Source organism: Osmerus mordax, chromosome 27, assembly GCF_038355195.1.
Source record: "Osmerus mordax isolate fOsmMor3 chromosome 27, fOsmMor3.pri, whole genome shotgun sequence".
NCBI classification, from domain to species: domain Eukaryota; kingdom Metazoa; phylum Chordata; class Actinopteri; order Osmeriformes; family Osmeridae; genus Osmerus; species Osmerus mordax.
This window is the reverse complement of record NC_090076.1, coordinates 466,279-538,367: the sequence shown is the minus strand read 5'-3', so window position 1 is coordinate 538,367 and position 72,089 is coordinate 466,279. Positions and strand designations below refer to the sequence as shown.

General features: G+C 40.6%; 1 protein-coding gene across 3 annotated transcripts; it reads left to right on the top strand.

Moving 5' to 3' along the window:
• Nucleotides 1–17,181: 17,181 nt before the first annotated feature.
• misp (mitotic spindle positioning) lies at nucleotides 17,182–64,310 on the top strand. 3 transcript variants are annotated; one of them, XR_010875211.1, is made up of 7 exons: nucleotides 17,182–17,296; nucleotides 19,005–19,115; nucleotides 32,931–34,419; nucleotides 34,729–34,838; nucleotides 56,233–56,271; nucleotides 60,056–60,262; nucleotides 62,992–63,098. XR_010875211.1 is itself a non-coding variant. In XM_067230841.1 (6 exons), the coding sequence occupies exons 3-6, from the start codon at nucleotides 32,949–32,951 to the stop codon at nucleotides 63,079–63,081; spliced, it is 1,710 nt and encodes a 569-aa protein (XP_067086942.1). In that variant the 5' UTR covers nucleotides 17,182–17,296; nucleotides 19,005–19,115; nucleotides 32,931–32,948; the 3' UTR covers nucleotides 63,082–64,310. The 3 variants fall into 3 exon arrangements, 2 of the variants coding, with proteins under 2 accessions (XP_067086942.1, XP_067086943.1); XM_067230841.1 differs by lacking the exon at nucleotides 60,056–60,262 and having other exon boundaries at nucleotides 62,992–64,310; XM_067230842.1 differs by lacking the exons at nucleotides 17,182–17,296; nucleotides 60,056–60,262 and adding an exon at nucleotides 18,805–18,918 and having other exon boundaries at nucleotides 62,992–64,310.
• Nucleotides 64,311–72,089: the final 7,779 nt, after the last annotated feature.

Here is a 72,089-nt window from a genome sequence, read left to right as displayed (position 1 = left end):
GGTATGTCTGTCCCTGCAGCACTTATGCACACGTGTGCACAGTGATGTGCTCCCGGGTGGTCACAGCCTGCCGTTTATATATGTATTTTTCCTTTGGGCGCCAGCACCCGCTCCCTGGACTTTGGTTTGTCCCCAAACCCCGTCTCATCTGCATTGAAAACCAAATGAGGTTTGGAGTGGAAGCCGTGCTGGGTGAAGATAGGCTTGTATAAATCAAAAAACCCATCTATGGCTTCCTCGGTGGCAAATACCCTGGCCCGGTCTGGGTGGCGAGCCCGGAACCGTGACCGCCAATTATTGCTCAGGCCCCACTCCCTCAAAGCGTAGACCTTAATGGTGGTCCGGCTTAATGGCCACCCATGGTCTGCCATCCACATGGCATATCTAATCAGCTCCTCTGCCTCCTCCGGAGTGATGGCCAGGTTGGTGTGGGGCCCATGGCTGTATTTCCCAGTCACCCAATCCTGGAGAGTTGTGGCAGGCATGCCAAATTGTTTGGCCACTTCCCTCACACTCCGCCACCCTTTCCTCCATCTCTTGAGGAGTGTACGTCCTCCTCCTCTTTGAGTCCTTTGATGCCATAGCTGTAGAAATAGACAAAGAAAACGACAATCCTTTACCGTATTTTACGGAAAATAAGCCGCGGCTTGTACTCTGATTTTACAGTTTTCTTGTGCTTCTTGCGGCTTATATTTTGAAGCGGCTTATAGTCCGCTTTTAGAAAAAAAAGTGGCTTCTCTCAAGATCTCTACTGACCGTGCAGCTAACTTTATGCACAACACTTGAACGGGGGCTTATTACTTGAAAGAGGAATTATTTACTATTCTCTCAGTTACACTATCAGGGCTTGGAGATACAGTGACTTGCTAAGGAAGGCAAATGGCTAGTAGAACATAACATTTCATAATTTCAGTTAAAGGGGTGATTGACTGTTTTTTTGGGGTATTTCACACTGTTCCTTAAGGTCTCCAAAAAACGGGTATGTAACATTGGTTGGGCTGAAAATGCCCCGGGTGCTGTTCTATGGCCCCTGATACATCCTCTGCAATTTTCCTGGGAAAAAACGCTTGTTTTTCTCCTTTTATGGTATGCTCATGAATATATAGATGAGCTGCGCGCTGATTGGTTGGTTTACAACAAGTGAAGCTGTGGAGCAAAGACGCAACACGGCCAACACTCAAGTGATGGGAAGTTCGGATCATTGTACTGATTCGGTTCTTTGAATCTCATTCAGTAAAATGAACGAATCATTCGTTCATTTTCTGCATTCATTTTCTCAAATTCCTGCATTAAATGTAAATTAATGTATCATGACAGTTTGTATGATTTGGTCATTTATTATCACACTAGTATTTAATTATCACGGCAAACAATTACACTGCACTAAACTGTAAGTGTAAATGTACAGCGGCCACGCGAAAGGGAATGAGGAAACTGTTTCCTCTACTAAAAAATACAATGCGGGTCACGTGAAAAAAGGATCCAAAGACTCGTAGAAAGACCGAGTCGGGAAATGAACGAATCGTTCGTTTCCTCCAGTACAGAGCCTATGCAGGTCACGTGAAAAATGATCCAAAGACTCGTAGAAAGACCGAGTCGGGAAATGTACGAATCGTTCGTTTCCTCTAGCTACCACTACAGAGCCTCTGCAGGTCACGTGAAAAATGATCCAAAGACTCGTAGAAAGACCGAGTCGGGAAATGAACGAATCGTTCGTTTCCTCTAGCTACCACTACAGAGCCTATGCAGGTCACGTGAAAAATGATCCAAATACTCGTACCCGAAGACCGAGTCGGGAAATGAACGAATCATTTATGTTTACTTGGACGAGCCTATGCAACAGTCCCGATGCGCGGCCACGAGAAAATGAACGAATCACTCTTTGAGAGGACTCGTTACTCCTGAGTCCTTGTAAGGATTCGTTCATTTTGAACGAATCGTTCACGAACGACACATCACTACAACACTCACTGAAACAACGAAGGTGGAGACTTGAAATAAAAACGTACAAATAAATCTATTATGTCTACACAACACTGTTTTCAACAGATTGACTAGATATCATTTGAAATGATTACGTTAGTAGTGATGGGCATTCCGGCTCTTTTTCGTGAGCCGGCTCGTATGGCTCAGCTCACTAAAAAGAGGCGGCTCTTTTGGCTCCCGAGTTTTGACTACTCTCTGACTGTATGTGAGTTGGCTCGGCCCTCCCTCATGCAGGATTGACAGGAACAGAATGTGAGGATGATCGTGTGCGCCTTTAAGCCTACAAGTATTTTTTTGTTGTTCTTTGAATTAGTCAATTATTTTGATCTGGACAAACATGCATCGTGAATTGTAGATTTACATGTAAGGGTTATTTATTCGAATGAAACACAGTCAGGAACATGAAATAACGCGTTAGCCCCATTGCCAATAAACTAAATCATCACACATTACCTATGCTCTTGCGTTAGCAAGCTAAACTAGTTTACATGCCTACTCTAGGTGTTTTCGCTATTCTTGCATTCCTTGCAAATCAGCGTTAATAAAAAGCAGATGAGCTAGTCTAGCTAACATTGACTCGACGGGCATGGCAGATGTTTGTCTATAACGTAGCTCTAGCGTAGAAGATCCCTGTGCAAGCAAACAGGATCGACTTAGGTGGGTAACGTTAGCACTAGCTACAGCTTAGCAAACAAACTATCGTGATTCAACTCAGCTTCAGTTAGCTCTAGCTATCTTGCTGAAAAATGTATTTGAATGAAACAGTCAGGAACAATAAATAACGTTAGCCCCATTGCCAATAAACTTAATCATCACACATTCTACCGATGCTAGATACAGGCAGGATACGTTAGCATTGCTAATAACTGTTACCGACAACATCATACAGCTTGCAGTTGTGATGAACCTAAGGTCGGAACAGCACCTCTTTTCAGCAACAGCTTCATAGCAAATCCTGCTTTACATTGTCCCAGGTAAAAAAAAAAAAAAAAAGGATATTCCCATAGATAAGCATCAGCCATGCCTGTGTAGTGTCTTGTTCTTTGGGAAGATGGTGTAAAGTGTCAGGATTCCCGGTACAGCCTGGAAAACTGCATTTACGGCGCTCCATTTTCAATATCTTGAAAACGTAATAAATTAACTTTCTTATTTGTAATTCCTGTGGATGTACAAAGCAGCGTGCAGCTAGCTAAAAAAACAGAGGGCGGGTAAATGTACATTTGGGGGCGTGACAAAGTTTATGCTGCAAGTTGTGACGTCACAACCTGCACTGTTTCAAAAGCTAGTATTTGCAAGTTGCAGTTTCAAAAAGTGAAAGTTTGATAGGAAAGAGGTTTCAATCAGTGGCGATTTCTTTAAGACTGCAAGGGAAGCTCAGCTTCCCCTAACATTTCAAAAAATTAATGGTCAAATATTTACGATTGTGTTAACATTTTAACTGCGTTAGAACACGTTCATATCGAAGACGAGTTTGTTCAGAATCAGCTACATATATTAGCAGGTCGACTGCCTGATTTCCTTCTCATATATTCCCGTAGCGTCACAGTGCATTTCCCTGTTGAAGCTCAGCTTCCATGGACTTCAATGGGGCTGCGTTGAACAGTTTTTTTCAGTGCTTCAAAACTATACGGTCATTGGATAAATGCTGCGATTATGTCCCGCCCTGGACGCTCAGCGTCTCTGGGGGTGAATGGAAGAGTGGGCTGGCCTGGACGCTGGGCTTCCGTGTGATGATTGGAGGGTCTGTCGAAAGACTGCATCTCCTTTTGATTGACAGCGATTTTGTACTGTAAAAAGTCGCCGAAGCTATTCAAGCTCAGTCCCATCACGGATTTTGCAACTGTAGTTGAAAGACAAACGGCTGCAACCTACTTCTAGGTATTTGCTTGGCGAAATTGCTAGCCAATTTTCATCATACATTTCATACAATTATGCATCACATTCCTTGTTTCAGTTGAACCTAATTCCCATATTTCCTTCGGGTTTAAATATTTTTTGGTTAGATCGTTCGTTCATTCATTCATACAGTAGGCTAGGCTAGTGTCGTAGGGGTGAACTAGCCAGTGAACTGAAAATGTATATGATGTAGGCCGAAAATGAGCTTCCCCTGTTTGAAAGACCAGCAGCCGCCACTGGTTTCAATGGACTTTGAGGTTCACTGTATGTCTATTTTACACACCAAACTGTCATTTTTCAACTATGACAAGGTAAAATCGGTTTTGCAATCAATCGCCCCTTTAATCAAACAGCTGCAAACCCAGTGAAATGTTATAGGCTAGGCTAGCTAGCAAAATAACGCTAGCATCGCTAACAACATTAGTAATTCAACTTTGGTTGTCTAACCGAGATCTTTGTAAGTTCGTTTTAGATATAATTGTATATGATAGTGTGGACAATAAGACACGGATGCGGTCTCTTTTCATAACTTGTATTTTACCACTGCTCTTCCTGACATCGCCATTCGAACAGCCCTCAGATTTCACGTAATGGTTTCAGCATCAAGCCTACGGCAATTCCCGAGGGACAAAACACCCTTGTCCGTTGTCACATAGAAAGGTCTGCTACAGTAGGCTATCCTCAGGATTTGCAAGATAGCTAAACTTATAATATATCTAAATAATTTTGTAGACATAACAATGGATTCTGCCACTAAATGAGGGACTTGGATTTATTTCTGGACATACTATCCACAAACGAAGTGTGTTACACAATGCTGTAAGATCGCCATTGCTCTTGGTACCCAGAATGTCCTGCGGCAAACTGAAAAGCTACTAAGTTAAGGGCATTAGCTTAGTTAAATAAGCATTGTTTGGAGTTCTATTGTTGTGTTCGTTCTGTTTTGATATTTGTAATGCTATGGTCTTTAGTTTAGATAATTTGAGTGTTCACCCTGATTGGGAATGTTGTCTAGTTAGATAGCCATCAAAGCTGTCCGCAGTTTTGATGTGGCTTATTTACCGTAAAATACGGTATTTAGACATATCTCACACATTGTGAACACTCGTGCGCAGTGTGGTGGAGAAAGCCAGGGGATCAGACCTAGTGCTTCCCACATGTCCTGGCCAGGGACACAGGCAGGAGAGCAATCTGAGAATGTGCCTACTTAGTTTAGAACTAGTGTGCAATAATTAGTCCAATGCTTGCGTAATCGACATGGACTGGTAAATTCAGTCCCCAAGTATAAAACCACTCGCGCTAGAGGAGCGCTAGCTTTTCGTTGGTTTAGCCGGGTTTGTAGGTAGTCACTCGGAGAGATTGAGCGGAGAGATTGATCAGAGAGATTGAACTGAGACCAACGATTTACAAGGTCGACTACTTACAGTTGCATTAGATGTGTGTGTGATTCCGACGAGCAGTGCAGCTGCCTGTTAAACTTGTGTTATCATTTGTGGCATAATAGATGAAGTACTACTAATAAAGGCAAAATACACCACAGGGATTTGAACCCCGTCCTGGCAAAGCAGGAGTGCCACCACTGAAGTCAAAGGGAGCGTTACAGTATTAGACCCTACTGTAGCCTACCTGTTTTCTATATCATAATAGGCCTATATTAAATAAGGTTGACTATTGCATCAGTAATAACTGTTCAGTAATTTTATTTGAAGTAAGAGAAATATCACATCCTAGTGTTCAGTCTAATGGTTTTAAGTTGCGGCTGCATAAGACGCAACATGACAGTGAAGGTTTCCTGAGGATTTTTTTTAATAATAAATTGTCTTATTGGGTAGTTTTGATAATGAATCATAATGATGATTGGTTTCACTCAAAAAGACTCGTCATGTCATGCCAAACGCAATGGTGATACAAAGTTTGTCTGTTAGCATGTTGTGCTAGCTAACCATTTAAACGAAACCGCTGTCCAGTCATTGGTTCATACACAGGCATGCAACTGTCACATGGCTCTTCTTTCATTGGCTGTCTTGCATAGATCTTGTGCGTGTGTGTGTGAGTGCGTGCGTGTCTGCGTCTTGAAGTGGCTTAGGCTAACTAAATGACATACTCAGATAAGATAAGGATCTTCCTGTTTACCTATGCCTGGTACAGGCTATATGCCTATAGTTCTATGCCTATACTTCTATGCCTAACTATATGCCTATAGTTCATTTGGGGGTGGCCTCTCTCTACACACAAGGCTAAACACAGTATAATTTTATACAGAATAAAAGGTTACATCTTCAACTTTTCTGACAGACGCACACACATTCAAGGCTTTCTGGAAAGGGTGGGCTGACCTAACCCCCACACCTCACCCCTTGGCTTGAAGCAAGGGCCCTTGTGGATCTTGATGGTATTGCATTTCAGATTTGGTATCCCATTGGTAAAATGTTGTCCACACATTGGCACACTGAAACTATAGGCCACACTTAACACCACAAATGGCAGACCATTGCCCATACAGGCCACGCAAAAAATTTACATTATAAAAGTGATGTCATTTTCACCCCATAAGTCCAAAATGTCTGCACGTTGGTAAGCATGCCTTATTACTCATGGGAAACATGAGTAAAAAGTCTATAGAAATCATGATGTCTGCAGAAGTGGAAGAATATACATTTTTAATTAGTTTACAATGTTTTGGAGCAATCCGCCATTGCTGCTTGCAGCTATATTTATGAGTATTTAGTGATTCTAAACATGTTGTTTATTATATTGAGGGCTTCAACACTTTAACTTTTGTAATATGCAAGAAAAAAAAAGCTTTTCATTGGAGCGTGTTACATAATTCTTTCCACCCTTAAAAAAAACTGCACCACATAGACAATGTTGGTGTCTAAATGTTCATCTTGGTCCCGATTGCGTTGCTTGTATCCATGCAAACGTTCCCTTTGATGGTTTAGGCATAATTTAGGTTTTTGTGGAGAAAAGTGAAGCTAACGGTGACTAACTACCAGGCCACAGTCACTAACGTCACAAGTGCTGTCTGAGTGCTGTCATCAACTCCACGAGTCACACAAAAAGGAGACAAATCAAACCTTGATTTATATAAGCGCATTTAATACCAGGAGGCAACACAATGCGCTTCACAGAGGGAAAATGGGAGGGGGATACAAACAAGCAAAGACTGCGGCTTGTGTGTTTTGGATTCCCGCAAAGACTGCGGCCTGTGATTTTGTATTTATATTGGGAAACCACAAAGACTGTGGCTCGAGGTACCGCAAAGACTGCGGCTTATGTGTTTTGGATTCCCGCAAAGAATGCGGCTTGTATTTTTGTGAGTTAGATTTTTTTTTATATTGGGAAACCACAAAGACTGGGTCGAGATACCGCAAAGACTGCATCTTATGTGTTTATACTGGGAAACCACAAAGACTGTGGCTCGAGATACCGCAAAGACTGTGGCTCTAGATACCGCAAAGACTGCGGCTTGTGTGTTTTGGATTCCCGCAAAGACTGCGGCTTGTATTTTTGTGAGTTAGATTTTTATTTATATTGGGAAACCACAAATACTGTGTTTCGAGATACTGCAAAGACTGCGGCTTATGTGTTTTGGATTCCCACAAAGACTGCGGCCTGTGAGTTTGTATTTATATTGGGAAACCACAAAGACTGGCTCGAGATACTGCAAAGACTGTGTCTCGAGATACCGCAAAGACTGCGGCTTATGTGTTTTGGATTCCCGCAAAGACTGCGGTTTGTATTTTGTTGAGTTACATTTTTTAGTTTTTATTACTTTTATCACATATTTTTTTTAAATTGACTTTATGGAAAGCACCTTGAGCTGCAATTCTTGTATAAAATGTGCAGTATAAATAAAATCATTATTATTATTACATCATAAGAAACATGACATGTTATACAAAAATTCTACATAAAATAAAAACGAAATTTTACAATGAATGGTAGGTGAATTAAGTGCATTAAGAGTATACAAATTACAAAATATACTAAGCATTTAAAAGCAAGCTACTGGAAAATATTGGACTAACGAGAGGCCTATACTTATGTGTTTAAATGGGCCAATATTACATGAAACACAATAGGACACAATTAGCATTACAGAACACAAGAAACATTTAACAGCAAGCTTGTAAAGGTAGTTACGCAGCAAAGGTAAAGCGCTAGTGGAGATGCTAGTGTCTTGTAAAGCCCGCTCAGCAGCAGACAGCGTGGCTATAGTAGCAGCTCCTCAATTCGACCCTACACGTGACCCACCTTAGTCTTCTGCACCTCCTGGTAGGTGCCCTAGTGGCAACAGTTAATTAGTCCTGGATAGAGTGGTTGAAGCCTGTTCTGGAACCGGGTTCTGGAACCTGCTGAATTGAGCATAACCATTAACCCTTGTGTGGGGTTAAAGTCTGTGGAATTGTACAGTAATTATTTTCAAACTGAAACTAAGTGGCCTTGGCTTATTTTATATGAAGAACAAATTGTGCATCAAATCAAAATGTATTTGTATAGCCCTTTTTACAAGCAAGCATGTCACAGAGGGCTTCACATATGCCCATAGAACTGCCCCTCAACCAACCTAAACCCTCAAGGAAGACAAGGAAAAACTCCCAGAAAAACTCACTGGAGGAGAAAAAATCGAAGACACCTTGGGAGGAGCAATTCAGTGAGGGATCCCCTCCTCCAGAGACAGTTGGTGAAAGAGAGGAGCGGAACACAGGCTTAACATAGTCATACAGCAGGGAAGTGTCAATGGGTTTTGAAACATCAAAATCCATTATTCAACTTGGTAGATGTAGGAAGGGACCGGGAAACTCGCTGTTGCTCGTCATGGAGACTGGTTGGCGACCAGGTCCAGCGTTGGCAAACCGACGACCAGGCAGGTGCTGACAGCTCAAACCCCACACACCAAAGGGGATGTGTGGAGGGGGGACAGAGAAAAGAGAGCAGGGATTAGAGAATGCCAGGAGCAGCTAACAGTTACAGTCATATTAGAATGAAATCCCCACCGGTCAAGTGTGGACTAGTGCAGCAATTTAGCAGAGCAAAAAAAGGGTATTTGATGCAGCCCTAGACACTAAGACAGCGCCAGCCCCCCTCGGTTGGAACATGAAATCTGTTCCAGGGGAAATAACTCTAAAATAAGTTATATTTATAGAATAAGGGTGAGAATGCCCTGTCCCCCGTTGTCACAAACTAGTAATGGACACTATAACATTAACAATATACAGTAACAGGTTTACTTTATTTGTCAAATCTAGATGGGGCAACGTGAACATATAGAAGCTTTAATTGCAATTTAAAAGTTACATGTGATACACACAGACAAACACGCACCCCAGGTTTACATAGAAAGTACATACACACATTTATCTTTAGCAGTCATAAAATTGACTAAACAAGAAAGTTTTTAACCTAATTTTGAATGTCGAAACAGTCTCCTTAACTGAGACAGGTAATTTGTTCCAGAGAAAAGGTGCTCGAAATGAGAACGCCCTGCCTCCAGCAGTTTTTTTCTTAATTTTGGGAGCCACCAGATGGCTGGCATCTTGAGATCTAAGTGTCCTTGCAGGGCGATAGGGTGCAAGGAGACCAGAGAGGTAAAGGGGTGCCAATCAATGCAGAGATTTGTAAGTTAGTAATAGAACTTTGAAATCAGCTCTGGCTTGGATTGGGAGCCAGTGTAAAGAGACGATAGTAGATGTAGCGGGGTTTGCTCATTTAAAGATAAAATACTTAATTCATCATAAAGTCTCGGGGCACCACCCTAATATTGGTTTAGGACATTAGGGAATCCTATGTTTAATATGTAATAATCATCTTTAGGAATGAAAGTGTAGAGCCAATCGTAACATCAGTGAACACGCACGTCAAAATATCTTTACAATGAATTTATTCAAGTAAGGTAAACAGATCTTATGAACAAGTTAGATTATGGGTTTGATATGAGAGATTGGTTTCAATGAACAGAATGAAATGGTCTAACTTAAAGAAAGACAGAAATTGTACAGTCAATGATTACATCCTTACAAATCATAAACAGAGCTCACGCCAATGCCATGTCGGAGGAAAGAGCGTTAGCCATAGTTACGTTTGATCAGGGGTTGATCAATGAGGTTGAGGGCGGTTTGCGCCAAAGGTCCATTTGAAGAATCTGAAGTCAAAGCGCGGCTGCGCTGGGTCATGTGACTGAGTCTGCGGGATCTCAGTGAAGTCGCAATTAAAATTGCGTTTTTGGTTCTGCTGTTGAAACGTCCAGATAGTGACGCGTTCACTATGAAGTTGAATCTCAGGAGAAGCTTGGCGACGTCCTTTGGAACGTCAATCCTGATGGCGTTCATGCCATGGTTGGTTTTCGCTGGAGTCCGAGATTGATGGTCATCTTAGGGCTTTATACAGTTCAGAGTTCGAGGGAGGGCCTGTCTGGGTCAGACGTTGATTGGGGGAGGCTAGGTTCTCAACTCCCCCCTCCTTCCTTCACTCCTACCAAAGGTGTGATCTGATCTCTGGCTGGTTCATAAGATTGTTCAAATATTGTTCTGGACATCTTGGTACAGTTACAAAATATAGTTGAATGATTGTTTTATTATGATAGCTTTGTGTAGATACCAAGAATGACGTGGTTATCTTTCAGGAAGAAGGAGTTGCCACTAGAATCAAGATTTCAGTGAATACAACATTAAAACAAAGTAACAAACATGACACAAATATCCCTCTCATAATTCTCCACCTTGTACTCTTGTGGTAAAGGTGAAGTCTCAAGAACTTTCCTCAAAAGTTCTGATCAAGGTATGTTCTTTGTTCAAATCGCCGCCGAAACAGATAGCAAATGGTTACTGGAGACGTGTTGTCTCAAGCAGGCCCTTTGAAGCTTGCAAGACTTCAGGAGGGCTGATTAGGTAGATTGGGGAGGTCCTCCCCCAATTCTATAGTTCCTTTGCATTGGCGTTTGGTGGGTAATCAGCATACTGAGAGTGTCACGAGGGCTGATTAGGTTTGTCTGATGTGATTGAATCACTTTTCAGGTGTGGCAAGATGTTGGCTCTGTGTGGTCTTGCTGACCTCACTACAATGTTATGTTATCAAACTTTCTGGTTCTAGTTAATAATCTAGCAGCAGCATTTTGCACCCGCTGTGCATTTTTTAAGTAAGTAATTGGGAGGCCAGAGAACAACACATTGCAGTAGTCCAGTTGGGATGTAACAAATGCATATATTAGTTTTTCAGCATCATCCTTTGCGAGGAATTTTCGTATTTTGGCTATATTACGTAGATGGAAAAATGCAGTTCTGGTAATTTGCTTAATATGGTACTCAAATGAAAGGTCTGGGTCCATTGTGACTCCTAGATTTTTTACCAGCTGGCTTTGAGAGACTTTGACGCTGTCTAAGTCTAAGGTCAGATTGTTTAAATTATTTCTGTATTTTATAGGACCGAAAATTTGAACCTCTGTTTTATCCGAATTGAGAAATTTGCTGTCATCCAAGTTCTTAACCCAGAAACCCATTTTTCCATAGCATGTGGTAATTCTCCAGGCTTTATAGACATATATAGCTGAGTATCTGCATAACAGTGAAAATATACCCCAGAGCTTCTAATTATGTCTCCTAAAGGCAACATGTAGAGCGAAAATAAGAGGGCCTAGAACTGAACCCTGTGGAACTCATGGATGAGCAGCTATTATAGTGGACAAATTGTGATCTGTTAGATAAATACGATCTAAACCACTGAAGTGAAATACCAGAAATCCCAACATAGTTCTCCATACGTTCCAGGAGAATCTCATGATCCACAGTGTCAAAAGCTGCACTTAGGTCTAGGAGAACCAGGACAGAGATAGAGCCTGCGTCGGAGGCTAATAGTAAATCATTGACTACCTTGGCTAATGCAGTTTCAGTGCTGTGGTGAAGACGAAATCCAGACTGGAGAGGTTTGTAAAGCTGATTTGAGGACAGGTGCTCAGTGAGCTGTTGAACCACAGCTTTTTCAAAAAAAAATTGAGAGAAATGGCTAATTTGAAATTGGCCTGTAGTTGCTAAGACAACCTGGATCCAGGTTTGTTTTTTTAAGAAGGGGCTTAATAATTGCTTATTTGAAATCGTCGGGGACTTGGCCAGTTACGATAGATTAATTAATAATACTAAGCATGGGTGGTCCAATAATAGGGAGAAGTTCCTTACGAAGTTTCACAGGGAGGGGATCGAGAAGGCAGCTGGTGGGTTTCGATGAATCTATCAGCTCCATGAATGCTTCCATAGAAATAGGGTTAAAGTGAGTGAGAGCCTCAACATGCAGCATGCTGGGTATAGAGGGAAATTCAGTGTTCATGTCCATTCCTCCAGGGCTAGCCTGTAGTTTGTCCCTTATTGCATACATTTCTTGGTCAAAGAACTCTAGGAAATCATTGGGAGAGAGATCTGTACTAACACTGTGTGTACTTTTCTTAGTGAGTTTTGCAACGGTATCAAATAGGAACTTGTTGTGCTGGTTCTTACTAATCAACTTAGAGAAGTATTCTGATCTAGACCTAATGAGGACTTGCTTGTACTCCATTTGGCTGTCCTTCCAGGCCAGGTGGAAAACCTCCAATTTAGTGGTAAGCCACTTACATTCTAGCTTTCTAGTGGTATTCTTGAGAGTGCGGGTATCCTCTGAGTACCATGGGGCCAGTTTCTTATCCTTTCTTTTTCTTGGTTTGAGTGGGGCAACAGAGTCTAGGGATAGCTGAAGAATCAAATTCAGATCCCTCGTTTTAGTATTTAATGATTTATTTGGGATGTCAAGTGCTTCTAGTGCAGTGGGTAGAATAGGCCTACTAGCCAGTTCCACAGCTGTGTTTGGGGTTATGCTAGCCAGTGCCTCCAAGGCTCTGGCAGAGGTCCATTTTGAAGGTAACCAGGCAATGGTCTGATAATAAAAGATTGTGGGGGTGGACAATGACCACGCTAATCTTAATTCCCGTGTGAGAACTAAATCCACCTGTGTGAGACCTGTGGAATCCATTAGAGCAGTAAAGGCCTTACTTAGAGGATCTTTTGGGTCATCCACGTGAATGTTAAAATCAACCATAATTAAGATGTTATCAGTATATGTCTTGAGATCAGCACTAAAATCAGCAAATTCCTCCAGGAAGAGGGAGTACGGGCCAGGGGGCCGGTATAGAGTAGCTACAAAACGAGGGAGGAGGGGCAGGAGTAATAGCATTACTCCTCTTTAATGTAGTTGGTGGTTTCATGCATATTATTTCAAATGTTTTAAAGGTGTTTACAGATTTTAGGCTGAGGTTGAAGCTGGCTTCATAAATCATAGCAACACTGTAACGGGGCGACAATGTTTGGGTGTTTTGTGATTGTGACATGTAAATATTGGCTGTTGGTAGTGGGCGGGGTTGAACAATGGTAAGTGATTATTTTAGAATGGTGTATGGTTTGTAGCGTTTCCCAACAGGTGTGCCAAATGGTCTCTAATGAGACCGACGTGATTGGTGACGGGAGGAATTAAATGCGGAGGACGGCATTCAACGAGAGAGCTGGTTAGTGGCAGGCGCCCAGAAAGGACTCAACAACGAACCTCCACGGAGTGGAACAGCAACCGTTACGATCGAGCAGAAGGATCATACAACGCACACAACGAAACAACGTCAAGAAACGCTGGAGGACACTGGTATCGTGCGCCCCACCAAAAGACATACAACGCTCTCTATTTCGGCAGCAAAGGGAAGGGAAATACACTTGCCTGTACCACATTGCCGTGTGACAGCCTAGTGGTTTAACCTCACTGCCAGTGCGGGTCCTGATCTATCTTGTTCTTCTTCCGCAGTTCCGTGGGAAACATACGCCACCGCTGTGAAAGGACAGTTTTGGTGGAACTGCGGTGCGCTTGCGGCTGCGTTACACTGGAGCCCTGAGTCATCAGCTGGGTCGTGAGTGGTGTCTGGACTGGTGGGATCGCTGGACAAATCCTCTCATGAGTGGTCTATTTTTTTACTTACTTTTATATTAATCTGGATCTTCTGCTACTTCTGTGAGGGACTGGGGGTTATGAGCCGGTCGCCGTTTTGCGGCATACGTTTATGGTGTACTATAATGTTTGCAGTGTTGTGGGTTTGCAGTGAAATTGCTGTGAATTTGATGTAAATTGCTGTGGATTTGCTGACATTAGCTTTTGGCACCAGGTGTAGAGCTGCGATTTGCTCATGACTTAAGTCTTCTGTTTTTAGAACTGTGTATTAATAAAGGGATATTTATTATAAATTATTTCACTGTGTTGGTTGTGTGCCTCAAGGATCCGAGTTAAAAATCCTTTCCGTTACAAATTGGGAATTAAAGGGGAGGGTGCTGATGGGCTGATGTTCAAGCGCCCCTGCAGTTCATCCACGATAGACCTTCCTAGCAGAGTCACCTGCTCTTCACGCAACTCGGCCCGTAAAGTCTCTTTTATCCGTTGCTCTGTATTCAGCCCCTGGGCCCTAATCAAAGCTTCCATTTGAAATTTCCATTCCCTAAACCTGTCTGACTCCCCATCTCCACTAAACTTCGGGACCCACGGTACACCCATAAACCATGGCATAAAAGCATTCGCTCTTTGAGGCTGGGTTGCCAGTTGTTCCTCATTTTCACTCATGATGCTGTGTGCGTCAAGGATCCTGCCGACTACGCCAATTTGTAACGGAAAGGATTTTTAACTCGGATCCTTGAGGCACACAACCAACACAGTAAAATAATTTATAATAAATATCCCTTTATTAATACACAGTTCTAAAAACAGAAGACTTAAGTCATGAGCAAATCGCAGCTCTACACCTGGTGCCAAAAGCTAATGTCAGCAAATCCACAGCAATTTACATCAAATTCACAGCAATTTCACTGCAAACCCACAACACTGCAAACATTATAGTACACCATAAACGTATGCCGCAAAACGGCGACCGGCTCATAACCCCCAGTCCCTCACAGAAGTAGCAGAAGATCCAGATTAATATAAAAGTAAGTAAAAAAATAGACCACTCATGAGAGGATTTGTCCAGCGATCCCACCAGTCCAGACACCACTCACGACCCAGCTGATGACTCAGGGCTCCAGTGTAACGCAGCCGCAAGCGCACCGCAGTTCCACCAAAACTGTCCTTTCACAGCGGTGGCGTATGTTTCCCACGGAACTGCGGAAGAAGAACAAGATAGATCAGGACCCGCACTGGCAGTGAGGTTAAACCACTAGGCTGTCACACGGCAATGTGGTACAGGCAAGTGTATTTCCCTTCCCTTTGCTGCCGAAATAGAGAGCGTTGTATGTCTTTTGGTGGGGCGCACGATACCAGTGTCCTCCAGCGTTTCTTGACGTTGTTTCGTTGTGTGCGTTGTATGATCCTTCTGCTCGATCGTAACGGTTGCTGTTCCACTCCGTGGAGGTTCGTTGTTGAGTCCTTTCTGGGCGCCTGCCACTAACCAGCTCTCTCGTTGAATGCCGTCCTCCGCATTTAATTCCTCCCGTCACCAATCACGTCGGTCTCATTAGAGACCATTTGGCACACCTGTTGGGAAACGCTACAAACCATACACCATTCTAAAATAATCACTTACCATTGTTCAACCCCGCCCACTACCAACAGCCAACATTTACATGTCACAATCAAAAAACACCCAAACATTGTCGCCCCGTTACAACACCACCACCTTTCTTTGAGACACGAGGAATGTGTGAGTACGCGAAATCCGGAGGCGATGCTTCATTCAGGGGGGAATATTTGTCAGGTTTTAATCAGGTTTCGGTGAGTCCAATCAGGTCCGGGCTGCATTCAGACATCAGATCATTAATCAAAACAGCCTTTGTGGATAGGGATCTGATGTGTAGGAGTCCAACATTCCAGTATGGGTTTTTGGCAGCTTTAGACGTAGATATTTCTTCTGAAAAGGTGGCACTGTTATCAGAAAACTTAGTAGGAAGAGCAACGGGGGAGCAAGGCCCGGCTTGTTCTAGTGAGTGTCAGGCCTGCTCTAAAATAGCTTCAATATTCCTAGACAGTAGAAAAGCATCTCCGTTTGTTACCTGTATACAAGACTACTGGGAGACTAAATCTTTCTGATTGAGAGGGGGTCAAATACTTATTTCACTCATTAAAATGCAACAATCTTTATAACATGCGTTTTTCTGGAATTTTTGGTTGTTATTCTGTCACTCACTGTTCAAATAAACCTACCATGAACATTATAGACAGATCATTTATTTGTCAGTGGGCAAAGTACAAAATCAGCAGTGGATCAAATAATCTTTTCCCTCACTGTAGCAGTGTGATCGTGTGGAAGAAATTGGGATTTCCTGTGTGCTTACATTATTCACTAATCAATAGAACTAGTCATTGGATACTAGTTAGTACGTTCTCATGTAAGCTTGCTATTAATAAGAGTATATGTGTCTATGTGTTAGGGTTAATAGATGTTCGGGGTCAGGAGAAAGTACTGGCTAAAGTACTGGCTCCTTGTCATGACTACAAGGAGAGCTCCAACTATGAACTCTCTAGTCTGAGAGTTGTCATGTGTTGGGAGCAGTGAATCTCTTTCTCTGAGACTGTTGTAACGTCATTACTGCCTGACTGTCACAATCTATGTTTACATTCTTGTGCCCTATAAAAGATGGTCCTCCGGCTTTCAGAGCTGAGAGAGACAGGATTGAGACCTAAGCCTGGTGTCGTGTTGTCATTTTATTTTCAGGGGTCTGGTTTTCTCTCCCAATCTGCAGATTGATAATACTTATTAAAATCCAGAACTCAACTGAACTTAGTCATACATATCACATCACATATCACCATACGGCATTTCTGCCGTATGGTGATATGTACGGCGTGGCACTCATTTGCTGTATAGCACTCATCTTGTGGTGCACAAAGTATTGTAAAAGACTTGAGGCTGTAATTACTGTCAAAGGTGCTCCAACAAAGTATTGAGCAAAGGCTGTGAATACATATGTACATGTTATATTTTTGTTCTTATTTTTTGCAAATCTATAAAAAATAGGAAACAAACTTTTTTCACTTTGTCATTATGGGGTATTGTGTGTAGAATGTTCATGAAAAAAAATGAATTGAATCAATTTTGGAATAAAGCAGTAACATAAAATGTGGAAAAAGTGAAGCGCTGTGAATACTTTCTGGATGCAATGTAGTGCAGGAGCACTTGCAAGCTGACACTGTATGTGTCAGCTTGCAAGCATAATAAAACTCAAGAAAGACAACTCTGGACTGTGAGCCTTTATTAAAGACAAATTTCCACCAGTTTGCTGTGTGCTTCCACTCTGTCTTCCTCTTCCCAGCACCAGCTGTTGTAACATAGGACCAAGAAAATGTCTGTCTCCCTGTCAGTTTCCTGTTGCACATTTGACCTTTTGTAAAAATGGCTTGCAGTAACCTCCATCAGACCCACGATCATTGGGTGAGTAACACAAATATGAACACCCCACACGAGGTAAGAGATCATCATGACAGTTGTAACATGGCACAGCCTGAGGCTTCAGAACTCTTCTTCATTCTACACAGACAATTTACAAAACATTAGGTTAATGACACACACGCACAATGAGTATTCATTATTGACTTTTATGGTGTTTTTACTTATTTAATTTTTGTGTCTGTAGATTTTCGTACATTTGTATGTTCTACATTTTTGGTTTGGGAAATTACTATTTGACTGACTGATAAATTATAGGATTAAAAATGGTGTTACCTACTTTGGAGAAAAAGTAACAAAAGGGAATTTGTCAATGCTAGTTGACAAATTCACCCATTAGCCAGCTAGCACACAGATTTAGCAGTGTTGGTGTTATCTTCATGCAGCTGATGAATATCAATATATACGGTCGTGTAGATTCACCCTCTACAACATCCGGAAGATCAGGAGATACCTGTCTGAGCACTCCACCCAGCTGCTAGTCCAAGCACTCGTCCTCTCCAAGTTGGACTATTGCAACTCTCTGCTCGCTGGTCTCCCAGCATGTGCAACCCGCCCTCTTCAGAGGATTCAGAACGCGGCGGCCCGCCTGGTCTACAATCTACCCAGACGCTCCCATGTTACCCCGCTCCTCATCTCTCTCCACTGGCTACCTATCATGGCCCGTATCAGATTCAAGACCCTGGTATTGACCTTCCGAGCAGTGAACGGGACTGCACCCGTCTACATCAAGTCTCTCCTGCAGCCTTACACCCCCACCCGCCACCTACGGTCTTCTTCAGACAACCGCCTGGTGGTCCCACCGCTCAAGACCGCCCGGTCCCAACACAAGCTCTTCTCCTGTCTGGCCCCCCAGTGGTGGAATCAACTCCCCACCTCCATCAGAGACACTGACTGTCTCTCCACCTTCAAGAAAAGGCTCAAGACGCACTTGTTCCGGGAGTACAACGGTACTTAGGAACGGTTCGCTTGACCCGATGTTAGTTTCCTCAAGGATCACAATGACTCTTGCTTAGAGACTTGTTGCTCTTGTGGTTAGTGGTAACTGATAAAATTTTTTGGTTCTCGCTGTGATATATTGTTTTATTACTGTTGCTTGCTTTTTCCCACAGGTACACTTGCACTTATAGCTGTTCATGTTGTTTGGTTGTGACTTGTTTAACTACATGCTCTTATGGTTCTTCCCTTTGGCACTTACTTTGGTTGTTCACAATGTGTGCTTCATGTTTTGGCTACTCGCGATGTTTTTTGGCTATCTTGTTGTTATGATCAGTGACCTATGCACTTTGTAAAGCTCTCTCTTGGAAGTCGCTTTGGATAAAAGCGTCTGCTAAATGAATAAATGTAAAATGTAAATGTAAATATATTAACACACACACACTCTCAAATTATTACAGGGAAAGACCGACCAATTCATGGGTGAAGCCACAAAATGTACATAAACTACCAAGCCTGACTGTATTCTCTCCAGAGCTTTATACTATGATGTCAATATGGAAAGGAAACAAGGAAATTCTATTTTAGAGCAACTTTTTTAAATATTTAAATATCATGGGGTTTCTGATTACATAATCTGTCTGAAATAAAAAATAAGCACTTCAAAGAAGGTTAATTTAGTTTTATTTTATCGAATCTGTTTCTCAGACTATCATTATATTTTGTCTTTCTCATACACTTTTTTCTCATTGGTCAGGTGGTGTGGCTCTGACAACTGACAACCCTGTTTTGGCTCAGCTTTGTCTTTACTGTTGCCTGCACATTAAACAGACAGATAGAAGGAGAAACAGTGAGGTGAACAATTGAGGTAAAATATATTTTTACAAAGATGTTTTGTGTACAATGTTTCCTACAAAGTTTGTCTAATTGAAAACATACTTGGGTATAATATTTCATTTCATTTCATTGCAATGAACAGATTGGTTGGTTATCAAAAATAAGATTGACACAATTTCTTTAAAATGTCATACTGGATATATTACAGGTATGGTACAGTATTTGCATTTACTTTAAAAAAAGGATTTTTTAATAGTTCAATAGTTAGTAGAGGTGTTAACTCTGGTAGCCTATCTGAAGTGTTTTATATTAATTGAATACTTCAGTTATATTGCTGACTACCTTGTTTACCTGCTTTTTACATTATAGTCTTGTTTCACTTTACTTGAACTATATACTGTATGTGTGTGAATTCACATGTACACCCTCACCAGTGCGTGTTAATACCATGGTGAAAGGCAAGTGAAAGTCTCTATCTCTTTTTGACTGCAGTTTACTCTTCTCACAACTCAGCCAATAGGAAAAGGATAGTGGAGAAGATTCCAGGAAATGGTACTGAAATAAGCTTATCAGGAGTACACAGTTGTATGTTGCACGTGTGGTGACACATGCATGCAGAGATATTCAGTGTGTTAAAAATTATTTTGACAAAAGGTGTGTTCACTGAAGAACTAATCTGCTTTGCTTTTGTTTTGAGGTATACTCGATTTAGGTTCCTTTGCACTTCTATCAAGAATGATTTAGAATGATTTGTGACAGTCAGGCAAGTTAATCAAGCTGAAGTCTGAAAAACAAGAGGTTGCCAGATTAGATTAGACCCATTTAAAACCCACCCAATTTTTTTTTAACTTACCAAATTGTAACTTTTCTAGAAAGCTGTGAAAAACCATAAAAACCCTTACATGTGCAATAGAAAAAAATACCATAAGCATTCAAAGCTTTACACCTGCATCAAAAAACTAAGATTAAATGTTAAATATGTAACTATGTATGTGAGATCACTAATAGACAGAGAGATAGTTTGTTTTGTTTGTTTTGTTTGTTCGTCAATACAACTTGCAACCAGCTAGTTTGAGCCGTGAACGGTGAGCCATCACTATGTTTCTCCCTGTACTAAATATTCTTTCTGAGGGTGAGCTGGTTGCAGGGATACAAAGATATTTTCTTGCTAGCTTGCTCAGAGTGGGGTAGCTCACTTGGTGACACTTCCACCAGGCCAGGGGATCATCCTCGCTGTCAATGGAGGGGGTGAGGAGGTAGCTGTTGAGCTCAGCTGTGACAGCTTCCCCCAAAACACTGGCACTGTTCTTTCATCTCTGTCTGTACCCTGGCCGTGAGATGGGGGATGCTCTCCTCACTGACGTATCTGGTTTTGAACCTTGGATCCAACGATGCCATGTCCAGCAGGTCTTCTGTGGATTGATCCCATTTGGCATTCAGGTACTGGAGAACCTTCGATGTGATGGATTGGGTAAGCTTAGTGTCCTCTTCATCCCGAATCAGAATTTGAGTGTTCAGGTGATGAAGGACTGACTTTACAGAAGATACACTGACGTAGCTCTCTCCCGAAAGGGCATCGGTGAAGTCCTTCAGTGGAGATAGGGCCTTGTTGATGGATTCAAGGACGTCAATGTCCTGCCATGTCGGCACCAGGTGCCTGTTGTTCTTGTTGGTGGACAGAATATGAGCCACCGCCTTCTGCTGCTCCAGCACCCTTTCAATCATGTGCTGCTTAGACCCCCATCTGGTTTGGCATTCTGTGACAAGTGCATGCTCTGGAAGGTTGAGCTCCTTCTGTGCTTCTGTCAAAGCTCTCCTCTTCTTCCAGCTGTGAGAAAAGAGGCCCACTAACTTTTTTCATAACTTTGTAGCCTTGTCAATGTGCTTATCGTCTTTCATTGCATTTGCGGGATAGCTACCTGTGAGAAATAAGTGCGGGATGGGATTTTGTATCTTTTGTCCAGTTCATTCAGAAGCTTCTTGAATCCTTCTTTTTCTACTGTATAAATAGGCATCATGTCTTTGGCTAAATAGAATGTTACTCCATTTGTGATTGTGTTATGTTTCTTGGAGTTTGTGTCGTACTTGGTACCACTAGCAAAAGCACTCGCTAGCGATGTTTGCTTTGCTAGCTCTGGCATATAAACTGTATTTATGTGATATTACTGTGCACTCATTGTACAGTGTCTTGTGGTGGTTTTTGAGATGAAAAAGGTTTGTTGTATTGCCTCTTATGCGCTGTACCACCACACGGCATGTTCTACATAGTGCATTAGCCTGAGCAACATCTGTTGGCTTAAGCCAAAGTACTTCCACGCTGGAGAGGTATGGAGGATTATAGGGGCCAAAACTAAATATATAAATACTTGGATAAATAAATAATTATATAACACAAAGCTAAAATAAATGAATATTTATATAATGAAATGCCTAATTGACATACAAAATATATAAATTACAAATTAAATGAGACACTAAATATATAAATGTTACATGTATTTGTGTGTGTATATATATATATATATATATATTTACGTTTTAATGTGTTCACATTTATTTATTTATACTTCCATTTATTTATGTATCCTTACATTTATTTATTTATCCTTACATTTATCCACGGTGTAACTTGCTGCAGCAAAATAAATCCGTCATCTGCGTCACCGAGTCAGGGGGCGGGTTTAAGCCTCTGATTGGTGGTTCAACTTGAATCGACTGCTTTTGACCAAAGACCTGAAGGAGCTGAAGCTCCGCCCCTCGCTGCCTAGTGCCTACCTCCGACCCAGATAATGGACGCTATGTCAAGCCGAACAAAACCGTATAGAATTTATTTGTTCAATGAATGAAACATACAGATACATATAAATGAAATGTTCCCCTGAGCTGTAACAGTAAAAATGGACACCAGAGACAGCAGACAGTGAGCTCTCCAACTAGGCTACTTCTCACACATTAGCTACCATTTCACCAAAATACCATCATTCTACAGAGTAGCCTAATATCAATTTAGCGGTTTGCACTAACTCATAGCAGAGATACCTCTGGAAAAGTTATCTAGTATAATTATAACAAGCACACAGAACTGAGTGATGAACTGCTGGCAGCGGTGGATGGTTCCAGGTGCGACTGGAGGATGAACGGCCGGGGGGGCGATGCTCGGTACGGCTCCGCGCTGCAAGAGAAGCCGTGTGTTGGTGAACCCCGTCTGTCTCTGGTCCATGTTAAAACTGTCTGCCGTGAAATGGTCAGTGGCGCAGAGGCGGCTGTAGACATCCTGAAATTAGCTAGCTAGCTGATGTAAGCTACAATAACAGTACAGCAGGAGGAGCCATTCAGTGATCTGTCATAGATGGGTCGAAACGACGCAGATAGGGCAATTTTTGGCTCCGCCCATTAAAACCTGATCTGAAAACGGAAGAGAAACTGTTCTTCGGTCTTACTCCACATTTCAGTGCGACAAAGTTTTAGCGCTTTGCACATGCTTTCAGGAACTAATTTCACACGTATATAATGTACTTAGAAGCAAAACATGGAATTTACTTTACAGGATCTTTAAAGCTAGACCGGAAGAGTCGGAAGTGGAAAGATGGCGCGGTCCAGTTTCGCGCTCTCGCTTGCCTCACTGCGCCACTGAGCACTTTTCATAGAAATAAATGGGGACGCCATCTTGGAAGACAAAAGTTGCTTCCTTTAGTAATATTATCTCTATGGAATGAACAAACAATCTAACAAAACAATATTACAGGAAATGTGGGAATTAGGTTAAACTGAAACAAGGAATGTGGTGTATAATTGTGTGAAATGTATGATGAAAATTGCCTAGCAATTTCACCAAGCAAATACCAAGAAATAGGTTGCAGCAGTTTGTCTTTTGACTACACTTGCAAAATCCGCGATGGGAGTTCGATGAGTTCGAATAGCTTCGGCGACTTTTTATAGTACAAAATCGCTGTCAATCAAAAGGAGATGCAGTCTTTCAACAGACCCTCCAATCATCACGTAGAAACCCGGCATCCAGGCCAGCCCACTCCTCCATTCACCCCAGAGACGCCAAGCGTCCGTGGTCGGGACATAATCGCAGCATTTATCCAATGACCGTATAGTTTCGAAGCACTGAAAAAAACTAAGCAGCCCAATTGAAGTCCATGGACGCCAGGCTTCAACAGGGAAATGCACTGTTACGCTACGGCAAAGTATGAGAAGGAAATTGAGTCAGTCGACCTGCTATATGTAGCTGATTCTGAACAAACTCGTCTTCGAGATGAACGTGTTCTAACCCATTTAAAATGTTAACACAATAGTAAATATTTGACCATTAATCTTTTGACATTTTAGGGGAAGCCAAGCTTCCCTTGCAGTCTTAACCTTTGTGCTGCCTTCGAGTCACATAACCCAAAGGTTCACAACGAACCATCGTTGTTTTTACCCAATTTTACCCAATACAAAAACAAATAAATAGCAATTTATTTTAACCGTCGCAATGAGGGGGGTCTGAGACAGCCCAACGGTTAAAAAAAAATGCTTCACTTTGTTTTTGTATGCGGTAAAGTTGTCGTCTTTTTTTACCCAGACATGTCCTTTTTTCGAGACCTAAAAAATGCGTCCGGCAGGGATTCCAGAATCGTCTGGGATTTTGCCTCGTCGGATATTTGTGTTTCTCTGGGTCTTTACAAGTTTTGGAAAGGGAATCTTCCGCCTTCTTGCGCAAGCTCTGACTGTAAAGAGAACTGTCATTGGTCGACCGCCTTCTCAGTGTTGCCAGATGCACGATAATTATCCTCCAAATACGATCATTTTGAGCCTTTGGTACGATACTTCGCCATTTCCAATCTGGCAACACTGAGCACCTTGCAGCCTTTGTTGTCATTATTGCCTTAATATATGAGGAGGACTGAAAAGTGTCTTAATTTTCTTATTTTAATTTGTGGCCATATAAAGAATGGTTTCTTTAGAATAAAGAATCTAAATAAATCTAAATTTAAATCTAAATAAAGAATCTAAATAAAGAATTATTTAGATTTTTTTTAATTTGTTATCATTATTGCTTTAATATATGGACATGACACATTAAAGACATTAAACAACCACTGAAAGCCACAGAAGCACTGGACTAAATGCCACAAAAAAGATTTGTTTTATACATTTGCACTTTGCAATTTTGTTAAGGTTCAATAAATAAATGATCACATAGCTTATGTCATTTGTGTAATTTTTGTCATTTCATTTGTGACAAAATTGTATTCACATTGAGAGTGCGGCATGCAATACACTACCAAAACTTGAAACTGACGTTCAGAAATTTCTATAAATCCAGAGCCATAGATTCAATCTAGCTAACGCCTGGGAAACACTGACTGCACCCTGAAGCGCCGCGAAGCGCCACAATCGGCCACTAATGGCGCGATGCTGTTCACACTAGTCGCGCATTTCTCCACGCCGGTCACCAAGCCTTTCACCTTCTCTGAGCTTTCCTTGTACAACATGTAAAGCTGACATGATACATAAACATGGCATAGGCTATATTTAGGCCACTTGTTGCTCCAACAACCGTCGCAACAGCATCCCATTCCCAACATAACGTGGCAACATTTGGCTTTTTGTTGCCGTAGTCTTTGTAAAATACGTGCTGTGGGGCATACAGCTCCATGTAGGACTAAGCTACTAAAATTATTTGTATTTGTTTTTGTGTTGGGTAAAATTGGGTAAACACAACGATGGTTCGTTATGAACCTTTGGGTCGAAGGCAGCACGAGGGTTAAACACACTGTTTAGAAACAATCTATGTTGGCTTGACAATCAACGCAATCAACAATCAGGATTTTTTATTTTAAAATGTTTACATTTTGAGAATTGATCGGATATCATTTTTATCAGGGTAAACACATGGTTGGCCGATCAGCGTAGTGAAGTTGGGTGTTAAGTGATAGGCTAAAGCCCACAACTAACGTAGTAATAACATGTTTGTTTGTTTATCCAAATATCATATATGGTGAATTAAATCTTTGTTTTCAACGAGGTCGGTCAGCCTGGCCAAGTCTCTGGCAATTCCTCTATTTACATGTATGTCGTCCATGACAGCAAGGATGGATGTAAAGCTAACATAATCGAATACAACGCCTTGGAAACTATTAGCCAATGGTGTGTCAAATACCGCCTACCTATTTTTGATTGACACATCTCATTAAAGGGGGGATTGACTGGGTTTCGGGGGTATTTCACACTGTTCCTTAAGGTCTCTGAATAGGGTATGTAACATTGGTTGGGCTGAAAATGGCCCGGGTGCTGTTCTATGCCCCCTGATACATCCAGTGAAATTTTCCCGGGAAAAAACCCTAGGTTTTCTCCTTTTATGGTATGCTCATGAATATATAGATGAGCTGTGCGCTGATTGGTTGGTCTACAACGAGTGAAGCTGCAGAGCAAAGACGCAACTAGGCCAACACTGAAACATCGAAGGTGGAGACTTGAAATAAAATTGTACAAATAAATCTATTGTGTCTACACAACACTGTTTTCAACCTATTGACTAAATATCATTTGAAATGTTAACGTGATAGGGAGTCAGGTGGCTGAGCGGTGAGGGAATCGGGCTAGTAATCCGAAGGTTGCCAGTTTGATTCCCGGTCATGCCAACTGACGTTGTGTCCTTGGGCAAGGCACTTCACCCTGCTTGCCTCGGGGGAATGTCACTGTACTTACTGTAAGTCGCTCTGGATAAGAGCGTCTGCTAAATGACTAAATGTAAATAACGTTAGTTGTTTCCATTTCTGTTGTCGAAGCAAACGGGATCGACTTTGGTGGGTAACGTTAGCACTAGCTACAGCTTAGCAAACAAACTATCATGATTCAACTCAGCTTCACTTAGCTCTAGCTATCTTGCTGAAAAATAAATCTGGACAAACATGCATCTTGAATTGTAGATTTAAATGACAACAGAGGTTATTTATTTGAATGAAACTGAAGGATTCAAATATTGTGTGTCTATTCCAATATGTAAGGATGGTATTCTATGACACAAATCTGTGTTCTAGAAAGAGTGGTCTGGAGTCGCAGAGGTCCGATAATATCAGCTTTAATGCAGCAGTTGGAAATCAACAAGTACAGAGCTCTGGGGCTGTCTACGTTTCCCTACCCGCAACAGAGTTTTGGGCTGGTTCACGAAGTCCAACTGGCTATCTTTCCCTCCCCAGCATATAATATACAGCGCAATTAAAACAGAAAGATGAAAATAGGGTTGAGCTTGTTCTCTCGTGAATATGGGAGTTGTTCTTGCCTCCGCGTCCCACCTGCTCGGGTGCCGTCTCCACCCGGTTTCAAGGTTGTTTCTGAAAATGAAGAGATAGAGACACAAAGAACAGCCTGCTTCCCACACCCAGTGTGAGACCCAATGTTTAAGCCTGAGCACACTTCTAAGTTCATAACTTTAATAAGCACAATGCATAACTTTAATAAGCACAATATATTCTTTAATCCCTCTTTTGATCTCTGAAAACACCAGCGATCAATCAACATAGCCCGGACCAACCACCGCCTCCTCGTCCAACCACAGCCAGCCCCAGCAACGGCATTTGGAACCCCTTCGTCGGGTTCTCCTCAGTCGAGACAATGATCCTGTTAGACAGGGACCTGATACATGGGATACAGCAACAATCATGTTGATATTGATATAGCACACTCTTAAGTAAAATAGCGGAAACCTTCTTAGTCCAGTACAATTCTAGTGTGGTCAAGCAGTATCACTCTTGACCTAGTCGTAACCCTCTTTTCCGGACTCTCACATTCGTAGCAATAGCAAAAGGTTCACTGGCCCTTCTCCACCAACTCCTGCAACGTACGACTGGATTCTGGAGCAGCACAACACATGCTCCAGTGGTACCACGTACTTCCTTTCCCCAGCACCCTTAGGGCGTGGAAGGTTCTCTCGATGACCTTGAATGGTCCTGTCCATAAATGTACAACAGGCTTTCCCAAACATCTGATGATGTATTGGGGCAGGTGGGACAGGGTCTTCAAGGGGAAGGGGGGGGGGGGCAGACCACTCCTAGGTCTGATGGGGCATAGGGGCAGATGGGGCAGGGTCTCCAAGGGGAAGGGGTAGATCATCCAGTGAGAAGGGGGGGGACATGGTCTCCAGGGGAATGGGGCCTTAGAACAGGGGTTAGGTAGTCAGACCCGCCGGTCTGACTCGTCCTGAAGCAGAAAAGAGTTACAGTCCCAGCATCACCTTATCTCCCATGATCAAGCAGTAACTGAGTCAAATGAGATGCGAACAGTAAGGTGTGACAACAAACCCAAATGTAAAAAATATCCCATTACCGATTACACAATGTTGACATACAAATCAACAATAATGATGAGACTATGCAGCGTTATGGCCAAGTGGTGTCGACACACTGGACACAGTGGGAAAACCCTAATGATGTTATAGGGGAAAACCCACCGTCACTCCACAGAGTGGACATTCGACATCCATGTCTCCACGGCAGACCTGGACGTACTCACAGGCCCCCTTCACCACATACATACAACTTCAGCCAAGCTTTTAGAATTGTAATAAAATAAACTAAATTCGAAACAAATAGAAAAACCAGAAATTAGACAGGATATTTTAAAGTTTTCATAAGATCCCTCCTTTCATTGATAACTTTAATCAATACCCAATCTCCTCGTTTGACTCCTCCACTCTTTGGTTTACTGCTTCACCTGGAACAGAATTTAGCAGAAGACATCTCTTTTCTAGTTAGCATTTTTTATAAAATTGGTTAACCATTTGATTCGCCTCTTCATTAAACTATGTGAAAGGTTTAAGTTGTGGTATTACATATGATCTCCAATAAATCAATTCAAATGGTGTTATGCATCTGGTATAGGACTGGGAAAGACTTCAAGTCACATAGTAAACATACTGTATCTATAATTACCAGGCAGTATTGACCCCTCAGTTTTCTTATTGTTGAGCAAACACATGTAACAGCATCTAATAAGACCATACATCATCATTTGATAGTCAACTCTTATTAGTCATGCCTAGAAATGACAATCTGTTTCTTTGTTCCCTTCTTTAGAAAATCAACTGTTAGTCCAATTTCTTTCACTCCAAAAAAACTTTTCTGTCTTTTAAAACAGTTAAGTTTAAGACCAATATTGTTTTAGATTCTCTATTTTACCAAATCACAGCTCTTTTTATCAAAGATATGATCAAAGCAATTTTCATTATGCCAAACCAGAATCCGTATGCTTCTTAAATGAAATATAAACCAAATCATGTTCTTAATGTAGCTATTAACCAAACATTTTTCCCAACTATATTTTCTATAAAGGTCAGATAGGTAGAACTTCATAACTCCTTTTGCTGCAGTTCAAAACGAGCCAATTAGCTCAAAACATCATAACCACAATTTATCAGACTTGATGAGTCTTCCCAAATTATTTCAGAACTGAATGTTATAATAACCCTCTTCATAATACAACATTATCACAGCCTAACTGTTTATCCCAAACAGTATGCCAGGCTCTGATAAAACTCTCAAATAAAACTTAAAACCAAATTACAATTAAACTCCAAGTAAAAGTACATTTAGTTATTTTCTCTTTCTCATTTTTAACCAAATTATATCTAATACCTTTATCAAAACTCTTAAAAACCCTAGATTTTACTATTTTGACTTAAAATGTTATCCCATATACCTTCAAAGTATATTCATAGTTTCCTCTTCAAAACATCAGTGTTTAAACCAATCATCTCTTCACATCCACAAAACGTTCTTGTTTTATTTCATAACCTTCCATGATCCTCTCTAAACCAATCCTTTATGTAACTTTCCAATTGCTTCCTCATAATTTTTCACATACATTTCCTCAAACCATTCTTTGACCAACACAGCTGTTTAGCGTTTACCGTCTATTCACTTAATTTTGCTCTAGTATAACTCTTCCAATTGTATTAGAACCTATTTATAAACCAGGGGTATACCCTCTGGGATAACCTTTGTAAGATCTCAACGTAACTGACTCTTTTAGCCCCCACCTTTCTCCAACTCTCCTCGGGATTTCTTTAACTTCTTGATCAAAGGAAAAAACACACCACACTCCTCTCTATTTTTATTAAACTCAATCTGACTCCACACAAATAGACAGTGTTCAGGGATTCTAACCCTTGGAGAGGACTCTAACCTCCCTCTGGACAAAGACAACGATCTCAGGGACTCTAACCCTTGGAGAGGACTCTAACCTCCCCTTGGACAAAGACGAGTTTAGGGACTCTAACCCCTGGAGAGGACTCTAACCTCCCCTTGGACAAAGACAACGAGTTTAGGGACTCTAACCCCTGGAGAGGACTCTAACCTCCCCTTGGACAAGGACAACGAATTTAGGGACTCTAACCCCTGGAGAGGACTCTAACCTCCCCTTGGACAAGACAACGAATTTAGGTACTCTAACCCCTGGAGAGGACTCTAACCTCCCCTTGGACAAGACAACGAGTTTAGGGACTCTAACCCCTGGAGAGGACTCTAACCTCCCACCACTGTTCCCACCACTGTTGGTTTGACTAGGTACGATGAAACATAGTAATCGTATAAATTTGGTTCTCAGTTCCGAATAGCAGTACTTTGAATTAACAGGTGTCTGCTTACCTTTTTTTTTATGTTGAGGAGCCTCTGACGATTACGTCTGCCTCCTCGTACCGGTGTATGGGTCTCTCTCCCGATCTGTCGGTCGGGCTGGAACCCTCTGGACTCCCTCTTTTCAGCATCGGGGGTCACCATTTGAAGGATTCAAATATTGTGTGTCTATTCCAATATGTAATGATGGTATTCTATGACACAAATCTGTGTTCTAGAAAGAGTGGTCTGGAGTCGCAGAGGTCCGATAATATCAGCTTTAATGCAGCAGTTGGAAATCAACAAGTACAGAGCTCTGGGGCTGTCTACGTTTCCCTACCCGCAACAGAGTTTTGGGCTGGTTCACGAAGTCCAACTGGCTATCTTTCCCTCCCCAGCATATAATATACAGTGCAATTAAAACAGAAAGATGAAAATAGGGTTGAGCTTGTTCTCTCGTGCATCAGGGAGTTGTTCTTGCCTCCGCATCCCACCTGCTCGGGTGCCGTCTCCACCCAGTTTCAAGGTTGTTTCTGAAAATGAAGATAGAGACACAAAGAACAGCCTGCTTCCCACACCCAGTGTGAGACCCAATGTTTAAGCCTGAGCACACTTCTAAGTTCATAACTTTAATAAGCACAATGCATAACTTTAATAAGCACAATATATTCTTTAAAACAAAGTCAGGAACATGAAATAACGTTAGCTCCATTGCCAATAAACGAAATCATCACACGTTCTACCGATGCTAGATACAGACAGGATATGTTAGCATTGCTAATAACTGTTAGCGACAACATCATACTACAGCTTGCGGTTGTGATGAACATAAGGTCGGAACAGCACCTCTTTTCAGCAACAGCTTCATAGCAAATCCTGCTTTACGTTGTCCAAGGTTTTCAAAACTGTCCTTGGTGAAATGGTTTGAGTAAATGTGTAATTGAGGGTCGAACTGCAGAGGGATCTTCTCATATACAAACATCACAGCCCGTCGAGTGTTTGGTTCCTTAGGAAGACTCTGAAAGGTGTCAGCATTCCCTGTACAGCCTGCAACACTGCATTTACCACCGTAATCCATTTTCAATATGCTAGAAAAACATTCTTCTTTGTAATTCTGTGGAAATACACAGAACAGTGTGCAGCAAATTTTGGGGCGTGACAAAGGTACACACCAGAGCCAAAAAAGGTGGAGCCACCGAACTGACGTCAGTTTGGTGACTTTTTCAAAACCTACCGTTTTACAGCTAAATTTTTAAATTGAGATTTGCATAGGAAAGAGGTGTCAATGGACTTTGAGGTTCACTGTATGTCCATTTTACCCACTGAACTGTCGTTATTCAACTGTGACAAGATAAATTTGGTTCTGCAATCAATGACCCCTTTAACATATTAAGATGAAGAAATACAGGAATGAATTAATGAATAAATACATGAATAAATAAATTAATTAATACACAAATTAATACACAAATTAATACACAAATTAATACACAAATTAATACACAAATTAATACATAAATGTAAATTATAAGTAAATATTGATTGACAATTGTGCATTAATTAATAAATGTATTAATTTATTTCTGTCTAAATGCATGGATGTGGAAATGTATTCATTCATTCATTTGTAAAAATGGCAGGTTTGGTTCTCCATTAGCCTGGCTCTGCCCTCCTATGTACTCCCGCTCAATTTTGATTTTGCTTCTGTACTAGGTCTGGGATTTCGGTTTATTAGTCGGTTTTCAGAAAAACATTTTTTGTAGGGCCAATCAGCGAACAGAGGGAGTGGCTGAGAACGATGACGTTGATGTTGTGCACTAGTTTGAGTTGTAGTTCAGTAATGGCGACGGAGAAAGATGCGAACGAAACCATTCGGTCGGTTGTGGCAACGCTGCAGAATATCCACAAGTTAAAGCCGTAGCAAGAAAAATCCTTGCTGAGTTTTGTTGGTGGCCATGATGTTGTGGCCCTCCTCCCCACGGGGTTCGGGAAAAGTTTGATTTTCCAGCTACGGCAGCTAGCTCCGTTCCAGTAGTGGTGAAGGGGTTGGCTAACGCTAGCGATTGGTTATGGCAGATCAGAGTGGCTCTGGGCAGATCCAATAGTTTTAAACTTCAACAGAGTACCCGCCTTCAAGGAAGTTAACGCTTGTCAATGGAGCGATCCCAGACCCTCTATACAAATGAAATGTACGAGGGTCTGGTTAGGACCAGGCTAGTCCTCCATAGCCAAGCAGCCACAACTTGACTTTCAACATCAGGTTATGTAATGTTACATGCATTCATTCTGTTTGAGTGTTCTCGAATTTGGATGTTTGTGTTCCCATTGGCTGTTTCAAAGTCTCATTGTTGTTGGTAACCATTAGCAACCATTTATTGGTAAAGCAAGCTAGGAAATGTTCTTTCTATTTATCTGGCTCGATCTGCCTGGGTTAGCCTTGGGAAAGCTTTGTTTTTTCACACTGTTAGAAACGATTTAAGAAAACGCTGTACTTTAATAAACGGACGTACAAGTTCACTTTCACAACGGACTTTACGCTTCCTCATCATTGGAGCTACTAGTACCTAGCTACTTCAGTCAAGATAAAAGTGTTGAGCTATCTGGTGATGGACGCCTCGCTACGCGCTCAGGTGCCGGAATAGGTTACCTAAGCAGAGATAAACAGGCTTGTAGCAACATACATAGTAGAGGAAATGTTGCCATTTAAAGTTTTAAGCATTATTTTTATTTTTAGACATTTTGCTTACTGCCAGTACTGTAGCCTTGTTATGCTTGACAACTTTTAGGTTGATGTTCACAACTTTTTTGTCAGCTTTGTGGTATTAAAAAGCATAAAAGAGAGATATTGTGTATGTCCTCATTATAATAAGAATTTGAGTTGATTTGGGCATATATGGTACATATATTGTTATTTGGCAAGTGCACCTCATGTGATGTTACGGAGTAATCCAAAAGTAATGTAACTAGTAGTGTAACTAGTTACTTTCAGCAGTGAGGAATCTAGTAAAGTAAAGCATTACTAAAAAAAAAAAAGTAACTAGTAATGTGTAATTTATTACCTTTTTTGAGTAGCTACCCCAACACTAGTTAGCAGATACCCCAAGAAGTAATTAATTAATATTTTCCTATGAACTTGATGTACTACAAGGCATCACTCAACACTTTCAACATTATAAAGAAGAACTCATAATATTATTCATTTTTAACAATGAGATTTTATGTCTTTTCTTTGTTTTTGGTAACAGACAATAGCTGTCATTAGCATGCAAAAGTTTACACAGGAAATCAATCACCACGCATCCATGGAAAGCAAGCCCAAAAGATGGATGATCCAGCCCCTGTCCCAGAGACTGGAACCCACAGACGTATGCCCCATGCGCAGTTGCACCGCTAATGACCTCCTCAGACGAGACCAAAGCTGTAGTTACAGCGAGAGCAGCAACTCCACTTCTTTCAGCTATGATATCCTCTCCTTCACCTGCACCCAGTCCTTAGGTATTGTTTCGTCTCAGAGGAAGGAAGTGCCGTGTGATGCAATGGTTCAGGCTAAACAGGAGGCAGTATTAGATGAAGTGGACAATGCAAATAATGATTGGCATCCAAGCAGTCCCAGTAGCCATGGAAGTCCTACCAGCAACAAAGGTTCCCACTGTGGCTTCTACTCATACGTGGAAGACCCTTCCAGCCCAGAGGCAGCACTGAACAAAACCTGGATGGTTTCTCAGGAGCGAAAAACTAAGTTGGTCACCCTGAAGAACAAAGACAGTTTTAAACTGCAGACCTACTCCAGTGGCAGGAAGCCACAGAGTCTGTTTGATGAAAACAATGGAGATTCCCGTTATCAAGTGAATGATAATGGTGTTCAAGTTGTGAACAAGCATGATGAGAAACAGCTCAGACAGCAGATAATATATACCCAAGCCCCTAAGCAGAACCTCACATTCAAGGAGCAGTGGAGTGTGCTGGATAATCTGAATCTCAGCAACTCCCCCAACAGAATAACAGAAGACAGCAATCGGAATTCTATATTACAGCATTTGTTGGTTGACTCAAGAGGTGGTGACACAGGTGATGAAAGTCTATACAGTGACAACCTTCAGTCAAAAGGCAGGGATACACAATCGACAAGTGGTCACACTGCGACACCAATTCAGCGGGAGATCTTCCTCACTCAGGAAAGAGAACAGTGTTCACAAGGCATCAAACACAATGCTGTCAATATAAAGGTGGCAGAGATCAAGACAACATCTTCACAGCCCAAACCACTCTTCACATCTGTCAAAAAGGCGAAACCAAAGAACAGGTTACATTTTCTTATCCAGCAGGAAATTAAGAAGAGTGTTTGGGAAGAGGATCTGCTGAACCAGGAAATAGATTTGGACTTGTATGACCATGGGGCATCCCAGGATCTAGAGGAGAAAAAGAGGATCTTTGAACAAGCACCAAATTTAGACACAGCAGAAGAGAGAAATATTTCAATTTACCACACAATGAAAGAAAGTTTTGGGGTTAAGGTCAGACAAAGAAGCGACAGCTCAGATACGAAACATTTTCTTAATCCCTGCTGCCCTCATAGGGATCCGGAAGAGACAGAGTTTTACACACATAAGAGTTCCACACCAGACAAACAGGAAGAACCTATTCACCATGAAAGTCCTTCATTTCTAGTAGAGCAGACAAACAAGATGACAGTCAGTAAATATTACTCCCCAACCACTTTAGTGCCACAATTCGGTGAGTCAAAACTATCTCGAAATGTTTTAACACTGTTAAAGGATCCTTTTTCTTTAGGAATGACCTTTTATACATTACATTTAGATTTTATTTATTTAGCAGTTGCTTTTATTCAATGTGATGTACAAATACTGCATATAGAAATAGTAGATATCAAAGACCAGTCATGCAAACTTCTACAGTATTTCGGTTTCCAGAGTCAGGGAACAGTCTGCATTTAATAGCTGCATCGCAAAGTAACTGGTATAATTTACATTTATGCATTTAGCAGACGCTTTTAATAATGGTATTAATTCATTTTCTTTTCAGATAAAACCAAGAGCTTTTACCCCTGCCCTACCCCTCCAACTGCCCGACCGTCCTGCTTTTGTATTGTGACTGCCCAACCGTGGAGCTCCCAACATCCTACTTTGCCTGTGGTGAGCAGGGTTCTTCCTCTGATGTCTACAAGTGAGGGGGTAAAGATGGGTGATGTGCCCGCACAGAAGAGTATGGCCAACACTTTAACAGCCCCTTGGCCAGGGTTGGTTTGCTCTGTAGGGCAATTGGCCAATGCACCACCAAAGGGTGAAAGGGATGGAATTTTTCTATGACATCATACCACAGCGGGCGACGCTTCTAGTTGTCACTATAGTAAACAGTGTGTCCAGCCTCTGGATATTTCATAGTCTAATCAGTGTCAAGTCGTGTTCTGTGGGAGTACCTCACCTGTCACTTTTGTACACTTTCATATTACTTTTTATCTTTTTCTGTATCCCCGAACTGCAGGCATTGCATTGCAATTTTATGGATTCCGGGTGAGCTTGCACTAATATGCTTTCGTCATACGTGGTAAAGCATAATGAGTTAATCTGCGCTGAGGTAACAGTAGTCATGTTGAATCACCATTGCCAAGCTGTCCCAGCGATCCCTGCGCATACCTTGTGCATGGATCGCTGGGACAGCTACTAGTAGCTACTAGTAATGCTTTCCATGGAGTGGGAACTAGTCAGGAACATGCCTGCTTTCACTGAGAGTGATTGATCCCTTTGCTGCTTTGAAAGATAGATGAGCAGCATTTTAATATAAGTGAATAATACAATTGAAATGGTGAGTTATGTGATTGTTCTTCATGTATCTCCCCAATAATATAATTGTAAAGGTTTTAGTAATTGCACATTATCAGCCCTGTGCCACTGTTCTTTATATATATATATATATAGTAGTACTAAAGTAGTACTATGTAGTAGTACTAAAGTAGTTGCCTTTACATCCAAAACTAGCTGTTAATTTACTCATTGCATGGGTGACTTTTTCCTTATACATCATGCTTTGGAGCAAGGTATATACCCTTCATATTTCCTGGGATAGTTGCCTTTGCTAAACCTTTTTAAGTCACCAACCTTGTTCAAGAATGTCCCACATGCAAAGACACACAGAGATGCAGACAGACTGAACAGTGTCAAGGGTTGGCTACAGTGAGTTTGCTTCCTTGTGTGTGATTCCAGCAGACTACATAGTCTAGGCCTACCTACATAGACTGCAGTCTACTACTCTCCTTTCTACTACTTTCTACTAAAGATGGTAGGCTGCTCTTATGTGTTCATTGCCATCCCTAAGAGTTGCTAAAGTGTTTTTCTATATATATTTTTAAGAATGACAATAAAATCTATCTAGATAAACTATGCTGTGCCTGCTGAACCTATACCTCTTCCACAGATATTAGTCAGGATACTGAAATTTACTTGACGGAACTGTCTTTTGAGATTCTGTTTCCGCCTGTTTGAAATTATTACCTTGGTTACGTAGCTAGAACTAGAATAAGCCACCTTAATGGAACGGAACTCTCACTGAAGTAAGCAAGACTTGTCGAAATAAGTCTGGCTTTTCGGTCCGTGTGCAATGGATTTTCGTTTTGAAATAAGAAAAACCAAAATCGGGAAACGAGCTGTTTACAAACTACCATTTTGAAATAGGAAAACAAAAAACGGAAAACTACCAATTTTCCGTTTTTTGTTTCGATAATAGAAAACGGAAAACTAAAAAACGACCCGTTATCTGATTTTCTTTGATTTGCTTAAACATGGAAATAGGGAAGTAAAAAAGTGTGTGGAAATCTTCTTTCTCAATTTTGCATATATTTTTGTGTTGTGACCCGGAAATTGCTCCCACGAGCTTGACAGTCCACATATTCAGGATGTCAGCAGAGGGCGCGCTGCCATTTGTATGGAAGCAAATCAGTGACATAATGTTTAGAATTTTAAAAGGCATTGAATACTTAATATTGAAATTTAAACAACACCGAATTCACATATGAATATATATTTCAATGAAAATTCAAGACTCAGAAATTCAGGTTGCTCAAATTCGAGCTCCCCAAATTTTTTTAGCTTAAACATTTCGAGCCTATCAACTTCGAGCCAAAAAAGTTATATCTTAAAAAATTACAGCCTTATGGAACAATAGGGTCATTGTAATCAATAGGAAATCATTGTTTAAATTTGATTGGTATGAAAAGGGCATTGTGTTTGTGAATGATGTTATAGATGTCTGGTAACCTTTTGGAATGTAAAGCTTTCTTTGACAAATATAATTTAAACTATACTTATAGAGAATACAACAAGATCTGTGAAGCAATACCGATACCATTATTACAGTTAGTTCAAAGCACATTGTTATATGTAAGAATAAGACCCTTACCAACTTTACCAAATGTTTTTATTAATGATTGTACTTTATTTTACAGTAAATGTGATAATACATATATTAGTGATGCTTTGAAATATAAATATTTTTTTTATAACAGAGGATTGTGTGTACAGGTTCCGAATATGGTTGCATTGTCCATAAAAAAAACACATTTAAAAATCATTAAATGGCCCATTTCCCCAAAAGTCAAAGAGACTCACTTTAAAATAATTTATAAAATATATCCGGTCGCTGACTTTCTTTGAAAAATATTCAAATTAGGTGTAGAACCTTCTTTATTTTGTGAGGTGGCTGATGAGACTCTGGAACCATGCTTCAGTCCGATGTAATCCAATTTTGCATTGAGGCTCGATTGCTCTGCGAGCAATTTTATCGTTCATCTGCTCTGCTATGTGCCCTCTGCTAGTACGCTCTCAACGAAGGCAGTCGCATTTTCTTTCCCTCTCCTCCCCCTGACTCTTCCCTGCTTGCTTCCCTGCTTGGCTTCTATCGTATTGTCTAGTTATTCACGGAGAAATGCTCTGAAGTTTCAATCATTTGGATAGTTTTTGAAGATATTACTCAAAATCATAAACTACAAAAAGGAACAACCTGAGAGGACTGAAGCCCAAGGAGAACAGAAGTATTTTGGGCTGCCCTCCAAGACTGACCACAGGCAAGCAAACTAAAGCTTGTCCCTGTAGAACTATGGCTTGTAATGACTGCAAACAACTTACTCAGAGGATAGTCGAACTGGAGCTAAGAGTCAGAACCCTCTTAGATATCAGAGAGACCGAAGACTTCATAGATTCCATGCTACCTAGCCCGGAGGCTAAGCTACCTGCCAATGAGCCACCCTTTCTCTCCACCGGCCGTTGGACCGGATGAGTCATGGCCTGCTCTCGGCACCAAAGAGGCCTAGCGCCGCTTCTACCTTCATCAGAGATGGGACTGTCACCAAGGATAAACAGCAAAAAAAGCGAGGCAGAAACTCTTCCCGCATCACCTCTCCTCCTGTCACACTCAGAAACAGTTTCGAACCACCGGGAACTTTCTCTCCCTTGTGTGTGGAATCCAAGGCGAAGAGGCACAGGAGTGCTAGCCACGCAGCTAACAAACATGAAGGGCCCAGATCGCCGACACACCATGATGGTAGCTACTACACACATGCAAATCCAACACATCATCGTCTGCTCACTCCAAGCCCCTCTCGGACCACTCGGGGCGCTGTTCGACCCCCTATCAAGCCTAATCAGACAACAATATCACAGGATTATCAAGATCCAAGGTATGCTAAGACTACCCACAGCCCATCAACACTTAGAGGAGCTAACACTGCTAGCACTATAGAATCTACTGCTAGCACTAACGCAGTGTCTAACCTTGGTCTAGCACAAGGTCCTATCATTGCTAACCCAAATAAGATAAGAACTGGCCCCGCAGCTACTGATAAGGCAAACGTTAGAAATGCAAACACAACACCACATATGGCCACTATCTTGATTGGAGATGCCATGACAGCACATGTTAAACTGGCAAAGACAGAAAATATTTGTCTTAGCAACACATCTGTCGAGGAACTGTCCTCAGAGGTACAAACAATCCTCAACAATAAACCAAACAACCCTAAGATTATCACCCACACTGGCTCGTTTGATATCCTACACAAGAAAACTGGCACTGAGATACTTAAAAAACATTTCACCCAGCTACTGAACACACTTAACAGATATCAAGATGTATTCATCAGTGGACCGATTGCATGCTTTCGCAGAGGAAAAGAAGCCTTCAGTCGACTACTATCTTTCAACACATGGTTGGCATCTGTCTGTCTGACACACAAACTGAGATTTATCGATAACTTCAATGTGTTCTGGAACTGTGCAGACCGTTTTCAAGCTGACGGACTCCACCCAAACCGTAGAGGATCTCGACTACTAACAGCAAACATCAATCACGTGCTCCTGACCACAAATCAAGCTTCTCTCCCTATCCCTGTTGTGTCTAAGCTGACTGACGCACCCCAAACAACCTCCCATGGAACAGAACAGAACATTCAAACAGCCTCCTGCAAGGACATGGGCCCTGCACAGATCTGCACCCCCCGGATGAATTCCCTTGTGATGGAACAGCTCAGTGACAGAGACTTTCCCAAAGAAAAGCTATGCTAGGACAGCCACCATGCTATTTCATTGGACATACCGGTCATCATCACAAACAGAAAATGGCATGGTAAAATGCATGGTTACAAACCTGAAACTAGTGTTAGAAGTCACAGAACTATCCATATTCTTCCAACAGATGTATCTACCCCTGTTTTATCTGTTAATACCCCACAGATGAAACTGGCCCTTCTAAATGTTAGATCACTACATAACAAAAGATTCCTAGTTAATGAGCTGGTCAAAGAAAACAACTTAGACTGCATCTGTCTAACAGAAACCTGGCTAAACAATGACACGGCAACAGCAACTTTGATAGAAGCGTGTCCGCCTGATTACAGCTTTCACCAAGTTTCAAGGACATCAAAAAAAGGTGGAGGAGTCGCAGCTATTTTCTCCTCTAAACTGTTGTTCAAAATCACTGAGCTAGGTGAATTCACATCATATGAATATCTTGCTATAGAACTCAAAACCGAATCAATACTTTTTGTTATTATATATCGGCCACCCAAGCACTCGCCAATATTCATACAAGAATTCTCTGAACTATTATCACTATGTGTCATTAGATATGACAAAGTAGTTTTAAACGGAGACTTAAATATCCAAGTAAATAAAAAAGCAGATCCAAGAACTATTGAGCTCTTAAATCTCCTTGACAGTTTCAATCTAACTCAACACATAACAGACCCAACACACCGGCACGGAAACACACTAGATCTAGTGATAACAACTGGACTAAATATCAATAATATTTCAATAACTGATCTACCCCTCTCAGACCATCATTATATACTTTTTAATGTGGAAATTATCCTAACAAAAAACAAAAAAGAATTCTTAGTCCATAGAAGATATTTAGACGATACAGCTATGATGACATTTTCTGAACAATTTGCTCTATATGAGCCGACTAACCATGATTGCTCTCTGAATGAAATGGTAGAGAACCTCAATGATGCACTATTATCTGTGTTAGACTCTGTTGCACCACTGAAAACCAAAAAGAAGTGCACAAGCAGAACCTCCCCATGGCTGAGAAATAAAAATGTTAGTGAAACGAAAAGAAAATGCCGTGCAGCAGAGAGAAAATGGAGGATAACAAAGATCACTATCCACTACAATATCTACAAAGATACACTAACCACCTATAACAAAACCATCCGTCTAGCAAGGAAAGAATATTTCTCCAACATTATTACAGAAAATGCCAGAAATTCCAGAGTTCTTTTCTCCACCATTGACCAGCTGCTAAACACTGTCCCTGCCCCACCTCCATCCTCAGCAGTTAAATGTGAAGAGCTTGCTTTGTTCTTCAAGAACAAAATAACTTTGATCAGAGCGAGTATTATTAATAGTGTGGTCGAAACTGACATCAGTAGATTCTGCAACATAACCATGAGCACATTTACCTGTATCACACTTAGTGAACTTTCCAAAATTGTCAGCGAATCTAACTCCACAACCTCAGATATTGATCCTATACCCACAACATTCTTTAAGCGAGTGTTTGATAGTGTCTCAGGTCCGGTGCTAGAGATTATAAACACATCCCTTAGAACTGGCGTCTTCCCAGATGCCTTCAAAACAGCTGTTGTAAAGCCCATATTAAAGAAACCCAAATTGGATAACAGTCTACTTGCAAATTACAGACCAATATCAAACCTTCCATTTATTAGTAAAGTACTGGAATAGATAGTTTTAGTCCAATTAAATTATTTTCTTGAAGAAAATAACATCCTGGAAGTCTCGCAGTCAGGTTTCAGGAAATATGACAGTACTGAAACTGCTCTCACCAAAATAATTAGCGACCTCAGACTAAACTCTGATGCAAATAAAGTCTCTATCCTTATCCTGTTAGATCTCAGTGCAGCATTTGATACAATTGATCACGACATCCTAATCAATAGACTGGAAAAGCTTATTGGGTTCGTGTATTGAACTGGCTGAAATCATATATCACAGGAAGGAAGTTTTATGGTAGTTTAGGTGACCATAGGTCCAAGAAACATGAGAACTGCTACGGGGTTGCTCAAGGAAGCTGCTTAGGTCCATTACTTTTTTCTCTTTATATGTTACCACTCTGCGACATAATCAGAGAACATAACATAGATTTCCATAGCTATGCGGATGACACACAACTATATATATCCACTGAACCCAACGATGCAACGGCCATCAATTCCATTACCAACTGCCTGTTGGCAATAAACAAATGGATGAATGATAACTTTCTTAAATTAAATGAAGACAAAACCGAAGTCCTACTATGTGGCCCCAAATCCAAAAGAGAGATGCTTATTAAGAATCTTGGAGGCTTAACCCCCTGTCTTAAACCAGAGGTGACGAGTCTCTGTGTAATCCTGGACTCAGATTTGAATTTCAACTCTCACATTAATAAAGTGACCAAAACAGCTTTCTTTCACCTGAGGAATATAGCAAAGGTACGACCATTCATAAACCAAAATGATGCAGAGAAGTTAATTCATGCTTTTATATCCAGCCGGCTGGACTACTGTAACGCACTTTTCACTGGTCTTCCCAAGAAAACCACTGAAAGACTACAGCTCATTCAAAATTCTGCAGCTAGATTATTAAGCAAAACTAAAAGGAGAGAACACATTAGTCCTGTCCTAGCTACTTTACACTGGCTCCCTGTTAACTTCAGAATTGACTTTAAGGTCCTTTTCCTCACATACAAAGCTCTACACGGACAAGGACCTAGCTACATTGCTAACTCCTTTATAAACTACACACCAGCTAGAACACTGCGATCATCAAATGCAGGCCTATTAGAGGTCACCAGAAGCAGTCATAAGAAGATTGGTGATTCGGCCTTTGTCAATTACGCCCCAAAACTATGGAACAAATTACCCATAAATATTAGGGAAGCAAACACTCTAGACATTTTTAAAAGACAGCTTAAAACCTACCTTTTTACCGAAGCATTTAAGTAATTTTATCTCAAAAGGGTTTTCCTACTTTTAAAGTTGTTTTCTCTCTTGAACAGAGATCTTATTGGGATTTTTATTTTTGTTTGAATTGTTTATCACTTGTATTATTGTTTTTATTGATTTTATGTAATTCTGAGGCCATGGTTATCCACCGAAAAAAGGTGGAGTGCAATCTCCGGGTCGGGGAGGAGATCTTGTCCCAAGCGGAGGAGTTCAAGTATCTCGGGGTCTTGTTCACGAGTGAGGGAAGGATGGAGCGCGAGATCGACAGGCGGATCGGTGCGGCGTCCGCAGTGATGCGGGCTCTGCATCGGTCCGTTGTGGTGAAGAAGGAGCTGAGTCGAAAGGCGAAGCTCTCTATTTACCAGTCGATCTACGTTCCTACCCTCACCTATGGTCATGAACTGTGGGTAGTGACCGAAAGAACGAGATCGCGAATACAAGCGGCCGAAATGAGTTTTCTCCGCAGGGTGTCCGGGCTCTCCCTTAGAGATAGGGTGAGAAGCTCGGTCATCCGGGAGGGGCTCAGAGTAGAACCGCTGCTCCTCCGCGTCAAGAGGGGCCAGTTGAGGTGGCTCGGGCATCTGATAAGGATGCCTCCTGGACACCTCCCTGGTGAGGTGTTCTGGGCACGTCCCACTGGGAAGAGGCCCCGGGGAAGACCCAGGACACGCTGGAGGGACTATGTCTCTCGGCTGGCCTGGGAACGCCTCGGGGTCCCCCAGGAAGAGCTGGTGGAAGTGGCCGGGGAGAGGAAAGTCTGGGCCTCCCTGCTTAGGTTGCTGCCCCCGCGACCCGACCCCCGGACAAGCGGAAGATGATGGATGGATTTTATGTAAAGCACCTTGAGCTACTTGTATGAAATGTGCTATATAAATAAAGTCTTACTTACTTACTTACTCTGCTGACATCATAGAGTTAATATTACTAGAGGAAGCAACTTTTGTCTTCCAAGATGGCGTCCCCATTCATTTCTATGAAAAGTGCTCAGTGAGGCAAGCGAGAGCGCGAAACTGGACCGACTGGATCTTTCCACTTCCGACTCTTCCGGTCTAGCTTTAAACAGTGGCTCTTTTTTTCCCTTGCTCCGAGACCTTGTGCACGCTTGCAACTAGCTATACATGTCATACTTTGCGACAACCAGTCGCGAGCATAGATTTATATGGTTGCGAGCGTGTGAGCTAAGGCATTGCAGTGGCAGAATGGGGTACAAATCCAATAAGAATCAGAGACATGATGCAAACTTTACGGGAATGTATGCTGTCACTGTATAGTATTCCTTTCACTTGGTTTTTAAAAATAGGCTATAGGGCTAAATATAGGGCTATTCTAGATGGAACTCATCACATATGTTGCTTTTTTTCTTGTGATTTGAGTATGATTTCCAACGCATTATATCGGATTAAATAAACTGTTAACATGAACACCTAGCTCCATCATTGTTCTTGCCAGGCAAAGAAAGCTTAATAGTTATTTTGGTAACAGAAATCTTCCATAATGCAGACTTACCATAGCTTACTGTCAACTGTATATTCAAACGAAATGCCACTAAATTCACACTGCCTTCAATTTACATATCAGTGTAGAAATGTGGCCTGTGTTTTATATGTTCAACCTACAAAACCAAACGCCTATTAATGGATATAACGTGATCTAATAAGACTTGGAAATAATGTAATAAATAAAAGCTTGAGAAGTGTGTCTAAAATATACTTTATTTAACATTTGCCTTTGAAAGGGGCATATTAACAGAACTAGGCCTTTAAACAAGACGTTTCCATCAGATATAAGTGGGGGTGAAACATAGTCACTGAGGACCTTCATTGTCCCACAAAAGCAGTCTGGCTTGATGACACGATTAAAAAAAAGAATAATGGGTGTGTTTAACAAAAGCTTCTGAAGGCAAGACTAATCATATTTATATAATTTCTTATTGTGGTTATCAGTTAAAGTATTAATCTTCGCCTTTGCTCCAGATAGACATGTCAACAATCTATGCTCACGCTTAACATAATATAATATTTGCCATCATGTCATGAACGTAAAAACGTTCTTGACAGAAAAATCAAATCTGTTTTAAAATAACAGGAATAAACTATATTAACAACATTTCATGTATGTGTGACAAGCATTTGCTAAACTTGCTACAACAGGGCAGGCAACTCAAGCCATTTCTCCCTGTGCTCATTCAATATGGCTCATTCAGCTCCAGGTAAATCGGCTATCGGCCAATGTGAACTTTTGTGCTCGTGCCCTGTTAGTATCCGCGGGCACATTTGCAGGCAACTTTTATTGACGTAAGCAAATAAATGGGGTGCTAGTTTACCCATTTCGGATTGGTTTCAAACTTAGCAAAAATCAGGAAAAATTCTTCTATGAAAAAGATAGTAGTATGAGCCAGGTTCGAGAATCGAACAAAAAATATTGGGGGAGATAGTTTTGTAAATGTTGACTGGAGTTAATAGAATAAAAACGACCGGAAGAGCCGGAAGTCTAACAAGAAATGCAACACCACCTACATCCACCGGGACCGTTGCTTCAAGCCGAGGGGCGAGGGGTGGGGGCTTGGCTGACATCCTGCATATGTGACTGTCAAGCTCGTGGGAGCAACTTCCGGGTCACAATACAAAAATCTACGCAAAATTGAGAAAAAAGATTTCCACACACTATTTTAATTCCCGATTTCCATGTTTAAGCACATCAAAGAAAATCAGATAACGGGTCGTTTTTAATTTTTCCGTTTTCTATTATCAAAACGGAAAATGGGTCGTTTTCCGTTTTTTGTTTTCCTATTTCTAAATAGTAGTTGGGAAACAGCTCGTTTCCCGATTTTGGTTTTCTTATTTCAATAGAAAATCCATTGGCCGCAAAGGACACAGACCCTTTTCCTTAATCTAAGTTGATGGAACACCCCCCAGGTTTACCAACACATAATAGGTATGACACATAATTTGAAAGCTTACAATCTGTAAAAAACAGAGAAATGACCTCACCGACAAAGTCCCCTTTTGACTGGACCGTTTCACATTTAGCAAAAATTCAAGCCTAATGACAAATGTCTTAAAAACGAACAATTTATTATGTGTACGCAAATATTCATATGTTTTTTATTTACTTTTGAGTTGACTGGCTAGCATAAAAAATGTATATAGAAAAAAAATGATTACATTTAGAGCATTACGAAGCCCAAAGAGGCCATACAGTCATGCATTTTATTTACTTTGCTAACCCAAGTTATTAAAGGGGTCATTGATTGCAAAACCGAGTTTACCCTGTCATAGTTGAATAACGACAGTTCGGTGGGTAAAATCGACATACAGTAAACCTCAAAGTCCATTGACACCTCTTTCCTCTCTAAATCTCACAATTCTAAACTGCAGCTGTAGAACGATCGGTTTCGAAAAAGCTACATTTGTGACGTCACAAATGTAGCACCACCTTTTTTGGCTCTGGTCTGTACCTTTATCACGCCCCAAAATTTGCTGCGCGCTGCTCTGTGTACTTCCACAGAATTACAAAGAAGAATGTTTTTCAAAGATATTGAAAATGGACTACGGTGGTAGTCAGGTGGCTGAGCGGTTAGGGAAGCGGGCTAGTAATCTGAAGGTTGCCAGTTCGATTCCTGGCTGTGCAAAATGACGTTGTGTCCTTGGGCAAGGCACTTCACCCTACTTGCCTCGGGGAGAATGTCCCTGTACAAACTGTAAGTCGCTCTGGATAAGAGCGTCTGCTAAATGACTAAATGTAAATGCAGTGTTCCAGGCTGTACAGGGAATGCTGACACTTTTCAGAGTCTTCCTAAGGAACCAAACACTCGACGGGCTGTGATGTTTGTCTATGAGAAGATCCCTGTGCAGTTTGACCCTCAATTACACATTTGCTCAAACCATTTCACCAAGGACAAGAAACCTGGGACAATGTAAAGCAGGATTTGCTATGCAGCTATTGCTGAAAAGAGGTGCTGTTCCGACCTTATGTTCATCACAACCGCAAGCTGTAGTATGATGTTATCGCTAACAGTTATTAGCAATGCTAACGTATCCTGCCTGTATCTAGCATCGGTAGAATGTGTGATGATTTAGTTTATTGGCAATGGGCTAACGTTATTTCATGTTCCTGACTGTGTTTCATTCAAATAAATAACCTGTATTGTCATGTAAATCTACAATTCAAGATGCATGTTTGTCCAGATCTATTTTTCAGCAAGATAGCTAGAGCTAACTAAAGCTGAGTTGAATCACGATAGTTTGTTTGGTAAGCTGTAGTGCTAACGTTACCTACCTAAGTCGATCCCGTTTGCTTCGACAACAGAAGTGGAAAAAACTAAAGTTATCATTTCAAATGATATCTAGTCAATCTGTTGAAAACAGTGTTGTGAAGACACAATAGATTTATCTGTACGTTTTTATTTAAAGTCTCCACCTTCGATGTTTCAGTGAGTGCTGTTGGCCGTGTTGCGTTTTTGCTCCGCAGCTTCACTCGTTGTAAACCAACCAATCAGCACGCAGCTCATCTATATATTCATTAGCATACCATAAAAGGGAGAAAACCTCTGGTTTTTCCTAGGGCTATTTCACAGGATGCATCAGGGCTCATACAACAGCACCCAGGCCATTTTCAGCCCAACCAACGTTACATACCCTATTCGGAGACCTTAAGGAACAGTGTGAAATACCCCCAAAACCTAGTCAATGACACCTTTAAGGTCATAATCTAGGGATCTCAAAATGTCATAATCTCAAGAAAATAATGCTGTTATGTTGGGTAAACAAATTCAAGTAAATCTTTCTCAAGGGAAAACTGAGTACCGTATTCCTTCGATTAAACGCGCCCTCAAATAAACGCCACCCTTGAATAAACGCCGCACCAAAAATGAACATTGTGCAATAAACGCCGCCTTCGATTAAACGCTGCACCAAAAAAATCTGAAAACGGTTATTTAATTGGTTACATTAAAACACTGTATTTATTACACAAGTAAATCCCAAGTGTACAATATAGAAAGGTAGCTGACTTCGCCACTCGCAAATTTGCCTTTCATCAACCCCAAGTTCGCATGCTACAGATCTGTTGCTGCTGGTGAGTGCTTTCTGCACAGCTTTCTGTTTGAAAGCTAAAGTGTAAGAACGTTTTGGCATGCTGCTTCAGATTTCTACACAATGTAGACACACATGCCGCTTCAATTTTACACTAGGCTTTGTGTTTGACTTCCTTGTCTATTCTTTGTTTGTCTATGGCTGCACTGCACTAAATCTCTCTTACTAATTAAACGCCGCCCTCGAATAAACGCTGCCATCGAATAAACGCCACACCAAAAATGAACATTGTGTAATAAACGCTGTAGCGTTTAATCGAAGAAATACGGTAAATAAAATGTATGAAGGTATGCCCCCTTCTTAGGTCTTCTGTACAAAATATAATGAATAAAATGTAACCCTAACAAAGAATTTTGGATGAAACTTATATTATATATTATACATTTTATTCCACTGTTTTCCCATGATAACAAGTACATTTACTTTGTTTCCTTGAGATGTCAAATTATTTATAAAAATAATAACAAATTACAAATTATGCTTTAACACACTACAGCAGGGGTACTCAATTAGAAACCCAAAAGGTCCACTAACCAAATTTGTATTCAGTCCAGGGTCCGGAACAATTATGGTTTATTTTTCTGGCCCTTACCTCAGAGTTCTGGGGGTAATTTTGTTCAAAGTGTCCATGCTTTGTGTCATAGTGACCATAGCCGCGGGAACATAGGATATTTTATCAGGGGGGATATAGCCGTTTTTCAATTGGTAAAACCGTGTCTAGTGAAGGTGATGTCTTTCTGTCTCTTAATTTTTCAGCTCCACCCTTACGTTTCTTAGCCTGGTTTTCCATTGTTATTCTTCTCCCGGTGCTCTCGATGGCCAGTCCGCTAATGCGGGGCTGGGCCGCGGTGGTGAATTTTCAAGTCATATCATTGGAAATTCTCGTGCTGTCGGGGTGCTACAGCACTCCTAGTTCCCACGGCCATGATAGTGACGTTTCACATTAGCTACCACTATTGACAAGGGCAACCGTCTCATTAAACACATTGGTTTTGTGCTCCCCACCGGCAACACAAATGCATCAACTTTTCGCCGGGTTTAGAGCACGCCATGTTTTTCGCTAAGGAAGAAACAGGTACTGTTAGCAAATCGATTAGCCTGCGTTGTTGCGAATGACACAAACAACCTGACCCACAGAGGTTGCGGCCAACTTTCAGTGAGTGAGTTGTCGTGGTGATTACAGTTATTAAAGATCCTGATTGGACCTTTGTATTGGACAAGTAAGATAGAAACCACATTTAGTTGGAACAAAAAGATGTGCCGGTTAAAATGGAAACGTTCCGTCAAAATGAATTAATCCCGGACCGCGGTCCGCCAATTAGTGACCCCTGCACTACAGGAAATACACTACTGTACCCAAACACACACCATTTTACCCAAACACTGACTACTGTACCCAAACACTCTACTGTACGCGAACACACACTATTTTACCCAAACACACTCATTTGTACCCAAACACACTAGGGTAACTGTCTTGCAACTCTTGAAAAAGTTGAAATCAAGATCTCAATTTAAAGTGGGATTTTCGCATAAGCCATGCCCACCTTAGTTTTCGCTTCTTCGTTCGCTTCTCTACCTACCTGGCCTCTAGCTCCATCTACTTTAACTTTACAGCGGTTAGTTTAGTTTGTTGGTCATAGTAGCTCTAAAAGCTAGCTACTACTGAGATAATATTAGAAGTAGGCCTAATGATGCTAGTAAATAGTAACCATAATTTTTTTTATCCAGTTTTGCGAAAGTATATCACATCTAATAGTTAGCTAGAGTAGGGCTTCAGAGAGAGTACAATAGCCACACAGTACGTTGAAACAGAAAAAAGTATGTTTGTTGATCTTTAAGATATTCAGCTGAGAATGGGGCATACCACACTACTCTTGGATTTGGGGCTGTGGAAAGGGGACAATTTACTTTCTCTTCGAAACTCCTGGGGTACTTGCTATCGGATTTGTATGTTCCGTATGGCATTTTGCGCCTTAATGACTGAAAGCTTGACGGAGCTTCTTCAAGAAGTGACCGGTAGCTAAGGTAGGATTGGCAAAGCCGTTTTGGGACGTGGCTTTCGCAAGTTCATTTATATATACAGTACCAGTCAAAAGTTTGGACACAACTTCAATTGTTTTTCTTTATAAGTCAATGCTTTTCGGCACTTACAAAGTGTTAGCTAATAGTTAGTTCATCCTTTATAAAACATTAACAAAACATTATTAAATGATTAAATAAGCTATTATTAAATAATTAAATAAGCTATTATTAAACACTTTTAATCATTAATAAACACTGTTAAAAATGATTTATTTGATTATTAATAACATTTATAAGGTGTTTGATAACTGCATTGCCATACTATAGACAGCTTGTTAACACAGTTGCAAACGAGTAGTAAAATAAGCTGTTAATGGTACATGAGCTCTTATAGAAAGCATTAGCAAATAGTTAATATACTATTTACATAACCTTTAGAAAGCATGAGTAAATAACTAACAACATATTTACTTATGTCTTTAATTAATGTATGCCAAGTTAAATACATGATACACACTAATACTTAGCAGATGTGTTAACAACTATTTTGTAAACACTTTCTAATGATGCAATGATGTGAATAGTAATGCGAGTTACAAAGCATTTATTAACAGTTAGTTAAGGCTTTTGCGTGACCTAATCTAAAGTGAGAACTATTAATGCCTTATTAAACATTTATAAGTAAGCTGTTATTTTCTACATTGTAGATTCATACTAAAGACATCAAAACTATGAAGGAACACATTTGGAATAATGTAGTAAACAAAATGTTTTATATTTTAGATTCTTCAAAGTAGCCACCTTTTGCTTTGATGACAGATATGCACACTCTTGGCATTCTCTCATTCAGCTTCATGAGTTAGTCACCTGTAATGGTTTCAATTACCAAGTGTGCAATGTCTAGAATTAATCTGTCGAATTTCTTGCCTTCTTAACACTAGAATTTGACCCGAGCAAAAATATATTTGTTTTAATCTTCGCACTCAATCAAATTCCAGGAGCCTGTTTTTTAGATATGTTTTATAATTATCATTTTATATTTAATTTTCTAAATCGCAAATTGCAGCCTTGAAAGGCTGGGGAAAAAATGCGCAAAATAGCCTTAAATTAGCTTTCCCCTGTGTGAAAGCTAATATAAGGCTATTTTGCGCATGTTTTAGTTTAATTGCGCATTTGGTCATTTTTTCCCCAGCCTTTCAAGGCTGCAATTTGCCTTTCTATCAGCAGATTGCAAGGGTTCCCTTACACAAAGGGCCGTCGTTTAGGGGTGAAAGGTGATGACAATTCTAGAGGCCCACAGCCCAGGGGGGGGGGGGAGAGCAAAATTGGTTCCCGTGCATCACTTTCAGGTAAGCCCATGTTTAATCATTGTTAAATACGGGAAATGTGCTGCTAATTTAATGGTTAGCCTATGCATAAACCTCAAACGAGCTGACGTTATTGCTAATGTTAGCACACTCAAATATGTTTTAACTTAGGTGCAAGCTAAATTGAGATGTTACTGTTATCTATGCATTTTACAAGTAACTGACGCCAGCTAGCTGTTACTTTACATTCTATGATGCTTTTATATACTATTTTTATCAAATAGTTTTAAAATGAGTAAGGTGGAGAGACAACTCCAAATATGTGATGAGCCTACATTCGGGTAGTGTCTACGGTAACTAGTTGATTTGGAAGAACCAAAACAACATGTTGCATGCTTCAGTAGCTCGCGGTGTGATGCAACGGATTATAACCATGCATGTGTTTTTGCTCGTGGGATCGAATCCCACTCAAATCTTTTATTTTCTTAGCTTCCATTTATTATGGCGTGAATGTAGTGCTCACTACATTTGTTCAGAATATACAATTATGAAATGAATTGATTTCAAACGATATAGCTAAGAAACACTCAGCCATAGGCTGATTCAGAAGAAGCCAAATCAAAATGTTACCTGAAGGCCAACGTAGTTAACAAATAACGATTTTACTACATCTTGTGAGCTGGTATAGCTTGCGGTGTAAATCAACAGATATTGATGCGCACGTATTTTTGCTCTAGTGCGATCGAATCCCACTTCATGCGAGCCTGCAAATGTTTTATTTTGCCTCCATTTATTTTGTCGCCAATGGTAGCCTAATGTAGTGCGCACGTAGCCTATAGGCCTACTTTCATGTTTGCCGCAGCAAATATGAGATCCAACTTGAAAATCGCCAGTAATATGTTTGTGAATTTGTGACGAATCTGGTGATAGAGGCAGACTGATAGGTGCACGCACAGCTGGGGAACCAGTTGGGACGTAACACTGGCCCATTGTTTTGTTTTTGGTCGGGCCGGCCCATAGAGAACTGACAGCGGCCCATTGGTTAATGTCATTAATTGGCACTCGCCTGACCCAATCAAATCCAAGAAGACACGAGCTGTTGGCTAATGCCTAACATGGTTTGTCATCGTTAAAGTTTAGCGTCGATAAAAATGGAGAAACGAAAGCGCAAGGGAGGCGCAGAAAAGCTTAGAGAGAAAAAGCAAAAAAATCTACAGGCGAATGCCGCATAATGTACAAAGATTTCGAGCATGTTTGGGGGGGCTTCAACATCATCACCAGTAGTATATACAGTAAACTGTTTTTGATAGTTGCTAAGCCAATATTAAGCATAGCAACTGGTCAATATAAGGTAGCATGCACAATAAATGACAAGAAGCTGGAAAACATAACTTATGCAATAACTCTGGTTTACCATGGAATCATTAATAGATTTTGCTTTACCATCAGCTGTTCATGTTAGCAGTGCTGTCATTTAGCAGATGCTCTTATCCAGAGCGACTTACAGTAAGTACAGGTACATTCCCCCGAGGCAAGTAGGGTGAAGTGCCTTGCCGAAGGTCACAACGTCATTTGACACGGCCGAGAATCGAACTAGCGACCTTCTGATTACTAGCCCGATTCTCTAACCGCTCAGCCACCTGACTCCCCCCCTCAGACATACAGGCTTTAGTTATATCTGTTGGGTGACATGGAAGCTGTAATTACAGGGTCACATCTCTCTCTCTTTAAAGGTCTGTGCTAAGTGTCTCTCCATATTTGTACTTTTAAAAATCCAAAATGTGAATGTAATTTCAACAGCAGCACAACCTTACTGCATAATAGTTATCTTATCTGATGCCATCACTAAGCTGATTTAAGAATTGAATTTAGGCTGCTATATTTACATTTATGCATTTAGCAGACGCTTGTATCCAAAGCAACTTCCAAGAGAGAGCTTTACAAAAGTGCATAGGTGACTGATCATAACAACGAGATAGCCCCGAACATTGCGAACATTCTTAAGTGCCGTTGTACTCCCGGAACAAGTGCGTCTTGAGCCCTTTCTTGAAGGTGGGGAGACAGTGTCCCTGATGGAGGTGGGGAGTTGATTCCACCATTGGGGGGCCAGACAGGAGAAGAGCTTGTGTTGGAACCGGGCGCTCTTGAGCGGTGGGACCACCAGACGGTTGTCAGAAGAAGACCATAGGTGGCGGGTGGGGGTGTAAGGCTGGAGGAGAGACTTGATGTAGTCGGGTGCAGTCCCGTTCACCGCTCTGAAGGTCAGTACCAGAGTCTTGAATCTGATACGGGCCGTGATGGGAAGCCAGTGGAGGGAGATGAGGAGCAGGGTAACATGGGATCGTCTGGGTAGATTGAAGGCCAGACGGTTCGCCGCGTTCTGAATCCTCTGGAGAGGGTGGGTTGCGCATGCTGGGAGACCGGCGAGCAGCGAGTTGCAGTAGTCCAACTTTGAGAAGACAAGTGCTTGGACTAGCAGCTGGGTGGAATGCTCAGACAGGTATCTCCTGATCTTCCGGATGTTGTAGAGGGTGAATCTACACGACCGTGAGACCGCAGCAATGTGGGCTGTGAGGGAGAGCTCATCATCCATGGTCACCCCTAGGTTCCTGGCAGAGGATGAAGGGGTCACCGTCGCAGATCCCAGGGTGATTGAGAGATCGTGGGAGATGGAGGGCTTGGCCGGGATGATGAGAAGTTCTGTTTTGGCAAGGTTCAGCTGGAGGTGGTGCTTGGTCATCCAGTCGGAGATGTCTGCGAGGCAGGCCTCAATCCTAGCTGAGATCCCCGGATCAGTTGGGGGGAAGCTTCTGTCTCTCCAGACAGAAGCAGAGTCGTAAACTGGTGTTTTAGTCTCTCTGAGTAGTCGTTTAGCCTCTCTCACCGCCTTGCTAAACCTGGGGCCCGTTCTCCGTACGTCGCTAACTCAGTTAGCTGGATTTGATTGTTGACGATTTGTCATTATCCTGGATTGTTCGGTTCTTTGAAGCTCATCCTGGACTTGCTGTCATAGCAACAGGTCCGTAAGCTTAAACCTGCTCGGGAGCAGGTTTATTTTATGTAAACACGATTAGATTGAGGCTTTACAAGCAGAGGTGATACAGGAAGTCTGTCACAGACATGTCTTGTACGTTTTTACTACAGGAACCTTTTGCAGAAGGTGCAAGAATAACTAGAGAGGATACAATTTCTGGGGAAATTGTAGGGTGTGCTTGCTTGCGTCGGTTGCACAGGGGTCTGTATATTTTATATAAAAATGCATCGGGCCTACTTATTATTTATAAAGATTACATAGATTTAAAAGCATCTTTTTTTTGCTGCTCATTTACAACTCAAAATACGAGTGAAGTGTAGAATGAAATAGATGTCTTCTCATTTCCCCTGCAAGAGGCAGCCTCATCGTTGAATCAAAACGAATAAATTTGGCAGACCGGTGTAAAAATTGACCTAATCTCTATGACTTAAACGTCATTTTAAGTTTTTCCCTTCTCGTGATATTTTCTGGCATGTAGCCTACTCATTGCATTCATTCATTAATAAAGAACCCCCTTTGAAGATTATTCTACGACGTTACCCGGCAGTAGAAGATGGAATCGCGATTCAGACAGTCCCATCTGCTAACTGAAAATATGCCCCCCAAAACGTAAATAAGCTTGACATTTATTTAGAGGAAAATCGCTCATTCATAAAAAGCTCACTGGTAGCGATCATTGTCAGTAACAACGCAAAATGCAATATAGCCCTGTGTGGAGAAGCTGCCCCGATAAATTGTACTACTACGGTACAGTACTAGACTACTGCTGTGTTCGTCTTTGTAGCGATTGCGTTGGTTGAATTGGATTTAACGTTCCGTTGTACGGTTTAGGCTGAAATTAATTATTTTCATGAACAGATTGGCAACGTTTAGGCTGTGGCAATGAAGTTCAGGTTAGTAGTTAGATAGACTTTTGATTAAGTAAGGGGAGTGCCGAACATGTTCTGTCGCCGTTTGACTTCCTACAGCTGTGTAGATGTTTTTGTAGTGTCTCGCGTAGGCTACAGCATTGCAGTGAGCAACACTGGTTTGAAACCACAGGTAATGATAATTTCACCCACAAATCGTTTACTTGTAATGTAATGTCATAATAAATCCTACAACGAAAATGTATTTGTGAGGAATGTTTATTTTAAAGATTGAAAACAGATGAATCATAGTTGCCCGGGCAACAGAGGCTAATGTCATGATGCTAATGCTTCAGTGAAATAGTAGACTACCGTTTCCAAAAGTAGATGTGAGCCTACTTCCTTAATAATATCAGCTAATATTGTACATTACATTTCATAATTGTGTTTCACATCACAAAGTAAAATGAGTAAATAGTTATCACCCTGGCCTCTTTGCTTGTGGCGTTCCTGCAGCTGCCTTGCAGTAAAGCTATAGTTAGCCTAGCTATCCCCCAAGTTAACAGATGTGAAACGAATGTTCTGCTACAGGTAGTCACGCGTGTTTTCGTGACGTAGTGACGTTAGTAACGTCAGTGACTGTGGCTAGCAAATTAGCCACCGTTAGCTTCACTTTTCACCACAAAAACGCAATTTCTACTTAAACCATGCAACGGAACGTAAATAAAAATACAACCAACGCAATCGCTACCAAGACGAACCTTTTGACACCGCCGTTGTGTATGTAGTCCAAATATTGACTGATCCTTAGGGGGGCGAAAAGAAATAATAATAAATAAATAAATATATATGTGAGAGAACAAAGGTTGTGCTCTCGCCGAAGGCTTGAGCACACCCAATTAGCAGAATTTAACATGAAACCGAATTAATTGCTCATTGCGTGATAGATAGGCTTAATTAAGCACAGCGCGATATTATGCTAGCCTATACTTTTTGAGAGGATAGCCTATCGTTTTTTTGTGGGTTTGTCATTTACTTAATACATTTGTTGAAACCACATCATATGACATTAAAGATGATAAATGAAAATATGAAAGTATGAAAATAAAAAAAGCTTACTGTAATAAGCGATAAAACGCGTCACTCCTCTACATTTAATTTGGTCTGCTACTTTTTGCCAGCCCTCTTTCTTGGATTTTGCAGACTTTGAGGTGTTCCCTGGCGTTCTGATAAAATCTTCAAATTCGGAGTAACCTTCGAACAAGCTGTTGCTCTGTTGCGGAAAAAACAGGGCGCTCATTTTGGCCACGGTGAGCAGCCATAGACTTATGTGAGCAGCCAATAGCAGCGTTGCTGATCAAGGTTTCTACTATCGATACATACCCCCTTTTAGACCAACGTATAACTCAATTGTGTGTTCGAAGAACCGAATTAGCCAGATCATGATAAGCAAGATGATGTCATCTTGGATGTGTCATTTGATCTCGGATGTAATAAGCGACGTACGGAGAACGGGCCCCTGTTCTGCGACTCCTTGAATCTGTCTCTATCCCCACTCCTAAATGCTTCCTCCTTCTCCGACCTCAACCTAACCTTGTGAATTCAAGGGTTAGCAAACTAATGCAGTGAACTGTAAGTTCAAGTGAATGTAAGTTTCGAAGACTCATTTTGCATCATGTCATTGACACCCCCTAAAACCTGTTCTCTCTATTTCCTGTAGTATGCTGGAATTCAGCCTATCGATGATGTGAACAATGAGGTAAGCGAAAGTTCCTCTCTCCCTTGGTAAGTTGTACACCATCATGTCAGACATTAGACAAAGTGCTTGCCACTGCTGCTTTTGTATTTTGCCACAGCAGTGATCTACATTACACTGGCATTTAGTCATTTAGCAGACGCTCTTATCCAGAGCGACTTACAGTAAATACAGGAATATTCTCCCCGAGGCAAGTAGGGTGAAGTGCCTTGCCCAAGGACATTTTTGCACGGCCGGGAATCGAACCAACAAATTTCTGATTAATAGCCCGACTCCCTAACCGCTCAGCCATCTGACTCCCTCCCTACATTTAAAATGTAGTCCGATGATGCTCAAAAAAAGCTAGTGTTTCTTACAGTATTCATTCATTCAAAAATACGTTTTTGCAAAGTGTCCCTGAATACAAAAAAGGCATGATTAACACTAGAAGCACAGAGCCATTTCCCCCTACTTATAACGACTTTAGGGGTCAAATTCACCCATGAGTCTACAGACAGAGGCGTTGTTACTGACATGTAATGATAGCTAGATGGCGCTTAAAATGAACGTGCCTTCGTCAATCTGTCATTTATTTCTGTGTTGTTAGTCAGTGATTATTTCATTAGAGTGTTTGTTGTCTACCCCTTCAATCATTCATAAAAATGTAATTTAGTAGCGAAACAATGTCAAACACGTTGCGGGTTAGGCTAGACTGCAGTTGGTCTATAGTACCCCAACATATCAACATTTTATAGTCTGCTGACAAGATTGCGTTGTCCCCAGTCAAAAGTATAAACAAACACACAGGGACATCATAAACATTCAATGGTCTAATTAGATCCATTTATACTGGAAAAACATGTAATGTTTATTGTCAGAACACGGTCCAAGTATTATTGAATGTTGTTTGAGTCCAAATTTAATAAATAAATAAATAGGTTAATTGATTAATTAATTAATATGGCTATGAAATAATCCCAGGAAAAAAGATGGCAATATAGCATCATATAAATATATAGCTCAATCCATTTACATAAATAAATACATTTACTTATTTCAAAAGTTTTTATAAATAAATTTATTTATTTCATGGGACTTTAATTTCCTAATGCCACATCTATTTATTTTAGTGCTGTCAGTTAAACGCGTTAACGGCGTTAACGCAAACCCATTTTAACGGCGTCAATTTCTTTATCGCAAGATTAGCGTTGTTTTTGGCCTAGCAAATTTTTTTGTTTTTTTCACATGCTGTTGCAACAACTAGTAATGTTAGAAAAACTACAACACCACACCGGATCTAGCTAGACCGGAAACAAAACAACAGGCACGCCGCACACACTTGTTTGCGAGCCAGCCAAAGAGTAGTCGGCTAGCGTTACGTTTTGAGTGGATGGCGAGCGCGAGACGCCGAAATGGATGCCAATAAGATTCTGAATGGAAAGTTTCCTTTAAAAAATTTGCCAAATGGTTCCTTTGACAAGACCAAAGTGATCTGTGTGTTTTGTCGTTGTGAACTGAGCTATCATTGCAGCACGTCCAGTCTGAAATACCACTTGATGGCCAGTACACAGCTGATGCGAATTCTCTGTTTGTGTGACAAAGTATTTTTTTAACCCTTTTATTGATGGACAGTGTTACGTTGTGTGAGAGATTATTTGCTCCAAGTGTGAATGACTGCTCCATGTTAGTGTGAAATTGAACACTACAGTATGCCAACGTTGTTTTCAATAAAAAAAACATTTGCACAAAGCAAGCCAATCCACTTTTCCATGTTGATAAGAGCATTGAAATTAGAAAAAATAATGGGACAAAAAGAAATCAAGGGACATTTAGAATAGATAAAAATGTGCGATTAATTGCGAGTCAACTATGACATTAATGCGATTAATCGTGATTAAATATTTTAATCGTTTGACAGCACTCATTTATTTGTACTTTTATTTCCTAATGCCACATTTATTTCTGTGCTCTATTTATTTCCAATCCTACATGCAAATGAGAGGGGCGTGGTTATCCTCAGACCAAAGCAGCTGCACAAGATCATCCAATAGGGTCCAACTGCAGCGCTCTCTCCTCGAGAACAGTCCAACTGCAGCGCTCTCTCCTCAGGCCCATAAAAAAACGGAACTCTCTCTTCAGGCCCCTCAAACCGGATCTTTCTCCTCAGGCCCCTCTTTCAAGAGGAGCCTAGGTGTTACCGCCACCACTGGTTGGAGAATATATTGCATTTATATGTATATCTTCCGTTGAACTTGAGCATCTCGGCTATAGCGTAACATATGGTTAACTTTATCACAAAATATTATGTTAAATGATTAAAGTAGCTGGCTAGAACCACATTTATTCCATAAACATAACCCATATAGTCATAACTGTACTCTCAGGGGATTACTACACAAAAAGAGTCAGAACTATTAGTATTTGTGTTTTTTAGAAAAGATCATGCAGCTAGGCAGCGTATCGGATTTCTTGCATTATGTGTGTTAAAGTTTTATTTTGATCGATATTGTGAGACTACATTGAACAGTGTATTTCCATTCACATAAGTCACTCAGTACATTGACGCAAAAAAAACCTCCCAAATATGCAGGTCCCTGTGGCTCAATTTAAAATTCAATTAGTTAGAAAAGTTCAACGTGTTATTCATATAAATGCAATACGTCCTCCAACCAGTGGTGGCGGTAACACCTAGGCTACACCTGAAAGAGGGGCCTGAGGAGAGAGTTCTGGTTTTGAGGGGCCTGAGGAGAGAGCGCTGCAGTTGGACCCTATTGCCAGCACCTGTGCTAGAGGGAGCTAATTGTACATTTTGCACACGAACACGGTGCTCGATAAGTCTCAAACTTTTTATTTTAGATTAATGTCTATGTTCTGTAGAGCACTTATCCGCCCAAGTACCTCTACAAAATCCCCAATGTGTGCCAAAAGTATGTCCCCTGACAAGCCATGCTGATTAATTTGATCAGCTAAGGCCATCTGTGACACCACTTATATCTTCCATCATCTATCAAATCCAGGTGCCCCTCTGCCCCTCTCATTTGCATGTAGGATTGGAAATAAATACAGCACAGAAAATAATGTTGCATTAGGAAATAAAAGTCCCTATAAATAAATTAATTCATGTGGCATTAGGAAATAAAAGTCCCATGAAATAAATTAATGTTGTAAGTAAGTAAATGTATTTATTTTGGATTCAGCTATATATTTATATGATGCTATATTTATATATTTATAGCCATCTTTTTTTTTCAGGGTTTATTTCATAGCCTTATTTGTTTATGTATTTACTTATTTATTTACCTATTTAATTTAGACTCAAGCGGCATTCCATAAAGTATTGCAAAAATTAGAGCGACGTATAATTGTTTGGAAATTCTATGCTATAGGGCTGTTCTAGGCTATAGGGCTGCCGTCAATAAATAAAGAACAATAACTGTTTTGCCAGGATAACTGTATCTATCAGACCCTTGAATGTTTATGAGACATATCGCAAACTATAGTTTGAGTATCCACTAATTCGCCTTACATACATAGATTGTCAATTTTCATTGGTGATTTTATCAGCTAATGATTCATGTTTGAATACATGCAAAAATACTTGTATTAGTTACATTTATCTGCTTTACAAAACATAGCTTATTTGCAATCATAAATTATTGTTGCTGCTCTAAAATAATGGGACATAAGAATTGTGCTTATACCATTGTCTACACCCAAATGTATGTGAAACAAATTCGTATAATTTATATTTGTAATCATTCTGCATATCATTATTATTCTGTTTTGTCACTGTGATGGACGCCTAAAGGCCGAATTATACTACTCCGTTTTCACGGAGACGGACACAGGGAACTTCCTCTCCAATGTGGAACGCCCTCTCTGAGGGCTAGTCCGTAATTTTACGGATACCCCTTGGCTGTGATTGGTCCGTATTGAGAACCGTGAGAACCGCTTGCGTCAGGGGCGGGGTTGCCATGACCAACAACACGAACAGAATCCTTTGACCACCATTGCTGTAAGTTTTTACAAATCATATTTCAGATAAACAGTACATGTAAATCAGCATCTGAATTAAAATGTGAAATGGGCAGTGTAATTGCTGAAAATTTGCTTATTTTATTGATGAAACGGCTAATTTGTAAATTTGCTCCGACTTTTCGATAAACTAGCTAGCATCACAGTGCAGCGCCACCTATACTCTTCTGGCGATTAATTGTTTTCAGCACCCACAGCGTTTGTAGTACTATAAATTCAATGAATCCGTCCAACTACGTCCGTCTGTCTGTCCGTAACGGAGTCGGAGTAGTATAAATTGGCCTTAACAGTGGCACACACAGGGACTTGACTATCCTTCTTTCTTATTTCTTTTATGTGCATGTTAACATTCAGAAACACCATACAACTGTCTTCACATAAATAACACACGTCACATAACTTTTGTTCGTTAGTTCATATCAACTTTATTGCCTTTGGTTCACCCATATACTCGTTAGTTTAGGTTCAGCATTTTTTTTCTTCTCTTGATTTTGTCTCATCATGTCCCAGTAAAGGGTTTCTGGCTGGAAACAGGGTGCCTAAATGGGGTTCCACAGTGGATGGGAAGCTCCCATCCCTGTCTGGAATGTGGGGGTATTTGATCCAATTATTTATTTTAAATGTTGTATTAAATGTTAAGACCACATTCCTAATAACAATATCATGGTATCTTACCTATAATGTGAGGTTGAACATGGGATTCTGTAAATGCAGTTATGGTTATACCTTGCTGGACTGGGAGGATGTATTGTGTCCCCTCCCTATACATAATTGTGTCAGCCCAGCCTTATAAATGTGCTAAGAGGAATACAAGTTGTACCTCGTTGTAAAGGTTCAAGCTTTCCAACGATATAAAATACAATTACAATTGGTATGATTGAAGGGGAGGAATAATCGACCGAAATCACATCGAAATCTATCACATCACATCTATTGTTCAAGTAATATGTAATTGTGTGTTTCACTGACATCTTAATCACTGACTGCATCATGCACTAGTTTCATTAATAAAGAAACACCTTGAAACAAGCTGATTCTAACAACGTTGTCATACTGGCAGTATCTTAGCTGGAATCGCAATTCCAACAGTATCATCTGCAAACTGAAAATATGCCCTCAGACCTAAATCTTGACTTTTCTTTTTGGAAAACTGGGTAATATGACAAGTTTACTGGAAATAGAAATTTGACGCATTACCAATTGAACGGTTGTCTAGCAGTTAATTAAGACACAAACGGTCGTTTATACATTTAGTAGACATTTAGCAGACGCTCTTATCCAGAGCGACTTACAGTAATTACAGGGACATTCCCCCGAGGCAAGTAGGGTGAAGTGCCTTGCCCAAGGACACAACGTCATTTTTCACGGCCAGGAATCGAACCAGCCACCTTCTGATTAATAGCCCAAGTCCCTAACCGCTCAGCCATCTAACTCCCTTATACCTTGACTACTTACTCACATAAAGCTCCTCCTGGCCTGTCCCTGTGGCCTTTTTGTTTTGTAACTAGCCTCGTCGATTTACAGGTCTACCAGCTAGCTAGCCAGCTGCACTACCTCCCGGATGCTCTCTAGCTATAGCTAACAAAAACTGAGAAATATCGGCAAAACAAACAGGGCGACACCGTGGATGTAGACAGCTATGTTTTATGTGATAACACCACCCTGTGCTGTATTTTTTGTCAGTTGTAGCTAGCTATGCAAGTAGCAAAATGACTCAATACTTCGTTCACTGAGTCAGTCTCCACTGAACGCATTGAACACACCTTGTTGCTTGTATTGATTGTACAGGCCTTGTTACGAATGTACTCGTTGTGTGACTTTGTGACGTTTGTGACTGTGGCTACTATCTATGTACCATTAACTGCACTTAAACTTAAATTCTGCCTAAACCATGCAACCGAACCTTTGTAGAAATACAAGCAACGCAATTTGGATCGAGACTTTTGACACAGACACTGTCTATGTAGTCCAAAAACTGAGGGACTAATTAGGGTGAACAAACAATAATAATATATAATATATATAGCCTATATATATATATGAGAATGAATATAGGTAGAATACACCACAGTGTCATTCAAATAAATATGCAGATTACAAACTTCAGCCCTGTATTGTTATAGTAAAGATGAAACAAAAATGGACCTAAGAACAAACTCTGCTTAACTACTGTATCTTTGTTAAATTAAAAAGGCTATCTTAAATTATTGGATCATGCTAAATAATGACACAATTTTGGTCAGATGATTACATTGGTTTCTGTTTAATTCACTTTTAGTTTCATTTGTCATTTTCTTAGGAACACAGGATATTTTCATTCCTTTCATTAGTTTTGAAAAATAATAATAAATACAATTGCAAATCATTATTTAACAGTCATGTGTTTGTGAAATAATAAAAAAATGTATTACCTTTCAAAAAAGCTTTGAGGTGAAGAAGAAAGAATATGTCTACTGACGTCTCTGTTTGAATTCCCATATTTATTTTAGATAATCTGTATTCAACTGAGGATATTATCATTCCATTATCTTGACATAAAATATATTTGTTAATATACTGTACATGTCCCCTCCACTTAATTGAGTGTGTTGCTTAAAAATGAACAGATTTTTTTTGTTGGGTAATTTCTTTTACTTTTTATAGTATGAATACAAGTTCGTACTAATGTAATTAAGAGAGAATTCTAAATTAGTATTTTCTGCATTGCAGGTCTTGCAGGCCACTCGTGTTACCAGGCATAAAAGCACATTTGCCCTGCGTTGGGAGGCTGGCATGTATGCAAATGAGGATGACCAGTAACTTGTCCCCCTCCCTGGCCCTTCCAGAATTGGTAGGATGGCAGCATGCATGTATCAACTATTGCTTGTTTTAACACAATAGTTTACTTTCAACATCAAGTGGTTGATATCTGACCTCAACCTCGGTCCTTCAATACCTTCTAATTGTATGCAAAATATGAAAGCATACTGAAAAATATGTTTTTAATTAATCAGTAAAAACAATTGGTCAATTGTAAAATGAGTGTGCGTCTTTAGAAAAATAAATCAGGAAGACAGGAAAAAAAAAGAGTAACCTTGATGTGATGTTATTTTTATTTATGAGCTAGTTGACTACGCTAAATTATACCAAATAGTAGGGTCAACAAATGACTTGTGTTTAGCAAAGTTCAACCAATACAACATTGAGTTTTTAATGTAAATAACTTACTTTTGAAGGTAGCTTGATTGCCTCTTGTCATAAAACATTTGATCAAATTAGGTTATTAAGTTTAAATTGACCTCTAAGCCATAAGCCCTGCCCCTCTGTTCCCAAGGCTGATGTGGGTATAGATGTGTAAAGTTTTGATAATTTTTATGAGGTATCAATGATTAAGTATTTCAAAATGAGAATATATAATTTAATATAAAGTTTTTGCAATGCCTGAAGTTAAAACATTGGAAGTAAATAATAATTGATATGTAATTAAATGTGTTTGGAGTATGGGGTATAGGTTATTACAAAAAGTATACAACGTTGTCTTTCTCAAAACAAGATCAACGTTATCCATCCACTTACCCCTGAAAAACCAAACCTCCTCCATTCCAAGATTCAATCCTCCAGATTGAGGCAAAAGAGAGTGTAATATGCAGTGGAGGGATATATTCACAAAATTACAAGGAAGGGGACAGTAATTAACACAAAAGCATACAGATCTCAACAGCTACTACTAGGCTTACAATTTTCGGGAGAAGGCCGTCTATTAATAAAATGCTACACAGATTAAAACATAATACATTTGTAATTGTCTGTTGGGACAGCATGTTCAAACTTATAATAACCTTATAACGAAACATAGGCAATGTGAAGGCTCCAGCACTCTTTAACTGCAATCCAACCCATAGCTCATGTTATTTAGCTAAACTTTAGAGCGGGTAATGTAAGTTGGTAAGTAGTTAAATAATATTAGTAGTAATCATACTTGGAAAAAGTAACCATAAATGTAAAATACATTTTCGCAAATGTGATCTAACATAGCGTTAGCTAACAGGTTAGCCAGTGAGACTAGCTAAATTGGAGCAAAAGTACGTATTTTTAAGTATTTAGCTAGTCCTCCCACACTGTTTCATCCACTGCTGGCATCTTTGCTCTTGGGTGTTGGGAACAAATTACTCCTCCCTCTAAACTTTTGGGGTACCTGCTGTCAGATTTGCACCTTTCACTATTTTGCGCCTTAACGACCGAAAGCTTGGACCTTCTTCAAGTAGTGACCTGTTGCTAAGGGAGGATTGGTCAAGGCCAATTGAGGGAGGGTTTTTTGTGAAAGGTCAATTATGTAGTATTTGGTTTTCATTTGGTGCACCAGTAATGTTTTTTTAATTTTATTAGCAATTTCATTGTAAAATGTTTTACATTCAGCAAAGATTGTACTGCTATCTTGAGGGGGGGCATTGCATTGCATGACAGGCATTGTTATTGTCGTAGCAACAAATGTACTATATTATTTCATATAATTATTTATATTTATATATTTGTGTATATATAAAGAAATATGTGAAATATAATGTGAAATGTAAAACTATCTATTATATATTATTTTAATCAGATTGTAATTGTGTTTATTTGTTAGGAAGATGGAAGATAATTAAATATAGTTTTAAAATAATTTTTAAATACATTTAACAACATTGCAAGCCATAATGTCATGGTTGGCAGAAATAGTTATTTTGTGTGTGTTTTGTCTATTGTATTTGTAAGAGCCATTTTCACATGTTTTGGGTGTAGGACACAAATTGTCCACTGGTGGCACTAGTGAGCTTGGGAGGGATGCCTATTTAAGTAGGAACCTTTCAACAGGTAACAGGGGGTGCTGTTATGGGAGGAGCAGAAATAGTCTTTGACCGCTTCTAATCGCTACACAGTTAAACGCTAAAGTGGATGTACAATGTTTGTTGTGTTGGAGCTTAATTGGACACATGGACTGGCAAGTTCATTGGAACAACAATGTGAACAATAAATGGCCATCAAACGCAATGATGACTATTGGAGTCTGATTTCTACAGCCAGCTACGGAGCAGCATGAGTGAGAAGAGAGCACGTCAGCTATTTCAATAGCCATAGACTATGTTTGTTTTTTAAGTCCAAATAGCAGCCCCTCAGTGGCTTTAAGTTATAGGCTTAGCCATTATAGTATTATTATATAATCTGTATGACCAATGTGTGTATGTGGACACCTGACATCACTTCTACAGTAAATGAGCTTGTGGGACATTAAAATGGGATTCCATCTAAAACATATTTACAAGTCCAACACTTCCTGAAATGTTCCAGTCATTGTAAATAATGCACATATACCATGCAACTGTTCAACCTCTAACTGTGTAGACCTCCAACTGAGCTCAACACATACTTGTGGATTAATTTACAGCTCCAGGGCCCCGTTCGTCGTAAGGGTTGAAGCTAAATTAATCAATTGTCCCTTTAGCCCGCTAACATTAGCGAGATGAGTGAGAACAGCAAATATCGGTTCGTCAACGGCTGATCCGCATCCAAATCATGTGGTTAATTTCAATCAGGCTAAACTTATCAGGGAAATTGCACGTGCACGTCCTACTTCAAAAGGCAGGAAAGGTCGATCACCAAAACCGTGATTTTCTAACGGTATGATGGCGGAAAAGACGAAAGAGAGAGCGGTGATAGGCTATTCTCGCCATCCGAGCAAACTATTATAATGAGTCTGTCTCTGCGAAGACAATAAACATATTATCATGCCTAAGTCAAACACCGCCGCTGCCAGAGCAAGACAAGCAGCTTGGCAAAATTTCCGATAAGCTATAAATGCGAAAGTTTTGGGGAAATGTATAGGCTCATCTTAAGTGCCTCATTACCCCAATCAGATCACATTTCTTTAAATGTGCCTGCTGGCAGTAGGCTTAATGGAAATTTTCAGAATAAGTAGGCTAGATAAAAACAAGGCCAAAGAGTATCTAATTGATACGAATTCATAGACACTTATGAGGATATATGTAGGCTACTGAGCTTATATCATGTACCATATATGTGTATATGCATGTAGGCCTATGTGTAAATCCCTCTTTGATTTCATTGACTGGGACATGGCCAGGGAATATGATGAGTTGATTCATCAGCTGGTTAAGCGCCAAGTACACTTTTCTTACAGCAACGCATGCTGCGGCTTTGCCAATGTTTTCTGCATCGCCTATACTGTATAAAAATTTAGCCTATACCTGACGCAAAAAACCTCAAGGCTATGCAGAGTCTGAAGCACAGTTAAAGTTTATTGTCAATTTCTTCACATGCCAAGACATAAAAAGGAATCGATATGACGTTTCCCACTCTCCCACAGTGAAACATATAAAAAGCACAGGCACAACAGATAAGACAAGACATTTCCTAAAACATAGCGTTACATATTCACATACAGCAGCATAAGCTCATAACGCTTGCTGCGGCGTATGATATTTGCAATGTACGGCCCGAGAAGGTCTTGCAAATAAATGAGTCCTTGTCCGCTGAATCGATATCGCTCAAACAAGAACTCATCCGTGTGAAATAAAGGATCTTGGCAATCGCGAAGAACTCTATTGGTATGGAAAGCTAATCGAACTAAAATATAGCTCCTTGGTCAACTGGGTCTCTCAAAAAGGGAGCTGCCATGTTATTTTCCGGGGGTGTGGCAAGCTTATCCAGCTACACTTACGTTAGCCTGCTCTGGAGCAGGTTAGTGCTAATTGATATGTTACTATGGTGATTTATCGAAAGTTGCTTCCACGAACCAAAAAGAGGGGCGTTTTTTATCTTAGCCTGAAAATTAGCTCGCTAAACCGCTTAGCGAGCTACGACGAATACCCCCCTGATGTATCAGAAATGTTATTGGGAAGACAATGATCATAACATCCCTACCCATGCCTTCATCTTCCTTTTTTACCTGTCAATTCCCATTAGTGGATGTCTAGATACAATTTTGTTGTACCTGTAAATTGCCTTCATAGAATATTTCAATGGGTTATTATATTGCGTTTATTAGTCATGTTTATCTACCTTACAAAACATATAAGTATTTTACTATCGTACATGATTGTTTCTGCAAATCATGTCATGACATGAGAATAGAGGTTTGTGGCAACCAAAGGGGCGCAGCTAGGACCACACAGCACAGCACGGGTTGTGATCTGCCCAAAGCAGGCGTTTATTTTCGGAACCGACCAACACAAATACAAAAATAAATTAGGTTCTTCCTCGGTCGAGGGCACAGTCAGGACTGGTCTCCTGGGCTGTCTGGATCCCCCACGCCTCACTGCAACGACACACAGAAGCGTTTAGGGTCACAGTTAACCAATGTGTGTTGGGGTCCAGCTACTACTCACTCCTAGCCATCTCCCCTTTCGGCAGGGGTGGCCCGCCTTTTATAGTGGGGCCATCCTCTTTCCTGCTCATGAGCTGCAGCTGTGTAGCTCGTTGTCTCTGGTGGGGGCGGATCCCGGACATATCTTCCCCCGATCACCTGACCCCGGGCTTGCTGCGCCCCTGGGTTGCCACAGGTTACATAGTCTACACATGAACACCCATTTGTCTGAAACGAAAATGCACCTACCAGCATTTTGAACATAAATTATATTTATTATTTATGTATATAAAATTATGTCTCATTAACAGAAAACGTCCAGGCCACCTGCTGAAGGAACAGAAAATCGTAGCCATGAAAAAAATCTTCATTTGCAGCAAATTAACAAAAAAAAGCAAAATAGCTTTAAATTAGTTTTTCTCTGTGTGATTGTGGTTCTGTGTGATTTTGGAAATGTAAAAGTACTGGGTAATAAAACACCCATATCTAGGAAAAGTCAATAAAGGTCCTGGATTAGTGCAAAGATTTTGTTTCTCTTTCATTGTGGTCCAATGACCGGCACTCAGCGCTTCCAGTGTTTTATTTTTTATGAATGTGTTATGTCATTTCATGTAACATAAAAATTAATATATTGCTTCATAATAATGTGCCCTTCTTGCACTTGTGTGGAATAACAAGCATATGGACAGGATCACCAAAACCTACAACCTGATCACTGTCTGTCAGATCATAATCTTACACTGGCTGCTAGAAAGCTGACCAAATCACGTTATAGGAATCAACATACAACGAAAAACATTCCCAATATATCTTTCATCTCAAAGCAAGACTTGTCGGTCATTGGAAAAGAAATAAAGGAAACAAGATGGACAGACATTTCTGATAACAAATCCTGTAAACAAGCAAGCAACGATCTAATGATGGCTTTTAAGGCCATCATTAGATCGTCACCAAGGTGTTGAGATATACAAAAACAAGGTCTAAGAAACAAAATGCAAAACGCAACCTGCCTTGGTTTGTAGCCATCTATGGGACATAATTAAAAAGAGAGATACTGCTCTTAAAATGTTTTTAAATTCAAGATTAAGCACGGATCATCTAATTTTTAAAAGTTTAAGAAACAGGGTTACACAGCAACTTAGAAAGGCCAGGGCAACTTTTTTTCTTATCAGGGATGCCAAAGGGAACAGTAAAGAATTATGGAATAGCATTGATAAATTACTGGAAAAACACACACGAGAGCATTCCGCTCAAATGGCTGTATCCTAAATGATAGCCATGCTATTTCTATTCATTTTAATGATTATTTTTTAAATTCTGTGCAGCAACTTAGTAAGACATTTCCGGCAATAGACCCTCCGCAACCATTTACTTGTGAAGGGCCTGTATTTGATCTGAACACAATAAATGAGGCTAAAGTGGATACAATTTTATCAACCTTGTCAAACAGCAAGGCCAAGGATATACACTGCCTGGACACATCATTTTTAAAGCTACATAAAGAGTCTGTCTCTTCATCATTTACTACAATAATAAACAAATCTATAAATGAGGGCATCTTTCCCAGTACTTTTAAAACAGCTATAGTAACTCCAGTTCATAAATCTGGTGATGATCAGGAGGTCAGTAACTACCTCCCCATTAGTATAATCCCAGCAGCCTCAAAGGTCTTGGAAAAGGTAGTGGCAACTCATTGCCCACCTTGAATCCAAGGCACTTTTACACCCTCTACGGTTTGGATTCAAGAAAAAACACTCCACTGACACGGCCTGCTGCTACTTCCTTGAGGAAATTAAAACCAACTTAGACCAAGGAGGAATGGTTGGTGCTGTCTTTCTAGACCTGCGCAAGGCCTTTGATACTGTCAATCATAACAAACTGTTGCACAAACTTGGTAATTATAATCTTTCATCACACACTCAAAACTGGATCAAATCATACCTGAGTGACCGTCACCAGTGTGTGCGTGTAAGCAATACACTCTCTCCACTTAAAGCCTGCACACTGGGTGTACCGCAAGGATCAATCTTGGGGCCATTACTTTTTAGCATCTATATAAATGACCTGCCTTCCACGTGTGATGATGTCAGTGTAATAATGCAGACGACACTGTCATATACACTCATGGTAAGAGCGTTATAGAGGTTGCCAAGACATTAACAAAGGCAATGCAAAAGGTTGCTTTCTGGCTACACAACTCTTGCCTTACCCTAAACTTAGAAAAAACTGTAACCATGTTTTTAACCAACAGACTCACACTGAAAGAATGCCCTGACGTCTCAGTAAATGTTCTCAGGCTTCCAGTATGTATCTGAATGCTATGATTATACCACATTTTTTATATTGTATTACAAGCTGGTCCCAGTCAAACAAAACAGTTCTAAAACCACTTGAATCATTATACAAAAGTGCCCTCAAAATCCATGATAAAAAGCCACTGCGCTACCATCATTGTCATATACTCAATAAATATGAAATTTTAAACTTTGAGAATCTGATAAAGCACTCAAATGTCTGCTTACTTTTTGCACGTAACGTGCAATAAACCAATCAGAGCGTCATCTCACATTCCCTTTAAGAGCAGCGTTTGTTCCATGGCGGATTGCTATTATAACGGCGGATTTGCCAGGCGCACGCCAGGAGTGGTTCACAGCCGAGGAGACCGACGTTCTAGTCAGGGCCGTAACAGATAGAGAAGTGACATGGGAAAGGCAGAGCAGTTTTCTCATTGCACTAAATATCCCTCTCATGCTGCTCATTCAAATTCGTATTCTTATTTTTATATATATTTTATGTTTTTTAATTGTTATATTTTTTAATTGTTTAGTTCTTAGAGTTAGTTTAACTATTGTACTTTTTTTAACTTAAAGATCCTGTAAAGTAAATTCCATGTTTTGCTTCTAAGTACATCATATACGTGTGAAATGAGTTCCTGAAAGCATGTGCAATGCGCTAAAACTTCTTGTCACACTGAAATGTGGAGTTAAACCGAAGAACAGTTTCTCTTCCGTTTTCAGATCAGGTTTTAATGGGCGGAGCCAAAAAATGCCCTATGTACATCATTTCGCCCTATCTACGTCAGATCACTGAATTGCTCCTCCTGCTGCACTGTTATTGTAGCCTACATCAGCTAGCTAGCTAGCTTCAGGATGTCTCCCACCACCCGCAACTGCATCTTCCCTGATGCAAGAACTCCAGCTGCGCTGCAACGCCATTTAAGTTCCCTATTGATAATGAAAGGAAAAATAGGTGGATAGATTTTGTGAAGAGTCACGCTCATGGAAAGCTTCGGATAAACTCCAACAGCCGCCTCTGCACTGACCATTTCACGGCGGACAGTTTTAACATGGACCAGAGACAGACGGGGTTCACCAACACACCGCTTCTCTTGCAGCACGGAGCCGTACCGAGCATCGCCCCTCTGGCCGTTCATCCTCCGGTCGCACCTGGACCATCCACCGCCGCCAGCAGTTCATCACTCAGTTCTGTGTGCTTGTTATAATTATACTAGATAACTTTTACAGAGGTATCTCTGGTATGAGTTAGTGCAAACCGCTTAATTGATATTAGGCTAGTCGTGTAGAATTATATTTTGGTGAAATGGTAGCTAATGTTTTAGAAGTAGCCTAGTTGGAGAGCTCACTGTCTGCTGTCTCTGGTGTCCATTTTTACTGTTACAGCTCAGGGGAACATTTCATTTATATGCATCTGTATGTTTCACTCATTGAACAAATAAATTCTAATTCTATACGGTTTTGTTCGGCTTGACATAGCGTCCATTATCTGGGTCGGAGGTAGGCACTAGGCAGCGAGGGGCGGAGCTTCAGCTCCTTCAGGCGACACGCCCCCCCAGTCTCAAGCAGAGAAGACTGCTGATTTTTTCACAATTTCAAAGCCTAATTTAACATACTTGTCGGTGTTATTTTTTCATTCGAATTTGGATGGGTAGTTTATAACACATTATTCTGTGGTGTGGCGAACTTAAAACTCGTTTCCAGGTCCACTTTACAGGATCTTTAATTTAAGACCCGTATATGTTTATTGTTTGCACCTTCCTGCCACAGTAAATTCCGTGTTTGTGTAACATAGGCTACATGGCGAATAAACCGAATTTTGATTCTGATGGAGATGGGGGAAGAAACCCACCCAAATTATCTTCAGTTTAACAGGCGTGGGAGGAAATTGCCACAATTGTTACAAATCAAGTTCACATACATAGAGATTTCTCATGAAAATCTTTTTATAATCATTGAAGAAATATAACACGCCATAAATCAAAACAATGTAACGTAGCTTCGCAGAAAGAAGACCCTGGCCTCGCCAGCAGTGCGCACGGACCAAGCTTGCGCCCTTAAAATAGCATCTGAATAACGCGCCATTGACTTTAGACTACGTTTTTCCTGGTCAGTGGCGGAATTGTTTTTCTGAAACGGCAAAATAGCACCAGGGAACGTTTGCGCAGGAA

Coding starts and splice junctions, on each gene's coding strand:
- misp (XM_067230841.1), top strand. CDS start 32,949: ATGCAAAAGTTTACACAGGAAATCAATCACCACGCATCCATGGAAAGC. Junction 34,420..34,728: donor CACTTTAGTGCCACAATTCG/GTGAGTCAAAAC, acceptor TTTTCTTTTCAG/ATAAAACCAAGAGCTTTTAC. Junction 56,272..62,991: donor TCGATGATGTGAACAATGAG/GTAAGCGAAAGT, acceptor TCTGCATTGCAG/GTCTTGCAGGCCACTCGTGT.